This window comes from Nylanderia fulva, unplaced genomic scaffold, assembly GCF_048542155.1.
Source record: "Nylanderia fulva isolate GAGA-0341 unplaced genomic scaffold, ASM4854215v1 Scaffold561, whole genome shotgun sequence".
NCBI classification, from domain to species: Eukaryota; Metazoa; Arthropoda; class Insecta; order Hymenoptera; family Formicidae; genus Nylanderia; species Nylanderia fulva.
In genome coordinates this window covers 1-66,945 of record NW_028190656.1, presented here as the reverse complement: position 1 = coordinate 66,945, position 66,945 = coordinate 1, and the positions used below count along the sequence as shown (strand labels likewise).

Here is a 66,945-nt window from a genome sequence, read left to right as displayed (position 1 = left end):
TAAATACGTAATTACGCAGAAATCGACGCGAGTCCCGTGCGTATTCCGACAGATTCTCGGTATTCTCAACAATAAATTACAACGAGCCCATACACTCGGTATCGCGAAAGACTCTAGTAGCACACGGGTCTCGGCCGCATCCACGTTTACCGGAAGATCGAGGAGGTGGCCTTACAATACTGCTTAGTCTTCGCGGGATGCAGGTTGTTTTCGTGCGCTTGGGACACCGGCTCGCCAAACAGTGAATTCGCCTCGGGCCGGCAGGATCTCGGGAGGTACGCTGGGAGAGGGGGAGACACTGCGCGCCACCCCAACCCGGTTGCCATGTTTCGCGGCAGCGTTGCGCCCCGCGCCAGGCCCGGAATCGATCCTCGTATCGATCTCCGTCTGTCGCGGCGGGTTGCGGACTTCCTGCCGCCAAGTTCAAATGCTCGCCCTCAGGAGTGACGACGTCACAGGTCCGTTCTTCGCGGCCCTGTCCATACCTCGTACGGCTACATGATGGTGTTCGTGACGGCCTTGTTCCGCTGGGGAGATCGTTCCGGGGTGATCGGTCCCGGACGACCTCCGGGTCCTCTTCGACGTGTGACGGCGGGCCCCTCAAGGTGATCATCCTTGTCGAGGGATGCAGGCGCCTTTTCGTCCCTGTTCCGGACTGCTTATGGTCGTCTAGCCGGGGCTGTAATGATTTCACTCGCAGTATCTTATTCTTATACACTTGGTACCGCATATACTCGACTTCTCTTTACTACTCACCGGACCAAGCGCTCAGCCTTCGTTTTTCCCTTTTCAGGGTCGTCCCTCCTCAATTCGCCTGAATCCTCTTCTCTCTAAAACAATTTAAACCCTCCTGGCCCACCACCTCGACTCCCGCTACCGAGTAAGGGCGAGCCAGCGAAAAGATCGCTGCTCACCCGCAATACGCAAAATTTTGAACACTCTCCGACTCTTCCCGGCCGGACGCGTTCGCCCTTGTGACGGGCTCCAAAAGGCCACGTCACAATATATCGTGTATAATTCGTGCCTGTTATCATCGCAAATGTCTTCTACGGTTACGAGGGGTGTGTGGATCTTGACCGGCTTATCAGTTGTATTAATTACGATGATGGGACATTGGCAATTCTTCGGTTCCACCAAACATCATCCGATATAGATTCCTGGGCGGCTTCCTTGGCTCGAATAATCCCTGTCTTATTATTTGTTGTCGCTTGTATAATTGTTTCACTACGCGGCTTTAAGATAATTTTGTTATACAGTTGCAATTTTAGAACGGCGTTTCCGATTTGTTATTCGCGTTTTTTGTAATTGCACGTGACTTGCTGCTTCTGGAAAAAATCGATTTCTATGATCCCGTCATATTCCATCGGGAAATCATCCTTCACGATGTAAATCGCGTGTTTTATCTTGTTTCTGTTTAACTCATAGATCGCGTACATTTTCCCGATCGTCTTTGCTATGTGACCGGTTATTCCAACGACGGTTATTTTATCATTGTGGATTTCGGTCGCGCCTTTTAAGTGTTTCACTTTTATTAATAAAATCGTGGCTCCTAACTCGTACAGCATGTTTACTTTGCCGTACTTCGCCTCTCGCATGGGCAGAGTAATTATATTTAAATTCGCTCTCTCTTTCTCGGCGTTCGGCGCACGTGTGTCACCTGATACTCGAGCGCGCGAGTCTTCTTAATCTTATCTAAGCGTTATCCGTCTTCATCGCTGCTACGTTCGGAATCGGAATTTCTCTCCTGCCGGATTCTTTGATTATCTATTTTATTAATACTTCGCGGGTTTTTTCGATTCTCTGGTTTGTTCCGTGGGAGCGTTTTATTTTTCGGTCGCCCGTTTAACTCCCAACATTTTTCGCGGTTATGTCCACGCTTCTTGCAATAATTGCAAAATTTTTCGATAGCGGATACGCGCGAGAATTTTTCAGTAGGTATACTATGGGGGTTCTAACTCAGGGGCAATGAGGGGGGTGCGGGGCGGGGAGGGAATCGGGGGCGAGGAGGGTGACGTCACGCGGGGGGAGGGGGTCTTATCAGTAGATAAGCTTATCTTTGTTTATAAACATATCAGATAACCTGATAAGAGGATCATGTTACCTGATAAGGGGATCATGTTACCTGATATATTTATAAACAAGATAAGATAAGGGGATCATGTTACCTGATATGTTCATAAACAAGATAAGATAAGATAAGCGGCGTCTTTGAGCGGTATCAAAGTTTTCATAAATTTTCTCCGAAAATCCAAGATAAGATAAGCTAAGTTTTCGAATCCAAGATAAGCGGCGTCTTTGTAAGGTATCAAAGATAAGCGGCGTCTTTGAGCGGTATCAAAGTTTTCATAAATTTTCTCCGAAGATAAGATAAAAATTCTGCGAATGGCTGCCGCCGTTTCAGGCCGAGCGCCGACAATCGGATATCTATTACTAAGGGGGTTGCGTTTCTTCATCTAAATTTGATAAGATAAAAATTCTGCGAATGGCTGCCGCATTTCGAGCGCCGACAATCGGATATCTATTACTAAGGGGGTTGCGTTTCTTCATCTAAATTTGATAAGATAAAAATTCTGCGAATGGCTGCCGCAAAATCCAAATCCAAGCCGAGCGCCGACAATCGGATATCTAAGTTTTCTCCGAAGATAAGATAATTCTGCGAATTACTAAAAACAAAAGGTTTGCCGACAATCAAGCGGGTTGATCCGTACAGGTTGCGACATGTCAATCCGATCCGGCGTGTCTTGCCGACGGGGTGAAATTTATCTATGTATTTCTAAGAATTATCAGCGATATCTAAATTTTCTCCGAAGATATCACACAAATATTTCTCGCAAATTAACAATTGCATCATCATCCCCACGAACAAAGGGATGATCGGGATATATAATGAGGACCGATGCAGGTGCCGGACCATAGTACCACTGGCGAGCGCACGCTTCATTCGAGGTGCAAGAAAAAAAAGTTTAGTGTGCAAAGAAGTTGTTTTTTGTAATAAGTGTGAAAAAAGTGAATTTTTTACAAAAAATGGAGAACGTTGAGCGCGACCTGTTGGAGCGTTCCCGCCAAGTTGCTAACTTGGGCGAATATTTCGGATGGCTGCAAGAGTGCGAAGAATTTATCGAAGAGCTGGAAGAACGCAGCCGTGCCAAGCGTCCGCGTCTCTCGATTGGACATAGACAATCTCTGGTGGCGAGAATAGCGCGATTCGAGGGTGCAAAGGTGCGCTTGCAGAGACGGTATGTCGGTGAATCCATGCCTAGTGGCGGCGGATTCAGTGGCGGCGGCAATAACGCGCAAAGACTAGTTTGGCGCGAAATCGATACGGCGTTCGATAGCCGTATACTGACCGGCGTGGTAATTAACGCAGACCACATCGAACCGCGTCAGTTTTTGGAAAATGCCGCAGACATTGTAGTCGAGAACGTGGAGAATGTGCTGCAGAGACACATCAGTGTAAAAGTGAACACTGTTTTCAACGGTGAATTTGTGTCCGGTGACAAGCGCGCCAATAAAAGTATTAACACGAGAATCTTTGAACTCTTTCGCACGTCCGATGTACGCGAGTGGTACGAGCGCCGCGTAATCGAGCCCACGCTAGCATCGCTAGAAGAGTTCCAGGAACGCGATAGCGGCTGGGCATTGTCGCGGATAATAGATTTGACAGTGAATGTAAATAAGTACAATCCAATGCGCGCGGGATGTCATGTCAAATTACCGCAAAAAATTATGGCAAAGAGAGCGGTGGTTAATGTGCAATCAGCGGACAAAGCGTGTTTCGCATGGTCGGTGGTGGCCGCTCTTTACCCTGCTGAAAGAAACACGGGTCGAGAATCCTCTTATCCACATTACACAACAGTGCTGAATCTCCAAAACATTGAGTTTCCAGTGACTGTGAATCAAATTAAAAAGTTTGAACTTGCAAACGACATCTCCGTGAATGTGTACATCATCGAGAACGAGAACATTGTCCCGTTGCGTCTTTCGGAAAAAAAGGACAGGCACGTCAATCTGCTGTACGTGGAGGACGAACACGGGCATTTCGCGTGCATAAAAAATCTGTCTCGTCTCGTGAGCTCGCAACTGAGCAAACACAAATGTAGAAAATTTATTTGCGATCGGTAAGTATATAGTAAACTTAAATTATATTTAAAATATTTCTAATTAAATTTTTTATTTTTTATTTTTTTTTTACAGATACCTACATTATTTCTATTCTGAGGACCAGTTGCAGGCGCATACGGAAGATTGCGGGAAACTGAACGACTGCGCTATCCGGTTGCCGAGCGACAAGGACAAGTGGCTCAGCTTCGACAACTACACGAGGAAAGAGCGGCTGCCGTTTGTAGTGTACGCCGACCTCGAGTGTGTTTTGGCAAAGACCGAAGATGCCAAAAATCATCAACACCATCAAGTGTTCAGCATCGCATACTATGTACAGTGTTCGTACGACAGTTCGTTGTCCGCGTACAATTCCCGCCGTAGTGTCGATTGCGTCGCATGGTTCGCCGAACAGCTTAAAAATTTAGCAATCCGCGTAAAAAATATTTTAACGACCAATGTCCCCATGGTAAATTTAACGCCTGACGAGTGGTTAAAATTTCGCACCGCGACGCATTGTCACATTTGTGAAAAACCGTTTGACGAAGACGATACACGCGTCCGCGATCATTGCCACCTCACCGGGCGGTACAGGGGTCCTGCGCATTCAAATTGTAACTTAAATTACAAAGAATCATTTTGTATCCCTATAGTCTTTCACAATCTGTCCGGCTACGACGCACATTTTATTATCGAGGACATAGCCACAGCGTTCGAAAGGGAAATCGAATTACTGCCGATAACAAAGGAAAAATACATTTCATTCTCGAAAACTGTTAGATTGACGCAAGATAACAATTCGAAAAATCATATTAAATTACGCTTTATCGATTCGTACAAGTTTCTCAGTGCTAGTCTCGACAAATTAGCGTCATTTTTGGATAAAGAAAAACTAAAAATTTTACAATAAAAATAAAATATCGACGGCCATCGGAGCCTGTGCGGATGACATGCACAAAATTAATAAATTAAAATGAGATCTCAAATCAAACTCATTTATTAAATTCTTAACGTTTCGACCCACTTCGGGTCTTCTTCAGTAGCTGCAAAATACAAAGAAACAAAAATAGAAGATAATCGGTACAATCAGAAAATTATAAAACTCGTATACATACAATCCGCAAATAAATTAAATATCATTCTTCTCCCTATTCAAACCGTCCGGCCGTCGGAGTGTCTCCCTAACGGTGACCATCGTCAGGAAGGAAGCAGAGCCGTGACTCCCTTACCAACACTAATCAACATGGTATAAATTAAACGTAGAACAATTCACAAGAATTAAAAATTAAAAACCGGGAAGAACACTCACCCCGACAGCAAAAACAGAGAGAAGACGATGCTACACGTGACACATCACTCTAACGACTGTGCGGTATTCTACCTCGACACAGTCGATACATATATACGCAAAAAACAAATATAAAAATAAAATATGAAAATAAAAATAAAAATAAAAACAACTAAACTAATCGGCACTCATGTCAAAAGTCTAACAAAAAAACCCGGCTATGTAAAATCACAAAGCTAGATTTTGGTAAATTTTTCTATTAACAGATCAAGATTCTCATTTAATTTATCGGTGTCGCTATGTAAATTTAAACTATTCCTCTGACGTTTTATGTGGATCATTTCGGATATCAAACGTTTACCTAAAAAAGGCTCCTCGTCTAAGACTTTTACATCCTCCCAATTAAATTCATGGTTCAATAATCTATGTTCCGATATGACTGATAATTGTGACGCGTTTCTTTTTATGTTGTTGCGATGTTCTTTCATCCTAGTTTTCAACAATCTACCCGTCTGCCCTACATACGACGCATCACAATCCATACAATCAATTTTATAAACTACATTATTATGGAGTTCCCTTGGTAACTTATCCTTGTGTACTTTAATGAATTTACGGAGACTGTTAATTGCTGTATATGATGGAATGACATCCAAATCACGTGTAATGTCCTCGATTCTCTTCGATACATTATTAATATACGGAATATTAAAGTACGAAACTTTTTTCTGCGTTGGAATCTTGTCATTGCATATATTTGCTCTATTGTTATGCAACTTATTATTATAGCGGAAGAACAACTTTTTTAACCGCGCTTGCAAAGTATGAAATATCAAATTGAGAGGATAATTATTAGACAAAAGAACTCCAATCATAGACTCAAAGTTACCTTTATGGAATTTCGGATGAGATAGCCAAAAAACTCTATCTATGAGGCTGATAATGGTGCCTTTTTTATGACAGAGAGGATGCTGCGATTCAAAATTTAAATATCTACCTGAATACGTCGGCTTATGAAACAAATCAAACTCAATGTTCCCATTATTTATAATAATGGTGACATCTAAAAAATTCAATCGGTTGTCAACCTCCTCCTCCATGGTGAACTGCAATCTAGGATGGAAAGAATTGAAAGTGTTTAAAACTATTTTAAGCATGGAGGGTGGGGCCGCCAACGCGATATCGTCAACATATCTAAAATAAAATGGAAATGGCAATGGAATCGCAGCAATCGTTCTACTCTCCAAATCTTGCAACGTGATATCCGCAATGATCGGTGAGAGGGGGGAACCCATAGGTGTGCCAAAAGTCTGTTGATAACATACATTATTAAACATAAAATAAGTCGAGTTCATAATAAAACGAATTGCCAATAAAAATTCATCTCGTGGAATAATACACTCTTTTTCAATAAACCCCCATCTGTTAATTAAACTATCAATAGCCATATCCAATGGTACGTTGGTGAACAATGATGCAACATCTAGTGAAACTAGCTTCACATCACTATCCACACATAAACCATTTAATTTGTTCACTAATTGAAAACTATCAGAAATAGCCGAATCAGGTTTCGGAATTGCCTTATATATTATCTTATGTAAAAATTTTGCCAAGTAATAAAGAGGTGTATTCCTAGATGACACGATGACACGTAAAGGGCAATTCGGTTTATGCACCTTCGGCAGACCATACGCTCTCGGTAAAACCCCGTCCGTGCAGTTCAGGGATTTATATGTTGTTGAAGAAATGTAATTCTTCGTTTTCCATCTCATTAAAATTCCGTGTAATTGATTAATTAGGTTCCTAGTCGGATCTTTTTTAACAACAGTATAAGTATCCCGGTCAGCCAGCAAATCACACATTTTGTCCATGTACATATCTCTATTCATCGCAACCGTGATATTGCCCTTATCCGCCTTCATAAATAAAATATCGGGATTGTCTTGGATGAATTTACCCGTCAATTTGTAAGCCTTACAAAAACTTTTTTTTTGTGTGAGCTTTTTCTGACATAGAAATATGGAATTTATTTATTATGGGAAAGGCTCTACTTCTGACTGCAGATCGTTTTTCCACAGGGAGTTTAAAAATATTTTGGTGATGTGTCACGTGTAGCATCGTCTTCTCTCTGTTTTTGCTGTCGGGGTGAGTGTTCTTCCCGGTTCTTAATTTTTAATTCTTGTGAATTGTTCTACGTTTAATTTATACCATGTTGATTAGTGTTGGTAAGGGAGTCACTGCTCCGCTTCCTTCCTGACGATGGTCACCGTTAGGGAGACACTCCGACAGCCGGACGGTTTGAATAGGGAGGAGAATGATATTTAATCCGCATAGGCTCCGATTGCCGTCGAGATTTTATTTTTATTGTAACACAATAATTCGAGCCGAGATTAATAGTTTTTTTTTTATATTAAAAATATTTTGTTCCATATTTTTCAACAACTCTATGGTGGTTTTATCTTTGTCAAATACTGGCAGACAGAAATTCTCTCCTAACCGCAACAAATCTCGAATTTCATATGGTATCGATACGGATGATAAATTTAAAAACCATTTATCTCTTTTGTCAGCAACATCAGGATTTAAAGAAACAAAGGAAGTCGGGCTCAAGGAAACGCTGAGAGACTGAGACGGCCCTGACTCACATGGCCTTGAAGAAAATTCTTTCGTACACGTGTAATAATATTGGATAGGACGAATATTCCTATTATTGAATTTATTTTGTTTATCTAAGAGCCATCTAAATTTATCATCCAGTCGAACCCGCTCCTTATTATAAAAATAATGTAATGATTTGCTTTGCTCACCGAAAAACCCATCACAATAAAACACTGGGAGATCTATCACGATGTAACGAACATGTTCATAAATATCTAATCTGACTTTGTGCCTCTGTCTATGAGCATCATAAATTTCATTTCTTAAAATGTCTTTGATAGTACGTCTTATAATAAATTTGTGTTTCAATACAGACTTATAATGATATAAATTATTAGCATAACGAGAAAGAAACATCAGATGAGACGGTGTAACATCCTGATTTAAACAATCTTTTACAAATTTGATTCGCAAGTTTAATCTAATCAGACTCTTGTTTAATTTGATCCAATCCTTCAAATGTTTGACCGCGCTCCAATTAAAACTGTGTCCAACAAATTGGAAGAAATTCCTCAACGGACGCATTATTACAGCCAGCGTAAATTCAATATAAAAAAAACTGTTAATCTCGGCTCGAATTATTGTGTTACAATAAAAATAAAATATCGACGGCCATCGGAGCCTGTGCGGATGACATGCACAAAATTAATAAATTAAAATGAGATCTCAAATCAAACTCATTTATTAAATTCTAAACGTTTCGACCCACTTCGGGTCTTCTTCAGTAGCTGCAAAATACAAAGAAACAAAAATAGAAGATAATCGGTACAATCAGAAAATTATAAAACTCGTATACATACAATCCGCAAATAAATTAAATATCATTCTCCTCCCTATTCAAACCGTCCGGCCGTCGGAGTGTCTCCCTAACGGTGACCATCGTCAGGAAGGAAGCAGAGCCGTGACTCCCTTACCAACACTAATCAACATGGTATAAATTAAACGTAGAACAATGTTGTATACGTATGTATACGAGTTTTATAATTTTCTGATTGTACCGATTATCTTCTATTTTTGTTTCTTTGTATTTTGCAGCTACTGAAGAAGACCCGAAGTGGGTCGAAACGTTTAGAATTTAATAAATGAGTTTGATTTGAGATCTCATTTTAATTTATTAATTTTGTGCATGTCATCCGCACAGGCTCCGATGGCCGTCGATATTTTATTTTTATTGTAACACAATAATTCGAGCCGAGATTAACAGTTTTTTTTATATAAAAATTTTACATTCGGAATATCAAAATTTAACTAGTGAAAAATTCAATTTATTGACACGGAAGGGCGTCTTTCCGTACGAATACATTGACTGCGTGGACAGATTACAAGACACACGTTTACCGCCGCGCGACTCATTTTACAGTTCCTTAACCGGCGACACAGTATCCGAGAGTGATTACGCGCACGCCGAAACCGTCTGGAGCCGATTCTCCCTTCGAACGCTAGGCGAATATAGCGATTTATATTTAAAAATTGATGTCTTGTTATTGGCCGATATATTTGAGAATTTTCGCGATAGTTGTATAAAAAGTTACGGACTCGATCCCGCGTATTATTATACTCTCCCCGGATATACATGGGACGCCATGTTAAAACATACGAATATAAAATTTGAATTATTAACAGACATTGACATGGTTCTGTTTGTCGAACGAGGTATACGCGGCGGCCTTAGTCAATGTTCAGGCCGATACGCACAGGCTAATAACAAGTACATGCAATCGTACGACCCATCGAAACCCTCATCGTACCTCATGTATTTCGATGTAAATAATTTGTACGGATGGGCAATGTGTCAACCATTGCCGTATGCCGATTTTCGGTGGGTCGACGATATATCGAATTTTGACGTATCATCTATCGCGTTCGATTCGCCTATAGGCTATGTTCTCGAAGTAGATTTAGAGTATCCGCGGCATCTTCATGACGCGCACATTGACCTACCGTTTTGCCTGACGCGCGATAAGCCGCCCGGCAAGCGGGAGTATAAACTCCTCGCAACGCTTTGCGATAAGAAGCGCTACGTGATACACTATCGTAATCTACAGCAGTGCACGCGCCACGGGCTACGCATAACAAAAATATACCGCATACTACAATTCACGCAGTCAGCGTGGCTGCAAAAATACATCGAACTCAACACGCAGTTTAGAACACATGCGAAAAACGATTTTGAAAAAAATTTATATAAATTGATGAATAATGCGGTATTTGGCAAGACGATGGAAAATGTGCGCAATCATGTTGATGTAAAATTATTAACAAAATGGGACGGACGGTACGGTGCGGAGGCAATGATCGCGAAACCAAATTTTCATAGTACTAGCGTATTTTCGGAAAAATTAGTTGCAATTGAATTACGCAAACTCGAAGTTAAAATTTATAAACCAATCTACGTCGGCATGTGCATACTCGACATATCAAAAGTATGTCTTTATGAATTTCATCACGAATACATGTCACCGCTCTATCGTGACAATTGTAGAGTAATGTACACCGACACGGACAGTTTAATATATCAAATTAAATGTCAGGATGTCTATGAAAATTTGAAACGCGATATCGCTCGATTCGATACCAGCGACTACGCCGCGAATAATGCGTACGGTATACCACTCGCGAATAAAAAGGTGCCGGGTCTGATGAAAGATGAGAATAACGGGGCGATAATGACCGAATTCGTCGGGCTTAGAGCAAAAATGTATGCTTTGCGGGTGGACGGTAAAAAGGACACTAAAAAGGCAAAAGGTGTCAAAAGTAACGTTGTAGCGCGTAGTATAACATTCGACGATTATACGCGTTGCCTTAATGACGAAATTGAAATGACGCGTCAGCAGTCATGCATAAGATCGAAATTGCATAAAGTGTATACCATCAGCGAGACAAAAATTGCTCTAAGTCCCTACGATGACAAACGGTATGTCGTACCTGAGTCGACCGACACCTTGCCGTGGGGACATTATAGAATACCGTTGTAAATTATATTTATTATATTTATTATATTTATTATATTGTGAGGATGTATTAATGAGAAGTATATATTTTTTGTTATATATTTTATATATATGGTATAATATATATTATGTTATACAATGATTGATAAAAATAACATTAAATAACATTGTTTTTATGTATCCAAGAGTTGTGCGAACTGTCGAATCCCAGCCATTTCACGTAAACCTCGTCACCCCTCCTGCGCAGTATTTTCTCCACGAGGTACACATCCGGACAATTTGCGCGATGCAGCTCGTGCTCGTAAAACGCTCCAGCGATAGATGTCTTGCGATAATCCTCGAGTAGATATGTTACGGGATTAGTATGCTGCACTTTAACAATCTTAAACATCTCGGTTGTCCAATTTGGCGTGTAACCCTTCTCGAAAAGTTGTTTGTACTTGCTGACGCGTACCTGATCACCTACTTTGAACTTTGCCGGGCCCGCGATTTTTACACGATTATACACGGTAGCCAAGAGTCTTTCGGCGATCGCGGGGGTAACGTCGGCGGGTCGCATACCAATCGTTCGATGCTTGCGTCCGTTGTAATCTGATACGAGGCGTGGCAGTATGTCGAACCACTTGTAAGTGCCATTCAGCGTAAACATCTTCCACATGTCGTTCTTTAGCGTGCGATTGAATCGCTCGACGACCGACGCCTTCAATACCGAATATGTCGAATAGTGATTAATGTCATGTTTTCGCATAAGTCGTTGCACATCGGCGTTGTAAAATTCCTTCCCGTTATCAGTTTGCATGTTTTTCGGACATCTCTTGCTGTCTCGAATTACCTCAGCGATTGCGTCAGCTGTCTCGCTTCCTCCTTTACTCTTGAGTGGTACAGCCCACGCATACTTGCTCAACACATCGATGACGGTGAGTATGTAGTGGTAACCTCTGTTGAAACGGTAGTACGAACGCATCTCGACAATGTCGGCTTGCCACAGATCATCGTATCCTCGCACTATGACATGCCTTCGAGGGAAATTTTTTCTCGCTGACGCGTGCAACTCGTTTACCAACTGCCTTCTCTCCAAACTATGTTGCTCGTTGTTATTTTTACTATTCATTCTTTCACGTTCGTTCACGTTCTTTCACGTTGTTTCGGGGTTCGTTCACGTTGTTTCGGGGTTCTTTCGGGGTTCGTTCACGTTGTTTCGAGGTTGATTCGGGGTTCGTTCACGTTGTTTCGAGGTTGTTTCGGGGTTCGTTCACGTTGTTTCGGGGTTGTTTCGGGGTTCATTCACGTTGTTTCGAGGTTGTTTCGGGGTTCGTTCACGTTGTTTCGAGGTTGTTTCGGGGTTCGTTCACGTTGTTTCGGGGTTGTTTCGGGGTTGTTTCGGGGTTGTTTCAGGGTTCGTTCACGTTGTTTCGGGGTTCTTTCGGGTTAGGCAGTCGTTATAGCGTAGTTCACTCCCGTCCTTGACCCATTCGAAAATCGTCTTTGACTCGTTTGCAGCCTTTTTCACAGTCGTTTCTGATCCGTTCGCAGCCGCTTTTGAATCGATCGTAACCGTCCCTGACCTGTTCGCAACCCTTACTGAGTTGGTGATAGCCTTGTATGTAACCTTTAAGGACTTGTTCGTAGCCTCGTTCGCAACCCTGTTTGACATGATCGTAACCTCGATCGTAGCGGTCGCGTTCACCACCGTTTCCAGGTCGTTCACTGCTGCTTCCGGGTCGTTCACAGCTGCTGCTTCCGGGTCGGTCACTGATACCACTCATTGTTGTTTGGTAGCACGTCGATCGTAACCACTTCTTCTAAACGTTTGTTTGATAGACGTTTCCGAGCCAACCGTTCATTAGATGTCTGAAATAATGTTTGGCGCACGCAAAAGTTCTTTTATCGCAGTCTCCAACGCTCGTACATCCTTCTCTAACGCAGCCAGCTTCTCATCTAACTCTTTCTGTTGGACCATCAATGTTTTAAAGCACTCTTCCAGGTACAATTTGTTGACGGCATCGGTATCCGCCTCAGGTTGCGCTACCCGGCGAATCTTGCGCGATCTCGCGTCATAATCTGTAGCAACGCGACATAGAGCGTTTTTACGCACACATCTTCTTATCAATGTGTGCCAATGATCGCCGGTTGTATCAATTTAACTCTCGAATAATCCAAATTTATTGATAGACATTTTTTGCAATGCTTTGTAGAGTGTCACGCGATGGACTGAATAGATTGTCGGAACCCTTGTTTAATTTATAATAATGCCCGCTTCCCGCAGTTCCTCGATGATCGACAGGATCTCGTTGTCATGCGCGTTGTTGCCAGCTTGGCGCGAAGCGTCGAGCAATCGTAGGCGATCCACTAGCTCGTTGGGGTCGTCCCAGTGCACGTAATCAATCTTATTGTCGGTTAGCGTCATAGCGCGAGGCATTCCAGTGCCAGATTTTGGGCTCTCCACCCGCGTCAACGGTGCGATTATATATTTGTACTTGTCCCCCTTGCTACCCTTCACACGACCTTGCGCATCAAAATTGCGTTTATGCACGTTTGTCGTCAATAATATGTGCTTGTATTTTTGCAAATCGTCCTCCTGGTAATCGGGTCTTTTCTTGAAGATCAACTCGTACAATCCGGGCGTTCCAATGTACCGCGTGTCGCCTATGATTATATTGTCATCTTTGTCAATCGCAAATCGCTTGCTGCCGAGCCGCATTTCATTCTCGTCGAAATAAATTCCGTATACATTATCAATTTCTTTCTTCTCATCAGCACCGAGGAGAGCGTCCATGTACTTTTGTCCTAATGGCCCCCAATCCTTTCACATCATTTGTCGATTTTCCGACAATCTTAACCAGTGTCGAAGGGATATTTCGGGCGGGTTACGCGTGGTTTCAAAAACATTTTCGTCTACTAGTGCTTTGGGTATCACAGGTAGTACGCTTATCGGTGTAGATGTTGTCGGCAGTGAAGCGTCCAATGGCTTCGAAATATCATATTTTCTCTTTTTCAATTCCTCCTCTTTATATCGCTTGATAATTTTATGTTTTCTCTTTTTCGGTGTCTCCCCCTCATACCGTGTCTCGATCTTCACACCGTCATCGTCGTCGTCGTCGTCGTCGGTGTTAGGCTCGTTTTTCACCGAAATCGTCGCGTTGTCGACAATCTTTTGTAGCGGCTCGATAATAGGTTTAAAGTGAGTCTTGACGGCGATATCATCATCGATCTTTCCGGTCTTCAGAGCGCGGTGTTTCTTGCGGATCGATTCGGCCGTCTTCGCAATCTCCTTGGCAACCTTTTCACGCTCGCGAATATTATCAGCCATCCTAAACTCTAGAGAGTGCTGTCGACGACTAATGGCTCCGCAGTATCGCGAACTCGTTAAATCCTTTTCTGTATCGCCCGTTTGTAAGCGAGCTGTCCTTGTCTATCACTAGAAATCCATACTTTTGTTGCCAACATGTACGACATAACTCCCCGAAATCCTCATACGACATGTCGGTATTCACGTGATCGTTGTACACGTGCTTCAAATTGGTGGCGTCCTGTTTAAACAGGATTAGCAGATTTGCGTATAAGATGTCGCGTATAAGATGTTTCGGTATTCTCGCGTATGTCTGACAGAGATAGAAGCAGTCGATGTTCGAGTGGCGCCCCATTGAGAAGTACTCTCTTATCGTATCTTGCTTGTCGCATTCCACGTCATCAAAGACAAAAATTGAATTTGGATATGCCTCGCTCGGTGGAATGACGTCACTGTTATTGGAGAATGTAAAGTAGCCGAATTCGTCAATCGACGTCAATAAATCTTCCAAATAGCGATATTTCAGCTGTTGCAGCGATTTAGAGTACACGTACACGTTCTCGAAACGCACACCGTGCGGACTTTCCAGCAGGCTTATCAACACGTTGGTTTTACCGCAGTTTGAGGGGCCGCAAACGATCGCGCGTATAGTTGTCGGTAGCATCGTACCGTGTTTGCGCACACCTTTGTTCACGCTGCAGCGTACTCTGTCGTCGTAATTCATCACTCGTATCGTCAGAGGTTGTCGCACGAATTGCATTTTCTCACTCCCGATTTGACCTCCAACGTCCGCCTATTTATAGCTGCGCGGACTCGCGCTTTGCTCAGTATCGTCTAGAGATTGCAACGGATGTCAACGAAAATAGGCACAGGTATATTAAATCGTGCGATAAACGCACTTCCGGTCGAGCTTCATATTCCCGGCTATCAATTTTGCGGCCCGGGAACTCGTTTGGAAAAGCGATTGGCTAGAGGTGATCAAGGTGTCAACCCATTGGACGCGGCGTGCCGTGAACACGATATAGCGTACTCTCGGAGCAGCGAACTCACCGAGAGACACGCTGCGGATAAGGTACTCGCCGAGAAAGCGAAAACTCGCATCGTCGCGAAAAACTCGAGTCTCGGTGAGAGAGCCGCGGCCGCAGTTGTCTGGGCAGCGATGAAAGCCAAGACAAAGCTCGGCATGGGCTTGAAGAAGAGGACGAAGAAGAGGAGGAGGAGGGTACTTTCGGCAGCGAAACGAGGCGGATTTTTGCCGATTTTACCAATGCTGGGCGCGCTCGGATCCCTGGTCGGCGGAGCGGCTGGCGTAGCAAAAGCGGTAAACGACAATAAAGCCGCGCAACGTCAGTTGCAAGAGATACTACGCCACAATCGCGCCATGGAAGGCCGCGGACTGTATCTCGCCCCTTACAAATATGGACGAGGAGCGAGAAAAAAAAAAACGTCAAAAAAACGTTAAAAATGCCGCAAGGTGTAACTACAAATGTGCAATTGCTACAACTTGCAAAACGTATGCACATTCCATATTTTAAAGGTGTATTTATGCGCAATAATTTACCGATAAATGGCGCGCGAGAAAATGAGAGCGGTATCGTCAATCTGGACAGCACAGACGACCCTGGCACTCATTGGGTGGCGTATGCAAAAAGGGGAAATCGCGCAATCTATTTCGACAGTTTTGGCAATCTTCGACCACCCGAGGAATTGGTGCGATATTTAAACGTGCCGAAATTGGAATACAATTACACCTCTTATCAAACGTATGATCAGAGTATCTGTGGACAATTGTGCTTGCAGTTTCTCCGAGAGATTGAATTTTAGTTCAACTTGCAGCAAATTTAAAGACTGACATTGCGCTATTTAACTCAGTTTTGTCAACATGTCGCTAACACTAACATTGACTGGGAAGAGTAGCGTCCTCGCGGCGACCTACTTTCCGCCCATAGATTTGAGCGACGCGGACTACGAGCTCGGTCTGACGGATTTTGAAACTTATCACACTATATCGAATGTGAATTCCTCGAATAATAAATTTTACTATGGCAAAGACGATGCGAAAATTACGATTCCCGAGGAATCGTACGAGCTGCAAGCGATACATGAATTTTTGAAACGCGCACTTTCCCGAAAACATAATGCTGTTAGTGATAAAGGTGTCGACGATGATGATTATCCAATCGTGCTCCGCGCTAATTACAATACGATGAGAAGCGAGATCAAGTGTGCCTACAGAATAAACTTTAGCATGCCCAACAACATTGGATCGCTGCTGGGATTCTCGAATCGTATACTGCAACCGCGAAAATGGCACAAATCGAACATGGCGATTAATATTATCAACGTGAACATTATCCGCATAGAGTGTAACGTGACCGCGGGTGCATACAGCAACGATAAACTCGTTCACACTATACACGAATTTTCACCGAGGGTACCACCAGGATATAAGATATCGGAAACGCCGGCGCATATCATTTACCTGCGGGTCTTCGTACGGAGCATTACTGATTTAGTGTTACGCGTTACTGATCAGGAGGGACGATTGCTCGATTTTCGAGGTGAAGAGATAACAATTAGATTGCACGTACGACGGCGGGCCACCCTCGTGCGACGGGATGCTCGTGTTGAATAAAGACACAAAGAACACAATCAGGCCAGCAGCAACATCATTCGCTAATATCAAATCAACCGCGAAGAAGAGACTCACCTCGTCAAACGTTGCGTTTTTACAATCTTTGGGATTTGCGGTGCGCGCCATCTGAACAATGACTGAGATTCTCAACATCGAGGAAGAGCCAGTCTTTGACAAACGCATCGTCAAGATTGAGACTCACACATACAACCCGTTTGCCAACACAACATTTGGATACAGCGACGAGATAAGAATACCCATACAACAACAGGATATAAACGTTGCCGTATGAGAGTTTCCTCTACATCGAGGGTGAACTGCGGATATTTCATCCAGTTGAGGGATCCAATGTGATGCTGGGAAATAATTGCGTCGCATTCATGTTTGACGAAATTCGCTACGAGCTCGATGGTGTGGAGATTGATCGCAACAGGAATGTGGGAATAACAAGTCTGCTGAAAAACTATGTAACAATGTCATCCGATAGAAGCGTGATTATGCGAAATGCAGGCTGGGATAGCCCGACTACTGTGAATGGATACTTTAATTTTTGCGTACCGCTGCACATGTTGCTGGGATTTTGCGAGGATTACAAACGCGTTGTTATTAATGCGCGTCATGAGTTGATCCTAATACGAGCGCGCAACGACAATAATTGTCTGTATGGAAATTCTGCACTGGAGCCTGTGATCAACATATTCAAGATACAATGGCGAATGCCACACGTGTTGTTGAGCGAGATTAAGAAGCTGTCGATGCTGCGCGCTCTGGAAAGCGGACGTTACCTCTGCATGGGTTTCCGCTCGTGGGATCTATATGAATTTCCGCTATTGCAGCGTACGACCAAGCATTCGTGGGCCATTAAGACCGCGACTCAACTGGAGAAGCCGCGATATGTAATTTTTGCTCTGCAGACAGGGCGTAAAAATGTCATGTCCGAGGATACGAGTCGATTCAACAACTGTAAATTGACCAACGTGAAACTCTATCTGAACTCGGAATGTTATCCGTACGACGATATGAATCTGGATTTCGATAGAAACAGATGGTCGATTCTGTATGACACGTATGCGCGTTTCTGCAAAAATTATTACGGATACGAGTATCTCGAGCCGAGCCTCACCATCACACGGTTTTTACAAAACGGTCCGTTTGTGATTATCGATTGTTCTCGACAAAACGAATCGGTCAAGAGCGCAACGGTGGATGTGAGATTGGAATTTGAGTGTAAGGAGAATATACCTAATAATACCACTGCGTACTGCCTCATCATGCACGATCGTGTGATCCAATACAACCCGTTGACCAACGTTGTGCGCAAAATCACCTAAAAATGTTTACACAACTACGCGTGTGAGGGAGGGGGAGGAGGATACATAATCATGATGATGCGAGATGTCTGATGTTAGTGAAGTAATACCTCTCGACTGACTCACATCGAAGAAATCATGTCCGCACCAACGTTTGTCGACCTGCAAGGATTTATCCTAAACAAGCAATTTATCGTAAAGGAAGCGGCAATCCTGAGAAGAGGATATATCATGTCGCACTATTTCTTCGCATGCCCTGTGTCGTGGAGCGTGCTTATAAAGTCGGAAAGGCGCCAGGCCTCATGGATAACTCAGCATCATCACAGCTTGCAATGGGAGGATGGAAATGTTCCATACTGCATGGTTCAGCGCTTGATCACGGCAGCTATCAATGGCATAAATGAACAAGACGAGGAGGAAGAGTCCTCTCTCGTGTATGTAAAAGGACTCGAAAAGCGAGAGTGGCTTGCCGAAATAGTGGACGATGTGTGCAGCGGTTTCATCATTGAGACCTTGGATGCCATATATGAAGATGTGCCTGCATTAAATAAATTAGATCCCACATATACTCTACGATGTAATAAACATGTAAAAAATTGCGCGTTACAAAATGTATTTAAATTATTCAATTGGTGGTCGGCTAATCGCGACGATCATCCGTTTTTTGAATAAACATATTATTTACATATTATTCTTATTGTTATTTTTCCTAACCAGATATTTCTAAGAATTCCTTTTACCCCCACTACTTTTAAATATTTCTCACGCAATCGTATTTCTAAGAATTTCTTTTACCCCCTCTCCTAATATTTTAAATATTTCTCACGCAATCGTATTTCTAAGAATTCCTTTTACCCCCACTACTTTTAAAAATTTGTCTTTCCCTCCAGATATATTTCTAAGAATCCCCCTCTCCTAATATTTTAAATATTTCTCTTTGTTCTTTCCCTCCAGATATATTTCTAAGAATCCCCTTCTCCTAATATTTTAAAAATGACCGTTACTCGATTATTAGTACCTTATTATACAATCAGTCTTTCGTTGACCGTTCTAACTGACGGTTCACTTTTTAATACCCTCGGTTCAAAGAAGCAGCAGCAGCATGAATTACTACATGCCGAGACATGAAGAAACGTGCGAGAAGAAATGCGACGAGTAAGTATAACTTTTTTTGTATCTTTTATATTTTTAATTTTATTTTATATTTTTTCTATATTCTATATTTAAGGCATTTTACGAGTTATAATTTTCATCTAATTTTTACAGCGTTTTGCTGGAGCCTCGTGCGGTTCGCATACTTGGAAGACGATACGCATTGACGGCAACGGAATTCAAATTCCTCGAAATCGGCATCAGAGTGGATCCGCCGAGTTACGTGGAGATCGCCATAGGAGATCATCGGGGAAAACAGCTATTACTATCTCTCGAAACGTGGAAAGGACTCTTCGAGCAACGCCACGCTATTCACAATTACCTGAACAATGACTCCTCCTCCAACAACGATGTGTATAATTGCATAAGTGTCGGGCCGCTAACAGTGCGATTTCACAAGATAAACGGCACCAAGCTCATAAGTCTCGAATCAGCGGACGTGCGCATGATGATGGTCGAATTGACGTTACATCGTATGTTCGAGCTCGATTCATGTATCGAAATAATGTTCGATCGTTTGACGAGGCTCGTCGCAACGGTTGATATCAAATATACTCAATTCTCCAATATTGCATCCACTGTAACGAATGCGAGAGAATTGTCGAATGCGATACGCGCTAGCAATGTCTTCAACATGCACCAACTTGTCGATTGCGAGCTGGTGGCTTTAGTTTTTAATATGTAATAAAACTATATAATTATGTATTAAATATAAGATGAATAAATACTTATATGTATATATCATGGTGTACTTTATTTGCGCGCCACCCGTTACATACTTTGCGAGATATAATTATTGTGTCAAGGACAATGCATTCAGCGAGAAAAAAAATCGATAATTTTATCATACGAGGCGCACGCGACATTAAGAGACAGAGAGAAAGAGATCCAAGCTTGGATTCAGCACGCATTCGAGAGAGATGCGGAAGTGAGAGAGAAGACGCATGCATTCGAGAGAGAAGACGCAGCGCGCGAGGGTAAAAGAGAGATCCAAGCCTGGATTCAGCGCGCGGCGGTATACGAGCTCTCCCGTCGGAGCGAGAGAGAGAGGTAGCGCGCGGCGGTGAGAGAGTCGGCGGCTCGAGCCTGCGGCGAGAGATTCGGCGGCTCGGGCCTGCGGCGAGAGAGTCGGCGGCTCGGGCCTGCGGCGAGAGAGTCGGCGGCTCGGGCCTGCGGCGAGAGAGATCCAAGCCTGGATGTGGCGGCTCGGGCCTGCGGCGAGAGAGTCGGCGGCTCGGGCCTGCGGCGAGAGATTCGGCGGCTCGGGCCTGCGGCGAGAGATGCAGCGGCGAGAGATGCGGCGGCGAAAGAGGCGACGGCGAGAGATGCGACGGCGAGAGAGGCGACGGCGAGAGATGCGGCGGCGAGAGAGGCGACGGCGAGAGATGCGACGGTGAACGAGAGAGATCCAAGCCTGGATTTTGCGAGAGAGAGATGTTGCGGCGAGGGATGCGACGGCGAGAGATGTGAAGGAGAGGAGGAAAAACATTTTTTTTTTATTCATTACTTTTTTTATTCATATTTTTTTTTTACATTAGTTTTTACATTAGTTTTTTACATATTTTTTTTTCTATAAGAAAAGAAGAAGGGAAACATTTTTTTAAATTAATAAACATTTTATTATATTAATATTTTTTTATTTAATATATTACCGCCGGCATTAGCATTACCCGAGGTATACCGCGTGGAGGTTGCCGGTCGGATTTACACCTCATATGTCAGAGTATGTGCATGTGTGTGTATGCGTGTGTGTACTTGTACATGTGTTGCAGTAGAGATGAGGAACCCGCGGTTTGTCACTTCCGCGGTATTTAATGACTCCAAACCCTCTCTACTGTGTGTGTAAATAAAAAATAAAAAATAATATATGTAAAATAAAAAAATATAAAAATATAAAATATAAAAAAATATAAAAATATAAAAATATAAAAAATATAAAAAATATAAAATATAAAAATATAAAAAATATACGGTGACGGCGAGTGAGCAGCGAGAGAGAGAGATGTGGCGGCTCGAGGTAGTGGCATCTACACATAGAAATATAATAATAATTTAATATTTTATAGATTTTTTTTGGTATTTTAATATACTTACAGCCCTGACGGGACAGTGAGAGAGAGGGGGGGGTCGCATCACCCATCGCTGTCATCGGACTCGACATCTGTGCATAGAAATATAATAATTTAATATTTTATATATTTTTTGACATATTATATATATATTTTTGACATATTATATATATATACTCACGTCCTTGACATGTGGGACAAGCGTTGGCCAGGTAGAATATGTATAATCTTTCCCGGCACTCTTCGCAACGCAGTTCGGGTACATTTATGTACCGCGATGTTGTGTGTCCCTCGAGGGTTGTGATGCTTAGGAATCTGTCCCTGTTTCTCATGAAACAGCGAAAGCAGATCCAAATCGACCCCCATGGTACGGCGAACGCCATGACATACGACGCCACAGTGCATACCCTCGCTGTCTCGTCGAGGGATGCAGTGGCGCGTATGCCATACATCCGGGACCTGCACGACTCCCGGACAGCGTTGTCAGTATCGTACCCGTCGTCATTGTCATCTTCATCGTCATCGTCATCGTCATCGTCATCGTCATCGTTATCGTCATCTTCATCGTCATCATCATCGTCATTGTCATCGCCGTCTTCTTCAATGGGTACGATATCAATGTCCATATCCTCAATGTCGTCCAATAGGATGTTCACATCCCTGTCGTACACAGGGTCGTACATCGTACCATCACTGTCACTGTCGTCGTCGGAGATGGTTATAACTTCCATCTCGTCATCAGGGACGACGACCACTTCCATCTCGTCATTAGGGACGACCACCACCTCCATCTCTTCATCGTCGGAGATCACTACTTCTTTGTCTTTTTCCATTTTTTGCAAAAACAATACACTGTATGCTCACTGTATGCTCACTAGTATGTCACCGTACTATGACCCGGCAGTGACATCGGTCCTCATTATATATCCCGGTCATCCCTTTGTTCATGCAATAATGCAATTATCTCCGAAAGATGATCTCCGACGAAACAAAAAATAGCGGCTGCTCAGTAGTTGTCTATCGACATGTTTACACCTTCCGCGAAGACATATCTACTCTCTCTTTCAGAACACGTTGATATCACATATGTTGTACACCTATTTTATCACAGAAAAGATAAATAGGCTGCCGACAAAAAATCTGGCGATGATGATGATGATGATGATGACGGTTCTCTCCTATCTGACTCCTCCTCCATTTCTTGGTCAGAATCATTTTCGGATGATTGTGTTTTGCATGACACCGATGGTGAAGGCATGTCCATGTAGCCAAATTCATAGTTGTCCACAGTGAAATAATCGACACAATTTTTGTATCGACGTTGATAACATGCGACTCGCTTGTGTCGCTTAGACGTTCTGGTGCATTTAGATAAATCACCAGCCACTCTTACAATGTCTTCATGCGTTTCCAGGAACTGGGCTACACGTCTTGTATGCGGTTTTCGCACACCAAGTTCGCGATTTCGTACATATTGTACAATTGAAGTCACCGTTTCACGTTTATTACAAAACGGGTTATCTTTTTTTTCATTGTGACAGCATACCTCGAGATGTCTATACCATCTCTCGGCAGTCTTATAACACCCCTTCTCATGACACTCTGCATGATTTTGCAGTGCGCTCTCCATTTTTTCAATGTCTATCACTTATTCGCACTTTTAACCTCAGCCTATTTTCGCTGACATTCGCTGCAATCCCTGATCATCGGTGCAGGACCGTCAATATGCGTTCGCATCCACGGCCGATTGTAGTGTTCGAGGCAGCGACGATATGTCTGAACCTCCGGATCCGTCTTGATATGCTCCGGCAGTTTTTCCCACAAATGCTCTACGAAATATCCGCACTTTTGCAGTAAAACAATCTTCGGAATATATTGTAACTGTTCGGCACTTAAACTGAGAATGTCGGAAGCATTTGATAGTATTACAAACATTCTGAATGAAGAGAGCGTGCGCTCGCCAGTGGTACTATGGTCCGGCAGCTGCATCGGTCCTCATTATATATCCCGATCATCCCTTTGTTCGTGGGGATGATGATGATGCAATTGTTAATTTGCGAGAAATATTTGTGTGATATCTTCAAAGAAAATTTAGATATCGCTGATAATTCTTAGAAATACATAGATAAATTTCACCCCGTCGGCAAGACACGCCGGATCGGATTGACATGTCGCAACCTGTACGGATCAACCCGCTTGATTGTCGGCAAACCTTTTGTTCTTAGTAATTCGCAGAATTATCTTATCTTCGGAGAAAACTTAGATATCCGATTGTCGGCGCTCGGCTTGGATTTGGATTTTGCGGCAGCCATTCGCAGAATTTTTATCTTATCAAATTTAGATGAAGAAACGCAACCCCCTTAGTAATAGATATCCGATTGTCGGCGCTCGAAATGCGGCAGCCATTCGCAGAATTTTTATCTTATCAAATTTAGATGAAGAAACGCAACCCCCTTAGTAATAGATATCCGATTGTCGGCGCTCGGCCTGAAACGGCGGCAGCCATTCGCAGAATTTTTATCTTATCTTCGGAGAAAATTTATGAAAACTTTGATACCGCTCAAAGACGCCGCTTATCTTTGATACCTTACAAAGACGCCGCTTATCTTGGATTCGAAAACTTAGCTTATCTTATCTTGGATTTTCGGAGAAAATTTATGAAAACTTTGATACCGCTCAAAGACGCCGCTTATCTTATCTTATCTTGTTTATGAACATATCAGGTAACATGATCCCCTTATCTTATCTTGTTTATAAATATATCAGGTAACATGATCCCCTTATCAGGTAACATGATCCCCTTATCAGGTTATCTGATATGTTTATAAACAAAGATAAGCTTATCTACTGATAAGACCCCCTCCCCCCGCGTGACGTCACCCCCCTCGCCCCCGATTCCCTCCCGCCCCGCACCCCCCTCATTGCCCCTGAGTTAGAACCCCCATAGTATACCTACTTTTTTCCAATTTCGGCAAGACGTTGACCTTACTACGACAGTCTCGTCCGTAAGGTCCGAGTTTTTCGCATCTATAACATTGTCCAGTCGTTCGCTGTTCTGGTCGCGCTGATTCAAGTTTATATAGCAAGGAAGTAGTTGCCCGTGACGAGCTAGGTCCGATAAATCTCTCTTCCGCGCTCGCGCCGGCTATCGCTTCTTGAAGCGTCGTATATATATGAACGTACGAGTACTTTTAAATCGCTTCGTAGCCCTAATTGAAAATTCAATAACGCTTGTTTTTGGATCGTTTTTAAAATAGTGCGTTTCTCTGAGCTCGCATGGTTCTCTCCCTCTATCATTGAATCGTATAAATTCATTGCAAGTTGGTCGACGCGTTGCCCAAAACTTTGTGCTGTCTCATTATATTTCTGCTTTAGTGAATTGAATTCTAATTGCAAGTGGGCAGTACTTTGCTTGCTTTGGTATGCGGTCTCTAGTTGTTTTAATTCTTCAAACATTTGTATGTCTCGCGTTTCAAAATCTTGCATGGCTTTACTCTTTAATTTAGTAAATAGTATGCCTTGTATCAGAGACTCTTCTCCAAGGTGTATGTTTTGCATGGTATATGTGCATGCGTTTAGAAATTCCTGAAGGCGGTGTCGCGATGTACCGTCGACTTCGGGTATCATCATTCGCGCTTCTTTTAGAGACATATATTGTCGTGCAGTACTCTGTCGATTTCGTACGTCGCGCTCAGTCCGTCCGTAAGTCATACGAGGCTCGTAATCGGACTCCCGTCGTTCGTCTGTGTGTGTATGCCCGTGCGGCTTCTATCCTATCTATACGTGTATTTACTGTATGTAGCTCTGCATGTATAGCTTGTATTGTATTAGGTATTTGGAAAGTTTCCCCGGGCGCTAAGACGGAGGGTTATTGTGACGCGGCGTTTAAATTCTGTCCCATTTGGGCAAGGGTTTGTCGGAGTATACTTATTTCGCCATTTTTCGCGGCTGGCGCAATAATCGCGTCCGCGTTTGTATTTTCTGCCATATTTATTTCGCTATAAATTTCTTTGGGGTCGAATATTACACTATCGTATGACGTTAATAAAAATTCTCTCCGCAAAGATACTTTACTCAGAGTTCGGCTGATATACGGTCGCAATCAACGCGGTTTGTCTTGAGTTACTTAAACAGAGTCGCTCGGATTATTTGGGAATATACTCGCGTCAAAACTAGTAAACGGAAATTCTCGTTCGTTTATTACGTTCGGAAGTAACTCGGTATTATTTTCGTTTGACAAGTCGCTGTCTAAATTTCTACGAACGCTTTCGAGATTTTGCGCAGTTAAAAGCAATACTCGCGTTGTTAACCGTACGGGTGTACTATGCAACCACGATTGGTTTTTAATCGCTTGTCGGGGTGTTTCGTCACCTTCTGACATTCACGCAATCAAATAAATTCGGACTTACAGTATTACGGCTCGCATCGTTACGCTTTACACGGGTCGACTGCGGCTGCTGCTACTCGATCACTCGTGGGCTGATAACGGCTGCTCCTTGTTGATGCGCTGTCCGTGAGGTTGTCGTAGGTCGGCGTTGTTCTTGGACGTCGGCGATTCCTGTCGGTCTTCAGCTGCTTATCGCTCGTAGTACTGCTTGTGTTGTCCGTTCTCTTTCTCTCCTTGTCGTGGCTTCTGCTTGTTTCCGTCAGTGTTACTGACGTGCTCGTCTAACACTTTTTATAATTTTTATGTGTTTTTACAGGTCTTCGTCGCTGTGGATGATGGGGACGATGTCGGTTCTGTGGCTGATGTAATCCCACCGCTGCCACCAATTGTTGTGTCTCTGGTGAGACACAAGGAAAATTCGGGTCTCAGCCGTTTAAAGAATAGGGATCCTAAGGATCAGCGGCGTCTCCACTCCGGATTAGTCTCGCATTAGATCTCAGTTTTTTCAATAAATCTTTATTTCCTTTAACTCTGATGTTGATTTAATCCTGAATTTAGCAAGTTGTACATTCGGTTAGGTCCGGATTAGCGACTTGTCTCTCTGGATTTTCGTTAGCGACTGCCTTCATCGCCTCGCTCTCCGTTCGCGGTGGTCTCCTGTCTTTTCCACATCTTTTGGGGGAAGATGTAAAAAAGCTCTCCCATTGGCTAATTTATTCACGCGTTTTTTATCTAGGTGCAAGCAAAGCACGTTAACTCTTCGCTTGCGAACCGCGGTTTCCGGCGTGTCGTTTATTTTCTGTCGCGTTTGCGTCTTTTCGCGATAAGCGCTTTGCGAGAGCGTGAGAACGTTTCTCAAACTGTTATATAATGTCAAATTACTAATTTATTACTAATATGATATTTAATATAATATAGTTATAGTCATTCGGACTATAACATACGGTAACATAATATGTGAAGACATGTTTAAATTTTTTATTGTCATTTTCATCTCTTTTGTCAAAACTATTAGTAATATTATTATTACATGTAATCTTTTTTTAATATTGTTGAGGTGTTGAGGCCTTCGAAAATCAAGAATAATATTTACGAAGTAAGTCGAGAAATTATTTACAAAGTAAGTCGAGCAGATCGACGTATCACGCTATTGACCCATGAATTACACGAGTTCATCACGAGCTTCGTCCCTTTCTTCTGAATTTGCCAAGCAGAGTTTACGCGGATTTTCGAGCAGAATTCGCTGAGCTCCGATACAGTACGGACATACAATCCTCGCAATCTCTTAGTCCTTACAATTTACCGCTTGCCTCGGTTTTTGTTACCACTTATTCACTCTCGTTAATAAAGTGAGTGCTAAATACGATCTCGAGTACTTTCTTTTTTATGCTGTGAGCCTTCTGATAAGGCTGCTCCAGCCTCCGCTCGAGTGAGAGCGCAATTTACGCAGAATCGCGAAACTCGAGTCTCAACAAATTTGGTCTTTCGAGCCGGATCACAGCCGAAGAGAACACCTTGCACCGGAGAACCAGGCGAAAGGAACGCTCGTCAGTAAAACGCCCGGATCATGGCTTCCACGGACGTTGACGATTTCGAGGAGCTCATCGCTAAGCAGACCCAGCTCATGAATTCCGTCAATCGAGCTCTAATCAATTTTAAGAAGATGGGTCAAAGTAACATGACTCATGCCGTCACCGTAAGTCGCCTCGCGCGACTCAAGGAGCAATTCAACGAGATCCGGGTACTGGACGCCAAGCTGCAAGCAACCGCCAGCGGCAAAACGAAGGCCACGGATCTCTACTTCATAGAAGCTCAGTTCGTCGCATGTAAGGACAACTACAACGAGTGTAGCGACTACATGGCGGAGGTAGCAGCAAGGACGAACCCTAAACTAGCCGCTGAACATGCCCCCGAATCGGCCGCTGAGCGGCCGCTGCACACGCAAGTATCGACATCTTTGTTGGAGCTCGTCCGATCTCGCGACTTCCGCGCATCGAATTGCCGGTCTTCGACGGGTCCATACATCGGTGGGAGACCTTTCGCGACCGTTTCAAGTCAATGGTCATCGACGACCTTTGCTTGTCCAACGTCGAACGCATGCATTATTTATGTTCGGTACTCACCGGTGACGCGAGCAACACTCTGAATTATTTAGCCGTCACCGACGACAATTTTGCGGTAGCGTGAAACATTATCACATCTCGCTTCGAAAACAAACGCCGATTGATCACCGCACACTTACAAACGCTCTGTCAGCTTCCGCAAGTCGCGACCAAAACCTCACGAGAAATACAGACCCTACGCGATAAAACCAATATGTCAATACAAGCGTTAAAAAATCTTGGTCGTCCTGTTATCCATTGGGACGATGTCCTTGTCTTTTTGGTTTCGCAAAAATTAGACAAAGCGTCCCGAAAAGCATGGGAACTTAAACTCAGTGATACCGTAGAGTTTCCGTCGTATTCCGAACTGGATAAATTTCTCGAGAATCGCATACGCGCACTCGAAGCCATCCTTTCGATGAAAACGAACAACGCGGCCGAGTCAACGACGGTAAAAACGAAAGCCCGAAGCGTCGCCGCGCACGCAACCACCATCACAAAATTCGAATGCTCAGTGTGTAAAAAATCGCATCCTCTATTCCAATGCATGCAATTCTTATCATGGTCCCCTGCGCGTCGGCACAAACTCATCAAATCGCAAAAACGATGCTTTAATTGCCTCGCCGCCAATCACTCAATTAAAGATTGTAAAAACAAACATCGGTGCCGAGAGTGTCACAGCAAACATCATACGCTGCTTCACCTCTCGGACACTTCAAGGTCATCACCTGAGGATTCGACAACAACAAACAATTCGGCCAAAACCAAAGCGAGCGGAGACATTGTATCGCTCACGATTTCGCGCGCTACGCAATCCGCGCCAGTGGTGCTTCTCGCCACTGCACGAGTCCGCGTGTTCTCAACCAACGGAACAGTCGTTCGCGCTCGGGCTCTCGTAGATCAAGGCTCCGCTGCGACTCTTATATCGGAAAGTTTAGCGCAATTGTTAAAGGTACGACGAATTAAGCATCCAATACGCGTAACAAGCATCGATCAATTATTCTCAACGGCGCGTCATCTCGCGGAAATTAAAATTAGTCCCGAAGCAAGCGATAATCCGACGTTTTCCGCCAGCGCTATTATTCTAAAATCATTGACGACCTACGTTCCACCTCGCGTTCCCTCTCTCGCGCATTGCCAGCATCTCAACGAAATCTCTCTCGCTGACCGAGATCCGAACAACTCCGACCCGATTGACATAATAATCGGTGCCGATTTACATAGCTTAATTATTCGCGAAGGTTTGCGAAAAGGACGGAGCTCCGAACCGATCGCGCAGAATACAGCATTAGGCTGGATTCTATCCGGGCCTGCTTCCGAGCCACTTCCGCAACCACCCGTGCACACGCATCACAGTGCGATCGCTAACGACCTTGACCTCACTCTCCGTCAGTTTTGGGAGGTGGAGGATCTCCCGCAAAGTACTTTCTCGAGCCAGAAAAAAAAACAGTGCGTAGAACATTTTCTCGCTACGCACTCTCGCCTACCCGACGGGCGATACCGTGTCCGCCTTCTTTTCCGTAACAGTCCGCCGACGGACCTCGGCGATTCCAAAATCGCCGCTCTCGCTAATTTCGCGCGAGTGGAGAGTCGCCTCCATCGCGACCCTCCAAAGGCAAAGGCCTACGCCGTGTTTTTCCAAGAATATAGCGATCTTGGTCACATGCTAAAAGTATCCTACACGGAGCCTTCCGAACAGTCGTCCGCGTATTACATCCCGCCGTTACTCGCGATAGTAGTACGACGACACGACTACGCGTCGTATTTAACGCTTCCAGCCGTACCAGCACGGGCAAATCCTTAAACGATTACTTATTAACTAGAGCCAAATTACAGAACGACCTTTGTGCCGTCATCCTACAATGGCGTCGATATCGCTACGTTCTGTCCACCGATATAGCAAAAATGTATCGCCAGATCCTGGTGGATCCGCGCGATACTACCTACCAGCGAATTCTGTGGCAAAACGCGTCAACCGCTCCCGTCGAGGAATATCGACTCCTCACCGTAACTTACGGCACCGCGTCCGCCCCTTTCTTAGCGCTCCGCGTTCTTCAACAACTGACAACGGATGACGGTTCTGAGTTCCCATTCGCAATCCCGGTGATGCAGCGTCACATCTACGTCGACGACTGCACGTTCGGCGCGGATGATCTTGACATCGCTCGACAGACTCGCGACCAACTTATCGCCCTCCTTGCGCGCGGCGGTTTTCGCCTCCGCAAATGGGCAAGTAATTGCCCTTCTCTCATCAGCGATATCGATCCCACCGACCACGGCCATGCGGGAGACAAGGATATCCATGAAGATCATTCGTTAAACATTCTGGGCGTCTCCTGGTATCCGCAGCAAGACGTTTTTCACTTCAAAATCAAAATGCCGGCGGAGTCCTTCGTTCACATTAAACGCGCAATCCTCGCTACAATTTCGCGATTTTTCGACCCCTTGGAATGGGTCGCTCCCGTAATCGTCACCGCGAAAATTCTAATTCAACGATTGTGGTCCCTCAAATGCGGATGGGATGAAAAAGTCCCACTCGACGTGCGTAACAAATAGATCGCGTTTCAATCGCAGTTCCCACTACTCGAACGGATTACAATTCCGCGCTGGACGCAATTCTCACCCGACGCATCCAAGGTCGAGTTACATGGATTCGCGGACGCGTCCACGAAAGCCTACGCCGCCGTAGCGTATTTGTGAGTCGTCTCTCCTAACGATAAGATTGAGGTGTCTCTGTTGGCAGCAAAATCCAAGGTCGCAACAATTAAAACTATCAGTGTGCCACGCCTAGAACTTTGTGCGGCGTTGCTTTTGGCGCGACTCATTCATTTCATTTGTTCCGCGTTACAATTCCCTAATTTCAAATTTATTTGTTGGACAGATTCTACGATTACATTAGCGTGGTTAAGACAATTGCCAGCGCGTTGGAAAACATTCGTTGCCAACAGAGTCGCTCAAGTGCAACAGCTGCTGCCGAACGAAACTTGGAGACACGTTCCAACGAAAGACAACCCAACCGATCAAGCATCGCGCGGACTCTTTTCCTCCATGATCCGCGACAACCTCCAGTGGTGGCAAGGCCCGTCGTGGCTGAGCCGCGCTCCGGAAAATTGGCCCTCGACCGACTCACTCGAAGACCCGAACACGTTCTTCGAGGAGCGCCCCCCCATCGCGATAAATACGGCTTGTCACGCGGACGCATGGAATTTAGCATCCCAGTTTTCGTCGTGGTCCAAACTTTTAAGAGTCACGGCGTATATCCTGCGCTATATTAATCGGTTGCTAAAAGGAAAACTCAAGATCAATCACCATCCGTACTTTTACCTTCCAATTTCCCTTCTGCTCTCCGCAACTGAAATTCAAGCCGCTGAGCGCTATTGGTACTCTACGATCCAAAAGGAGGTGTTTCCCGAAGAATTATCTATTCTATGCAAAGGAAAATCTCTTCCAAAGTCGAGTCCGCTCGCTTCTTTAACTCCCGATTTGGATGAACACGCACACATGCGAGTGCGCGGACGTTTGCGGAATTCGACGTTGTCTAACGAGATGCAACATCCAATCATTCTAAAGTCGCATATAATTTTAGATTTAATTATACGAGCCACTCATGTCCAGGCGTGTCACGCCAGACCAAAGCTGACTATCGCGTTGCTCTGACAACAGGTTTGGATTCTTCGCGCGCGATCGGTCGTGCGCTCCGTTCTACCTCAATGCCTGGCTTGCGTGCATGAGAAAGCTCTAGTTTCGGAACAATTTATGGGTAATCTACCGGCTTGCCGAGTCACTCCAACGCCGCGAGCTTTCGTGCATACCGGCGTAGATTACGCTGGTCCACTCACGGTGCGTAGCGCGCCCGGTCGCGGCCACAAATCGCATAAGGCGTACATCTCCTTGTTCGTGTGCATGACGACCAAGGCGATGCACTTAGAACTAGTCTCCGATTACTCCTCCGATGCGTTCGTTGCTTCGTATCACCGATTCGTCGCTCGCCGCGGTATACCCTCCGCGCTTTATTCCGATAACGGCACCAATTTTCGAGGCGCTGAAAAGGAAATAGCCGCTTCCGTTAACGCAGCAACTAACAACGGTGCTTTTCGAAACGAGCTTTCCGGAGAAGGTACCGCTTAACACTTTATACCTCCCGCTGCTCCCCATTTCGGGGGACTCTGAGAGGCCGCGATCCGAAGTGTGAAACATCATTTAAAGCAAACGATCGGTCTACACACCCTCACTTTTGAGGAGCTCACGACGTTGTTGTATCGTATCGAATCCTATCTCAATTCAAGACTAATTGTTGCGGCTTCCGATCACATCGACGACTATAGTGCATTGACCCCCGGGCATTTCTTAATCGGCGATAGTCTTCGAGCTCCACCGCAAGCTAGCTTGCTCGACGTCAATGAGCAGCGGTTGTCTCGCTGGCAGTTGGTCCAACGATTGAGCAAACGCATTTGGAAAGCGTAGAACACGGACTACCTCCATACGTTACAACAACGTCCAAAATGGCGAGCAATCCAGAACCTCGCCAAAATAGGCAAAATTGTATTACTACGAGGTTCGTGTCTCCCCCTTAGCCGATGGAAGCTCGGTCGAATAACGAAGTGCTATCCCGGAGCCGACGGCCTTGTACGCGTCGTCAAAATTAAGACTGCCGACTCCGAATATCAACGACCGATTACAAAAATCAACTTCCTGCCGGTCGACATTAATTTCGAGCACGAATAAACCTCCGCCACGGCGGGCGGAATCGCATCCGATCAATCGGCGTAAACTAACAGATCTTCGACGCGCCCTTTCTGTACAAGCGTGACACACGTTGTAAACCCTTCTAGCGTTAAGAATCTCTGTAACTTAAGCGTCTTCAATCATGTAATCAAATGTAATTAACATTCGAGGCGGGCGGTATGTTGAGGTGTTGAGGCCTTCAAGAATCGAAAATAATATTTACGAAGTAAGTCGAGAAATTATTTACGAAGTAAGTCGAGCAGATCGACGTATCACGCTACTGACCCATAAATTACACGAGTTCATCACGAGCCTTCGTCCCTTTCTTCCGAATTTGCCAAGCAGAGCTCGCTCGGATTTTCGAACAGAATTCGCTGAGCTCCGATACAGTACGGACATACAATCCTCGCAATCTCTTAGTCCTTACAATTTACCGCTCGCCTCGGTTTTTGTTACCACTTATTCACTCTCGTTAATAAAGTGAGTGCTAAATACGATGTCAAGTACTTTTTTTCGTGCTGTGAGCCTTCTGATAAAGCTGCTCCAGCCTCCGCTCGAGTGAGAGCGCAATTCACGCAGAATCGCAAAACTCGAGTCTCTACAAATATGTTTTTTAATAACATGAAATGGAAAATTATTATTGGTTAGAATGTTATTAATAATTTGAATATTGTCACTATGAAATTTATTGTCAGACAGTAGAATGGCTCTATCGACTAAGTTGTTAATGCAATGAATTTTGTATTTGAGTGGGTGCGCGGTAAGAAAATTGATATATATCATCCATAAAAAGTTGGCTTTTTATACCAATTAGTGATTAGTCTCCTATCATTACATCTGATGACACTCGTGTCAAGAAAATAAAAACAATTGTCTTTTTCAATTTCATAAGTAAAATTTAGCCGATGGTGGTACGCATTAAAAACTGATAACATTTCATTAACCTTAGAGCGTGGTGAAATCGTGAAGATGTATCTGTACGTATCTGTAGTACACAGGTACATTAAAAGTCAATGAATTTACACAAAAGGTTTCTAAATCGTCCAGAACAATATCTGCCAAAATAGATGACAATGAAGAATCCATCGGGCTGCCGAAAATTATTTTTTAAGTTCTAGCGATTCACTTTTTCCCATAGCATACGGCTTGCCTAAAATTCATAAAGAAAATATTCCATTCAGATTAATAGTTTCATCAGTTAACACAGCCTTACCCCCTTTAACTACACATTTACACAACATTTTAGTGACAAGTTTACCTAAAACGAATAGTCAAGTAAATAATATGTTATAGTCCGAATGACTATAACTATATTATATTAAATATAGTTTTAATAATAAATTAATAAGTCGGCTATTATACAATCATTTGAGAAACGTTCTCACGCTCTTGCGAAGCGCTTATCGCGAAAAGACGCAAACGCGATGAAATATAAGCGTTACACTGAAAACCGCCGATCGCAAGCGAAGAATCAACCTGCTTCGCTTGCACCTAGATAAAAGCGTGTGAACAAAAAATTAGCCAATGAAAGAGCTTCTCTACATCTTCCCCCGAAAGATGTAGAAAAGGGCAGGAGACCACCGCGAACGGAGAGCGAGGCGATGAAGTCAGTCGCTAACGAAAATCCAAAAGGTCAAGTCGCTAATTAGAACCTAACTAGGAGTCGAAGACAAGCCGCAGAATATAAACTATCACCTGTAATCTGACTATCGAAAGCGAGCATACTTAATTAACCACCCAGGTGGGATTACACAGAATTAAACCAACTCAAGAAATAAGGGAAATAAAAGATTTATTCTGATAAACAAGCGAAGTTAGTCAAAGTGGAGACGCCCGCCGATCCTAGGATCCTCATCCTTCAGTCGACTGAAACCCCAAAATTTTCCGTGCCTTCCCGGAGGCACAACAATTTAATGGCAGCGGTGGGATATTAGCCGCAGGGCCGACGTCGTCTCCAAAATCCCCACAGCGGCGAAGACCTGTAAAAACACATACAATTATAACAAGTGTTAGACGGGCACGTCAGTAACTCTGACGGAAACAAGCAGAAGCCACGACTAAGAGAGAACGAGAGAGCGGACAACATAAACAATGCAACGAGTGATAAGCAGCCGAGAATCGAAAAGGATCGCCGACGTCCATGGACAACGCCGACCTACGACAACCTCACGGGCAGCGCATCATCACGAGCGACGACCCGCCGTATCTATCACCAACACGGAGCCGCCGTTATCAGCCCACGAGCGATCGAGTTGCAGCAACAGCAGCCGACCCGTATAGAGCGTAACGATGCGAGCCGTAATACTGTAAGTCCGAATTTATTTGATTGCGTGAATGTCGGAAAGTGACGAAACACCCCGACAAGCAATTAGAAACCAATCGTGGTTGCATAGTACACCTGTACGGTTAACGACGCGAGTATTGCCTTTAACTGCGCAAAATCTCGAAAGCGTTCGTAGAAATTTAGACAGCGACTTGTCAAACGAAAATAATACCGAGTTACCTCCAAACGTAATAAACGAACGAGAATTTCCGTTTACTAGTTTTGACGCGAGTATATTCGCAAATAATCCAAGCGACTCCGTTCAAGTAACTCAAAACGAACCGCGTCGATTGCGACCGTATATCAGCCGAACTCCGAGTAGAGTATCTTCGCGGAGAGAATTTTCATTAACGTCATACGACAGCGAAATATTCGATCCCGAAGAAATTTATAGCGAAATAAATATGGCAGAAAATACAAACGTGAACGCAATTATTCCGCCAACCGCGATAGATGCCGAAATAAGCATACTCCGACAAACCCTTGCACAAATGAGACAGAATTTAGACGTCACGTCACAACAACCCTCCGTCGTAGCGCCCGGAGAAACTTCACAAATGCTTAATATAATACAAGCTATACATGCAGAGCTACATACACTAAACACACGTATGAATAGAATAGAAGCCGCACAGGCATACACACACACAGACGAACAGCGGGAGTCCGATTACGAGCCTCGTATGACTTACGGACGGACTGAGCGCGACGTACGAAATCGACGGAGTACTGCACGACAATATATGTCTCTAAAAGAAGCGCGAATGATGATACCCGAATTTGACTGTATATCGCGACACCGCCTTCAGGAATTTCTAAACGCATGCACATACAATGCAAAACATACATCCCGGAGACGAAGAGTCTTTGATACAAGGCATACTATTTACTAAATTAAAGGGTAAAGCCATGCAAGTTTTCGAAACGCGAGACATACAAACGTTTGAAGAATTAAAGCAACAACTAGAGACCGCATACCAATGCAAGCAAAGTACTGCCCACTTGCAATTAGAATTTAATTCGCTAAAGCAGAAATATAATGAGACAGCACAAAATTTCGGGCAACGCGTCGACCAGCTCGCTATAAATTTATACGATTCAATGATAGAGGGAGGAAAACAGACGAGCTCAGAGAAACGCACTATCTTACAAACGATCCAAACACAAGTGTTTTGTATATTTTCTTCTTTGGGTTTTATCGGAGCTATCGCCTAGTTCTCTCTTGTGGACTGCGTCGATAGGCAAGGATAGATAGCAGGAACTAGTCTCTTTATTCTAAGTAAGAATACGTAATTTTTATTCTTCGGATCACAAATGTTCTTCTCGGGTTTACCGGACGGCGCAGCGTACCAGACTCGCCCTCCGTGCCGCATCGCTCCTTTTTAAACGGAAACTCTCTCCTAATTCGGCGCTTCGCCCTTGTGGACGCAATAACAAACTGTCGATGTACACAATTACAGAGAGCTCTCAGTAGCGTATATCGAAGGCGCGCGGGGATCACGGAAATTTAATTTTTTCCCAAACATACCCCTCGGGTTGAATCGCCAAGGGATTCAAATGACAGTCAGGGGTAAATCCTTACACATTGAACTGCAATCATTGGAGACAACCTGCAGAATTTAGATTACGCTGAACCGTCCGGACTTACCGGCAATTTACAGAGTTTAACAATAGGTCTTACAAAAGTAGAAGACGCGGTCTTGACCTGAGCAACTCGCACCAGGCCATCCTTGTCAGGCTTACATTCGATGATTCTCGCAAGTTCCCATCTGCAGGGAGGTAAATTAGGATTTTTTATTAGAACAATATCGTTTATGCGAAATTCATCAGATCGATTCTGCCATTTAAAACGCTGCTGCAAGGTGTTCAAGTAGTCAAGACTCCACAATTTCCAAAATTGCTCGTATTTCGCACGCATTAATTGCCATCGATCGAGTCGTGACTCAGAGATATGTAAGACGCTCGGACTCGGAATCGATTTAATGGCGCTACCAATTAAAAAATGCCCTGGTGTAAGCGCATTGCAAGAATTTACATCGTCATGAAGTGCGGCGATCGGGCGCGAATTCAAACATGCTTCGATGTTACATAAAAGCGTGGTGAACTCTTCGACCGTAGGTGTGCAGGAACCAAGTATACGTCGCAAGTGGTGCTTAACACTCTTAACACCTGCCTCCCACATGCCCCCAAAATGAGGGGCAGAAGGCGGAATGAAATGCCATTGAACTGGCTTTGACGCGAACTTCGCCTGCAGATCTACGTCGGCTTGAGTCTGTCGGATCGCTGTAACAAGTTCGCGATCCGCGCCTTGATAGGTAGTCGCGTTGTCGGAATAAAGATCGGATGGAATGCCACGACGCGCTACGAACCGTTCGAAAGATGCGAGAAACGCAGCCGTGGAATAATCATGAACGAGCTCTAAGTGTATAGCTCGTGTAGCGAGACAAACAAATAGCGAGATGTATGTTTTGTGCGACTTACGTCCGCGGCCGGAAGCGTCTCGAATTGCGAAGGGGCCGGCGTAATCAAGTCCCGTATGGCAAAATGGACGGGACGGAGTTACTCTAAATGTAGGAAGGTCGGCCATAAATTGTACGCCGGTTATGGCGCGATGCCGAGTACATGTCACGCAATTGCGGATACAACCTTTTACCATGCTTCGCGCCCCCAGAATCCAATATTGTTCTCGCAACGTGCGAAGCATTAATTGTATACCGCCGTGAAGTGTATCCTTATGAATTTGATCGATAATGAGCTTAGAAAGGTAATGTTTTGGAAGTAGAATCGGAAATTTACGATCATATGAAAGGTCAGACAGTTGAAGTCGACCACCCACGCGTAGGATACCGGAGGGATCCAGGAACGGATCGAGAGAATGGATGGAGCATCAAACTGGTAACCTCGACTTGGCTTTGAAAGCGACGATTTCTTTTGAAAAGTATTCCGTTTGCATCTGTTTAATCCAGAATCTGTGCGCGGTTTTTATTTCATCGACTTGCAAAATAGAGAGACCTTGAGCAACATCTGGGACTCTCGTTCGAAACTTGAACCGAAGGACGTATGCGGTGACCCGTAGTAAGCGTGGCCACGTGGAGATATGATTGAAGGATTCAAAAAGTTCCGCTCGATTTGAATGATGCGAGTGGACTGCATTTGACGCTTTCAATTCGGAATCATCTTCGGTGCAACTTATCGTAGATTGAACTGGCCAATTATCCTCGTTAAATTTCAGCCATGCCGGGCCGTTCCACCAGGAACTGGAAGGCGTTAGCTGAGCTGGATTTATGCCGCGCGATGCGCAATCTGCGGGATTATCTTCTGTTGGCACATGCAGCCATGTCGCCGTAGGAAGCTTCGTTTGAAAAGAAGACACTCTGTTAGCTACAAATACTTTTAAATCTGATGGAGTCTTTTGCAACCATGCTAATACGATTGTCGAGTCACTCCAGCAAAACACAGGAATGTTTTGCAATTTCATCACGTCAATAGTAAACGAAATACAGCGTGCTAGCAGCTGAGCCGCACAGAGCTCGAGTCGTGGAATCGAAATCGTTTTAATCGGAGCAACCTTGGTTTTTGATAGGAGAAGTCGAACATGACTATCGCCAGAATTCGTGACAATTTTTGAATAGACTACCGCTGCATAAGCTTTAGATGAAGCGTCGCAAAAGCCGTGTAAATGCAAGCACTGAATGTTACGCTCGAAGCCTAACCAACGAGGAACTTGCAGAGTCGTCAAGTGTAACATCTTTTCGCAAAAAGCATTCCATTCGGTTGTTATTTCCGCAGGAAGAATATCATCCCATCCGTAGGAAAATTTCCACAGTTTTTGCAGTAGAATTTTGAGAGATATCGTGATCGGAGACACCCATCCGAGGGGATCGAATATTTTCGCTATCGTCGAAAGGATTTGTCGTTTCGAAATGTCGGTAGATGGTGGACGGAATTTTATTTCAAAGGAGAAATTATCATCGCAAGGTGTCCAATGAATACCGAGTATTTTTAATTGTTCACCTTCTTGGAAAGGCTTGGAACTTGCTAGACCGTGATTCGCAGGATTTATATCTTGTAGAATTTCAAAATCGTTGCTGGCCCATTTTCTGAGATGAATGCCTGCGCTTAGTAAACAGCCGATTAGTTGGTCGCGTTTTTTAATCGTGGATGGTTTATCATCGCCTCCGGATAGGACATCGTCAACGTATATTTCATTTTGCAAAATTGCTTGAGCTAGTGGAAAACGCGAACTCTCGTCGATTGAAAGTTGTTTGAGCACGCGTTGGGCGAGATAAGGCGCGCAGGCAGTACCATAAGTAACGGTATTTAATGAATAAGTATGGACTGGCTCGTTCGGAATCGTACGCCACAATATTAATTGATATTGGCGATCGTCTGAATGAATCTGTATTTGTCGAAACATTTGCTGAATATCAGCGGAAAAAACGTATTTGTACAAACGCCATTGAAGAATAATCGCCGGAAGATCGACTTGCAACTTTGGACCAATCATAAGATGGTCATTCAAAGAAGTGTTATTCGAGGTATTTGCCGAGGCATTAAACACTACACGAAGTTTGGTTGTAGTATTGTCCTCGCGAATAACTGGATGATGAGGTAGAAACGTCGGTTGAAAGAAGCGTTGCACGTTTTCGATTTTTTGCATATGCCCAAGCTCTTCGTACTCGTTAAGAAAGTCGACGTATTGCCCTGAAATTTTCCGAGAATTGGCTAAACGTCGCTCTAGTTGCGCGAGTGAACGCGTAGCTACTGACCTTGACTCGCCGATCTTTATCGGAGGACCAGACTTGAAGGGTAAGCGGACAACATAGCGCCCTGAAGAATCGCGCATATGTGTCTCTTGAAAATGTAAGTTGCAACGAAGATTTTCCTCTGAGAGAGCGTGTGTCGTTGGAATTTCTTCCAGCTCCCAAAAACGTCGGAGTTCGAAATCGAGATTGCCAGAAGTTGCTTGGTGAACGTGAATTCTTTGGCTACTTTTTTGGTTTGAAATAGGACCCGAAATGATCCACCCGAATATCGTTTCTTGCGCAAGTGTAGCATCGTTAGAAGCTTTCATTAAGCCACCCATCATAATTGAACCGTATAATTTGGCCCCGAGAAGTACTTCGATTGCATCATTTGAGCTTGGATTTGGATCGGCTAGATTCAATTTGGAAAGAAACGGAATCTCTTGTAATTGGAAATGAGGTGGAATGTACGCTGTAATTTTTGGAACGACCAATGCTTTGGTATGAAGAATCGTATCATTTTTATTAGTCGCGCTGATAGAAATAGAGACGGCATGTTGAACGCAATTAGACGTAGTGTCACCGATGCCAGATACCTTTACGCGTGTTGAAATTAAGCGAGCTCTCAACATTTGAGCGACTCGTGACGAAACGAATGTGGCATCGGAACCTTGATCGATCAGTGCTCGCGTGTAAACATATCGACCGTTTTCTGATCCTATACAAACACGTGCGGTAGCCAGGAGCACGGGTTTAACTCCCGCGTTCACGTGTGAATGTACGTTGGACGCGTTATCGCATTGTCCAGAGTCTGTTGTTGTCGTTAAACTTGACCTTGAATTCTCGTGTAACAAAGTATGATGTTGTCTTTTACATTTCAAGCAAGTAAAGGAACTACGACAATTCGAAACGTAATGACCTTTGGTCAAACAATTTTTGCATATATTATTTTTTTGAACAAACTCTAGTCGATGCGAAATGCTTAACGCTTGAAATTTCTCGCAATGCATTAAACGATGTGTTTCGGAACAAAGAGCGCACGTACTCGCGGTGTTTGTATGGTGAGAACGCACTATATTATTTTTTCGTGCCGCATTTGGAATCGAGCGAGCACCGGAACTCTTTTCGGATGAGTTTCCGTTGGCGGACTTCGAGTTATCTCCGTCCTTGGATACAGCCTCAAGCGAACGAATTTGTGTATCTAGAAACGCGTATAGTTTTTCCATCGTAGGATATCTCCTCTCTGAACCTAAGCTGACTTCCCAATCTTTTCTCGTCAAATTGTCTAGTTTTTGTACAAGAATGTAGACTAAAATCATATCCCATTCATCTACAGAACATTTCAAGGCACGCAGAGCATTTATCGATTCCGATGAATTGGAGCGTAATTGTTTTAACCCGAACAGATCGTTAGACGAAACATTAGGAATGGTAAATAAACGTTTGAAATATGCGTCAATAATAACGCGTTGATTTTCGTAACGATTCGTGAGTTCCTTCCATGCAACATCGAAATTACTACCGGTTAGAGAAAGATGGGAAATCAACTTAACAGCGTCGCCAGTAACCGCGGATAATAAATATTGCAATTTCTCGACTTGCGATATGGAACGTCGATTTTTAACAAGCGCAAGAAACAAATCGCGAAACGTTAGCCACTCGGTTACATTACCGGAGAAAGAAGGCAAGTTGATCTTCGGCAATCGGATCTCGTTGATGGACGTCGTTGCGGCCGCCGTTGGTACAAGAATGGAAATTAAAGCGACGTTGAATGCCTCGAGTTTTTCTTGAAAGAAGTCGTAGGCTTGCATGTACGAGACCTCCGCCTTGTCTAGCAGCTTGCTCTTGAAGAAGGGAAGCTGTGCCGCGTCTGCGTCGGTTGCTACTGCCTCAATGATAGCGGCATTCTCCTGGCATTTATTCCAGTAATTTTGCAAGAGTTGAAATCGTCCTTTAGTGATGGCATGAGTTTGATTATCAACTCCAAGCTTTTGGAAATTCGTTATTGAGTTCGTTAAATAACGTAAATTCGTATCGAACGCAAATATTGCCTTGTCCATTTCGATCTATTGTCTTGCAGAGCTCGACCTTGTAAGGTAAACACGGTGTTGAAATGGAGAACGTATGTACGTGAGTCGAAATACTTCCTTGTCGTACGGAAATTTTTACTCGGAATGTAGCGCAATTGTTGAATGGCTCACTTGAAGTAGTTGCACTGCTTGCACGTGTATCTTGTTTGAATCCATCCGTTAATTTCTCGACACAGATCCGGCTCGAAGGACCATGTTTTGTATATTTTCTTCTTTGGGTTTTATCGGAGCTATCGCCTAGTTCTCTCTTGTGGACTGCGTCAATAGGCAAGGATAGATAGCAGGAACTAGTCTCTTTATTCTAAGTAAGAATACGTAATTTTTATTCTTCGGATCACAAATGTTCTTCTCGGATTTACCGGACGGCTCGTCGTACCAGACTCGCCCTCCGTGCCGCATCGCTCCTTTTTAAAGACGCGGAAACTCTCTCCTAATTCGGCCCTTCGCCCTTGTGGACGCAATAACAAACTGTCGATGTACACAATTACAGAGAGCTCTCAGTAGCGTATATCAAAGGCGCGCGGGGATCACGAAAATTTAATTTTTTCCCAAACAACAAGCATTATTAAATTTTCAATTAAGGCTACAAAGCGACTTAAAAGTACTCGTACGCTCACAACGATATACGACGCTTCAAGAAGCGATAGCCGGCGCGAGCGCGGAAGAGAGATTTATCGGACCTAGCACGTCACGGGCAACTAATTCCTCGCTAAATAAGCCTGAATCAACGCGGTCAGGACAGCGAACGACGGGACAATGTTATAGATGTGGAAAACCCGGACATTACGGACGAGACTGTCATAGCAAGGTCAACGTTCTGCCGAAACCGGAAAAAATCCTCGCGCGTATCCGCCATCGAAAAATTTTGCAATCATTGCAAAAAGCGTGGACATAACCGCGAAGAATGTTGAAAATTAAACGGGCGACCGAAAAATAATACGCCCCCACGGAACAAGCCAGAGGATCGAAAAAACCCGCGAAGTATTAATAAAATAGATAATCAAAGAATCCGGCAGAAGAGAAATTCCGAGTCCGAACGTAGCAGCGATGAAGACGGAGAGCGCGGAGATAAGATTAAGAAAACTCGCGCGCTCGAATATCAGGTGACACACATGCGCCGAACGCCGAGAGAGAGAGCGAGTTTAAATATAATTACTCTGCCCATGCGAGAGGCAAAACGCGGAAAGGTAAACATGCTTTACGATTCGGGAGCTACGATTTCATTGATAAAAGTGAAACACTTGAAGGGCAAGACCGAAATTTACAACAATAAAATGACCCTCGTTGGAATAACCGGTCATAAAGCAAAGACGATCGGAAAAATGTACGCGACAATTGAGCTAAACGGAAACAAGATAAAACACGCGACACACGTCGTGAAAAATGATTTCCCAATGGAATACGACGGGATCATAGGAATCGATTTCCTCCAGAAGCAGCAAGTCACGTGCGATTACAAAAAAACACGAATTACAAATCGGAAACGCCGTCCTAAAATTGCAACCGTATAACAAAACTATCTTAAAGCCGCGTAGTGAAACAATTATACACGCGATAACAAATGATATTAAGACAGGGATCATTCGAGCCAAAGAAACCGCCCCAGGAATCTATATCAGACAATGTTTGGTAGAACCGAAGAATTACCAATGTCCCATCAGTGTAATTAATACAACTGATGAGCCGGTCGAGATACACACACCCCTCGTAACCGTAGAAGACGTTTGCGAAGATAACGCGCACGAGTTGTACACGATACATATAGACGAGACTCCGAATCAATTAACGCGTGACGAACGAATTTGACAATTGTTACACACAAAACATTTAAACGAGGAAGAAAGGAAAGCGATACAGAAAATTTGCGAAGAATATAGCGACGTGTTTTATTTAAGCGGAGAACCACTGTCATGCACAGCAACGCTAAAACACGAGATAAGCACGCGCGCCGATACCCCACCCGTCAATGTGAGACCGTATCGCCTTCCCGAGAAACACAAATCAGAAGTGAACAAACAAGTACAGGAAATGCTAAAAGACGGAATTATTAGTACAAGCATTAGCCAGTGGAATGCACCGTTATTAGTAGTGCCAAAAAAGACTGACGCAACAGGCAAACCGCGATTAAGAGTAGTAGTCGATTTCAGGAAGTTAAATGAATTAACTATAGGCGATTCATTCCCACTGCCGAATATTACCGATATTTTGGATCAGCTGGGAAACGCGAAGTATTTTACGACGCTCGACCTTGCATCTGAATATCACCAGATACCGATGGCCAAGCGCGACAAAAATAAAACAGCCTTCTTGACTCCTTACGGACACTACGAGTTTAATAGAATGCCGTTTGGACTTAAAAACGCGCCTGCAACTTTCCAACGACTTATGAACTCAGTGCTAACCGGAATACAAGGACTCCGATGTCTCGTTTATCTCGACAACATCGTTATATACGGATCCAGTTTAGAAGATCACAACAGAAGACTCGCGGAAGTATTACAACGTTTACGGAAACACAGTCTCAAACTACAGCCTGACAAATGCGAATTTTTACGAAAAGAGGTAATATACCTTGGACATATTATTTCCGAAAACGGTATACTGCCAGATCCGTCGAAATTAGAGGCGGTAAAAAATTTTCCGACACCACGGAAAGTAAAAGACGTACAATCGTTTATCGGACTAGCGGGTTATTACCGAAAATTTTTAGAAAATTTTTTGCGAATCGCAAAACCGTTAACAAAATAAACGAAGAAAACGGAAACGTTCGAATGGAAAAACGAACAACAAATCGCGTTTGAAAAATTAAAGGAAAAATTAACGACAGCGCCAGTGCTAAAGTATCCGGATTTCAATGAAGAATTCAACGTGACTACCGATGCCTCGGACTATGCAATCGGAGCCGTGCTATTACAAGGAACGGTAGGCAAGGATAGACCTATCGCATACGCCAGCCGAGTATTATCTCGCGCGGAACAAAATTATAATACTACGGAGAAGGAACTATTGGCAATTGTATGGGTTGTTAAACATTTTCGACCATACATTTATGGCACAAAGTTTAATATAATTACCGATCATAAACCTTTGATATGGTTGTTCAATGTAACTGACCTCGGGTCTAGATTAATCCGTTGGAGACTGAAACTCGAGGAATATGATTATGAAATCATACACAAGGCCGGACGAGCAAACGCGAATGCCGACGCGCTAAGCCGACAAGTAACCCGAGATATCAACGAGGAGACAAAAAATAGAATCTTCACGTTAGAAGAAGACGAAGAAGAAAAAGAAGAGGAAGAATTCGCGGATAATACAAGGAAATATTCTGAAGAGGAAAAGAAACAAATACTCTACGAGTATCACGATGCACCCACAGGAGGGCATCAAGGAATCGAACGAACAATCAAAAGAATTCGATTAAATTATAACTGGCCAGGATTGACAAAAGATGTCGAACAATATATCGCCAAATGCAAATCCTGCCAAAAAAATAAATTATCGCGCCGAATAAAAGCACCCCTCGTGATCACAGATACTCCGAATAAACCATTTGAAAAATGTGCATTAGATATTCTCGGACTTCTAACAGTTACCACTAACGGAAACAAATATTTGTTAACATTTCAGAATAGCCTGACAAAACTCAGTAAAGCGATATCGATCGCAAATCAAGAAGCAAATACCGTCGCGAAAGAGTTCGTTACGAAAATAATTTTCGAACACGGCATTCTCGAAAAAATTTTAACAGACCAAGGCACAAATTTTATGAGCGAAGTATTTAAAAATATATGCAAATTATTAAGAATAAAAAAGATACAAACAACCGCGTATCACCCCGAGAGTAATGGAGCATTAGAAAGATCGCACCGCACATTAGCCAAATATTTGCGACAATATATAAATGCTGACCAAACCGACGGGGGTTAAAGTGGTTCCATTCGCAATGTTTACAAATAATACCACTCCTCATTCAGCTACGGGATATACCCCCTTTGAATTAATATACGGACGACAAGTCGAACTACCGACGGCACTAACAAAACCGCCTAAACTGACGTATAATTACGATGACTATCTACAGGAACTAAGGGAAAGAATACGTGCCTCAAATCAACTTGCGAAAGAAAATATTAAAGAGGAAAAAATAAAATCGAAAAAATACTTTGATAAATCCGCGAAAGAAACCAAATTTAAAATAGGCGACAAAGTACTCGTATACGACGAGACACTTCCGACGCGGACGATCCAAGAAATTAGACGCATTATGGGCAAGACCGTATACAATAATAGAAAAAAATTCAAGCGTCAATTACACAGTAAAGAAAGGAAGAAGAGCAATACGCATGCACACAAACAGATTAAAATTATTTATTGAAAATTAGGACTTACCTAATCGTCTGCTTCGTCCTCGTGACATACACGTCCATAAGGGAGAGGCCGCCCCTCTTGCAGAGCCCTCAGGGTTTGCATGGCCGGAATCATGAATCTCTTCTCGGGAGGCACCAAAGCAACTTCGCGCACAACGCGCACACCAGACCGCACATTTACACTAACGTGTAAAGAGAACGGAAAGGAGCTAGCCGCATATCTTGCGACAGCCCCCAAAGCCCGTTCAAAACGGTTGGTCGGCAATGCCGGCCCCACAACTGGGCCCACACATCTAAGAAACCTCGAACAAGAGAAACATATCGGCTCCCACCAGGGCACAAACTCTACATGGCATCGCGAGCAATCAAACCACATATCAGAACCAAACATTTTTTTTTTAAACGACGCAACGATAGTAATAAAGCAAAGGTTGTCATAAGACTAAAGGGACGACAGAAGACATATAGAACGAACGCTCCTCTTGCTTGAAAAAAAATTGCAAACAAAAGCATATTCACGATCAAGGACAAAGTAGTAAGAATTATATGTATATCATTACAGGACACTTTCACTCTTAGCCTGCAACGCTGCAGTACTCGGAAAGGAAAGTGAGAAGGGTCAACTGTATAAGATAACAGAGTTCAAGCACAGTCCAGGGATATATTTCGAGCAAATCGGACAACTACACTTTTCCAAGAAAACATGGAAACTAGTGATAAAATTAAACCTTGCACCTTTAAAATTTAGACACGAACAAATTGCCAATTACATAAAACAGACAGAAATGATGTGCGACGAAACAGAAAATTCATGCGTAAATTCGGTTAATATTATAAAACAGAAATTAAAATACCTAAACAACATAAAAAATCAAATTGATACCTTATACAAAGGACCGACAAACAAACGTCGAGGACTAATAGACGGTATAGGATCGATAACAAAAACATTATTCGGAATTATGAACGCAGACGATGAAAAACAAATAAACGAACAGCTAGAATTAATAGCAAATAAACAACGGGTATCCGAACACGCGATTCGAAACCAACTAAAAGTAATAAACGCTACAGTAGCACATTTAGATAGATTAGAAAACATAATCAACCATAATGAGAAACTGCTAAAACAAACTATGGCCGAAACTCTTACCTTAGAAAAAATAAACGAACATTTCAGGTTGATAGAAGCAATCGTAAACAAACTAATAAAGGATACAGAAAACGTATTAGAATACCTAACATATATACGAAAGGGCAAAATGCACCCCAGATTAATACCAATAGACGAGATTATAAATAATTTAAAAGATGCAGCAGCACAACTTCCCGAAGGATTGTATTTCCCCTTTAAAATTCGTACAGACGACTGGTTATCGATAGAAGAAAACATTGCGATAACAGCGTACCACGAATCAGATACAGTATATACAATTTTGCGTTTTCCTTTAATTGTACAGCCGACATACGACATTATAAAAGCGATAGAATTTCCTACGCCATACATAAAGAATGTATACAATTATATTAAAATAAACAACCCAATTATTGTAGTAAATAAGGAAAAATTAACGTACGCCATAATAACAGAAAAGAAGTTAGAGCAATGTAGTAAAATAAATACACAATATGTATGCAAACAAAATACACCCATATATCGCATAGATGTAGACGCACCGTGCGAAATTCAAATGTATACACTGCGACAACGTTATCAGGATAAATGTAATGTTAGACAATATACCTCGTCCCGCACGATATGGATAACCTTACACCAAGAAGACACTTGGCTATACTCGACCTCCGCTGAACAGACAATAACTATACGATGCGACGGACGATCAGAAAGTAAAGTAATCAAAAACACAGGCGAGATTACATTAAACGAAAACTGTAAACTGACAACAACAGACACAACATTACAAACGGCAGAAAAATTGTACGAAAATACCTTAGAAACTTTCCTACCAAATATAAATATAACAATTCCACGAGACGGAAAAATAGGACATGATCAGGACACATTAGAAAACATCTCACAACATCGTTTAGAATTGACAAAACTCAGAGACAAAATAGAAACTATAGACAACGACTTACAAAACAACGAACAAAATTTTTATGCACGGAAGCAATTTGTCTACCCAATGACATTTACCGGAACAGTAATGACAGTAGCTGCAATATTCATTTTAACATGGATAATAATAATAAAAAGAAAAAATAAAAACAAAAAACAACCGAAAACTACAACAAATATTGACTTCGAAATACCGAGATCAATCCTAAGAAGAAGTCAAAGTACTAGAATTTAAGAAACGATTGTAATACTATACTGTAACGGGAAACCACTATTATATGTAAGTTAAGAAATTAAGAACGAAAAACTTCGTACCTCCGTTTTTCTTTTTCAACGGGGGAGGAATGTTATAGTCCAAATGACTATAACTATATTATATTAAATATAGTTTTAATAATAAATTAGTAAGTCGGCTATTATACAATCATTTGAGAAACGTTCTCACGCTCTCGCGAAGCGCTTATCGCGAAAAGACGCAAACGCGATGAAATATAAGCGTTACATCAAAAACCGCGGATCGCAAGCGAAGAATCAACCTGCTTTGCTTGCACCTAGATAAAAGCGTGTGAATAAAAATTAGCCAATGAAAGAGCTTCTCTACATCTTCCCCCGAAAGATGTAGAAAAGGGCAGGAGACCACCGCGAACGGAGAGCGAGGCGATGAAGTCAGTCGCTAACGAAAATCCAAAAGGTCAAGTCGCTAATTAGAACCTAACTAGGAGTCGAAGACAAGCCGTAGAATATAAACTATCACCTGTAATCTGACTATCGAGAGCGAGCATACTTAACTAACCACCCAGGTGGGATTACACAGAATTAAACCAACTCGAGAAATAAGGGAAATAAAGATTTATTCAGATAAACAAGCGAAGTTAGTCAAAGTAGAGACGCCCGCCGATCCTAGGATCCTCATCCTTCAGTCGACTGAGACCCCAAAATTTTCCGTGCCTTCACGGAGGCACAACATTATTATACAAGGAAAAGAAACAAAAAAAACCATTGCATTCGGAAGTTCCCGTTGGAAATATTTTGGCTCAGATTTACTGGTCTTATTGGGATTCTCTCGTTCTAAAAAATGGAATTCTTTATAAGTAATGGAAAGCCCCGAATCTACGAACTAGTTTTCTTCAATTAATAGTTCCCCAAGATTGGATCAAAGAAATTTTACAGAAGACTCATGATTCTCCGTCCGGAGGACATTTTGGAGTTAACAAGACTCTCGAGAAGATCCGAAAAAGATTCTTTTGGGCAAATTGTAAACAGGACGTTGAGATATGGTGCAAAACGTGCAGGACCTGTGTATCAAAGAAAGGTCCTTCTGGAAAAGGAAAATCTCCCTTACAAATATATAACGTCGAAGCTCCATTAGAGAGGATACAGATGGATATCCTTGGTCCTCTTCCGTTAACTAAGTCAGGGAATAAGTATCTCCTAGTAGTGGTAGATTGTTTCACAAAGTGGGTAGAAGCTTTTCCTGTCAAGAACATTAGAGCTAAGACTGTGGCTGAAGTGTTCGTGAATCAATTTGTTTCAAGGCATGGAGTGCTTATTGAGATTCACACGGATCAGGAAAAGAATTTCGAATCTCAGCTATTCGCAGAATTGATGCGACTTCTTGGAATCAAGAAAACAAGAACTACTCTTCATCCTCAATCTGATGGCCAAGTAGAACGTCAACACCAGACAATTATTAATTATCTGGCTAAATATATTTCTAAAAATCAGAAAGATTGGGATGAATGGATTCCTATGTTTCTTTTAGCATATAGATCCTCGAAGCATGAGACCACAGGAATAACTCCTGCAGAATTGTACTTCGCTCGAGAGCTTAGACTGCCAATAGACTTGATACAAGAAAGTCTTAGATTTGGTGAAGAAAGATTAGCCGCCGAAAATTTTGTAGAGAATTTAAGAAATAGATTAGAAGAAATTCGTTCTTATGTCAAAAAACGTATGGTGATAAAGTTTTCTCGAATGAAAGCTAGGTATGATCGAAAAGCTAGAACTATTCTCTTCAAGGAGGGAGAGAGAGTCTGGCTTTATAATCCTAGAAGAAGTAAAGGGAAGGCCCAGAAATTGCAAAGCAATTGGGAGGGCCCTTATTCAATTGTTAAAAAATTTAATGACGTGGTATATTGTATACAAAGAACTTCTAGGCATAGGAAAAAGGTTGTGCATTCGGACAGATTAGCTCCTTTTCTTGAGAGAGATTAGAATTGATAGAATAGATTGGAGCCCGAAGAATGTCTATTTATTCAGAATATTTGAAGGAAAATTTTATTGATTAAAATAGAGTGAACTGTTCACTGCGTAATTTTTTTCTAATCTAATAAGTAATCTTAAATTAAACAATAATGAAATAATTGTATCATTGGATGTAATATCGTTGTTCACGAATGTACCTCTGGACCTTGCAATAGACAGCATAAATAACAGATGGCATTATATTGAAAACCACACATTAATTTGCAAAAATGAATTTGTTAATGCTATTAAGTTCTTTTTAACTTCAACTTTCATTACTTTTAACAATACTATTTATGAACAAATTCATGGAACCCTTATGGGATCGCCTCTATCTCCAATCATAGCAGATATTGTCATGCAAGATTTAGAAACTACGATACTTGATACAATTAATGCAAATGTAAGATTTTACTATCGCTATGTGGATGACATTTTAGTTTGCATGTCGGAGGATCAGGTCTCATATATAGTTAAAAAATTTAATGATTATCACGATAGACTAAAATTTACAATAGAACGAGAGAACAACCGTTGCATAAGTTTTTTGGACATTTCACTCAAAATTATAAATAACATAATTCACATTGATAGGTTTCAGAAAAAAACATTTTTGGGTAGAACACTTTCATATTATTCAAATCATCCTATGTGTCACAAAAAAGTGTCATATATAATCTAGTAGACCGATCAATACTATTATCACATCCTATTTTTCACAGTAAAAATTTAACATTAATTATAAAGATTTTATTAAAATTAATATCAATCAAAATTAATATTTGTCGCTAGTGGTGAAAATAAGCTTAAACGACTTGACTACGACGTAACTAGCAATTTTATTTGATTATTTCACGACGTTTCGACCATTTGGTTGTGGTCCTTTTCAAGTGAAATTTCTACAACATAATGTTACACAATATTTTTTAACATACGAAAACTCATTTAAGTGTTAAATTAATAAAATAAGTATAATATTGCCAGTTACATTCATGAGATATTAGTTAAGTCTGTTAAGAAACCGGATTCTAATGTTAAGGATGTTTGGACTTTTGTGAATACTATTAAAAATACAATGGTTAATGACGATGACGTAATGATTTCCTTAGATGTTTGTTCGTTGTTTACAAATATTCCAAAAGATTTAGTTTTTTCTGCAATTGAGGGTCGTTGGAGTGACATAAGTCTAAAAACTAAATTTAATTTGCAACAGTTCCTATACGCTGTTGATATAATACTTACTTCAACGAGTTTTCAATTTAACGAGCAGTATTATGAACAAATTTATGGAAGCCCTATGGGATCCCCTCTATCACCGATACTAGCTGACTTAGTAATGGATGACTTGGAAACAAATTGTTTAAATTCTTTAAGTTTTAAAGTTCAGACTTTTTATAGATATGTGGACGACATTTTTGTTATTTTACCTAACTCTAAAATAAATAAAATTTTAAGTACATTTAATAATTATCATGAACGTTTAAAATTCACACATGAAATAGAGACCAATTCTTCTATTAATTTTTTAAATTCTACAGTTATCCGCAATGGGAATAAATTGACAACTAATTGGTTTAGGAAACCTACATGTTCTGGCAGATACATCAATTTTCTTTCGAGTCATCCTATTAAGTACAAAATTAATACGATTTACAATTTAGTAGACCATGCAATTTTACTTTCTAACGAACAATTTCATAATACGAATATTGAGATTGTAAAGAACATTTTAATTAATAATTGTTTTCCGGATCATATTATTAATAAGTATGTAAATAAAAGAATTAATGTACTGAAGAACAACAGGAATGGTAACGGTCACAATGCAGATAATAACGACAGTTTGAGTAACGATTTAGATAATAACGTTAATGTGAATTCGGCTCAAGATAAGAATTATGTAATTCCACTCCCATACGTTAAAGACGTTAGCGACAGTATTAAAAGGTCACTTAATAGTGCTAACGTAAATGTCGTTTATAATTTGCCAAAAAAGTTGAATAGGCTGATAAACGAGGTAAAGATTTAATAACTAATGATATTAAAACGAATGTAGTTTACAAGATTAACTGTGAAAATTGTAATGCATCATACATTGGACAAACAAAAAGACATTTATGCACTAGAGTGAAGGAACATGCCAGCAATATTAAATTACATGAGTCTAATCATTCGGTTTTGAGCAAACACAGATGTGATTTTGGGCATAACTTTGATTGGAAATCACCGACAATTTTAAATAACGAGAAACATGTAAGAAAGAGAGAGATTGCTGAAATGTTCTTCATAAAGAAGCATGACAATACAGTTAACTTACAGAAAGACACCGAGAATTTGACAAACATTTACGACAAAATAATAAAGATTGTTTAGTGGCGCGTTTCAAGTTTAGTCGTTGACGAAACATCATAACGATGGGACGTGTTCCTCTTTTAATGTTTAACTTTTAACATCATAACGATGGGACGTGTTCCTCTTTTAACGTTTAACTTTCGATTTCAAATAACACCGGTGTGATGTTATGTTAACCTCGGTTTAATTAATGGTATGTTTATAAAATTTATACTTATTTTATTAATTTAACACTTAAATGAGTTTTCGTATGTTAAAAAATATTGTGTAACATTATGTTGTAGAAATTTCACTTGAAAAGGACCACAACCAAATGGTCGAAACGTCGTGAAATAATCAAATAAAATTGCTAGTTACGTCGTAGTCAAGTCGTTTAAGCTTATAAAGATTTTATTAAGTAATAGTTACCCTCTCGATCTCATTTTCTCAGAAATTAATAGAAGACTGAAGTTCCTCAATGTAAATAAATTAAACACCGAAATGACTCATAATACGAATAACAATGACATAAATAATGACAACAATAAAAAAATTTATAGCGATACTATACATTGAAAAAATCTCGGAATTAGTAGCATCAGAGTTAAAGAAATCTAATATAATAGTAGGATACAGAAGTTTGAAAAAATTAAATAGAGTTATATAAACACAAAAAGACAAAGATAATCGTCAGAATAATTCGGGTGTCATATATAAAATATCGTGCAATAATTGTGATGCTACATATGTAGGGCAAACTAAAAGACAATTAGGCACAAGAGTAAATAAACATAAAAATAATATCAGATTAGATCCTGCAAGACACTCGGTGGTTTCTGTGATCATATTGTAAAGTTTACACATACTTTTAATTAGAATAACACAAAAATCTTGGATCACGAAAGGAATTACCATATTATAAAAGATTGATATCGGAAATGATATCCTTCTGCTCTTCTCCTCCTTTTGCTTCCTTTCCTTTTCTCTTTTCTCTCCTTTTACCTTCTTTTCCCTTCACTCTTTTCCTCCTTAACTTCCTTTACTTTCTCCCCTGTCACATCCTCATATCCCCTGCCCATCGTCCCGCATATAGCCTCCTCACACTATCACTGTCTTGCTTTCATTCCTCTACACTTCTCTTCCCGCTGCTTTCTTTTTCTTCCTTTTCCTCCTTCCACCTTGCAGCCTCATATCTCTTTACTCTTCTTTCTTCCTTATCTTTCTTCGCCTACACACCACCTCTTACTTTATACCACCGCTTCTAACGTATACTCATGCGCGCGTCTCCATGTGCCATCATGAGCGTGCTAGTTCCTTTTGCGCACATGCTCCATCTGTTCACCATCCTTCCTGTTTCTCCTACTGCCCTCTCTCGCCTACCACAGCTATCACTCTTCCTTCTTTACCCGTGCTCCCGTCTGCCTTACCGATCCTTTACTCTCTTTTCCCTTACTTCCCCTCCCTATACCCTATTTTCCTTTACTTTTCTTCTTAATTTCTTCACTTTATGACCTTGTATTTTTTTCCATGCACTTCTTCCCCTTTTCCTTCTTTTTCTCTTCCTTCCTCTTTCTCTCACTTTTCTCTTTTTTTTTTTGCTCTCTAGACCGTGCGTTTTCTCATGCCAACTGCCACGTGTCCAATTGTTTCACAGCCCTTCTCATCCTCCAATCCTTTTCTCCTTTTCTCCTTTTCTCCTTTTCTCACTCTTATAATTTCCCTTTTCCTTTTCTTTTTCTCCTCTTCTTTATATCTTTCTTTCTTTCTTTCGCCGTATGTCTCCTTCGTGCCAACTGCCACGTGTCGACTGATCCATAGCCCTCTTTTCATTCCTTCCATCTATCCTCACTTCTAGTCTTCTATCTCCTCTTATCCTCCTTTTTTCTGTCTCCTCTCATTTTTCTTTCCTTCCTCACTTTCACCTGCAGCATCTTATCTACATTTCTTTTTTTTCACCTCTTCTATCATCTCTTAAATTTACCTTTTTATCGGAGCACACTCCACAACGTCCTCTCGCACGCCGCCATCTTTTTTCTTCACTTTATTTTGATATATATAGTTACGTCCTCGAAACGGTCCTCTGCAATTTCTGCAGAAGTCTCACTCACTCACACGCGCACGAAATAAATTAACATGCGTAATAAGAAAAGGATCTTTAATAGGATGATCCAATACACAAATACGACGAGATATAATAATATATGCATTAAATATGCGAGAAAAGATAATCGGGTCTCAAATGCGTCCGCTCGATGCGTCGGTTAGACCAAATCTGTCTAATGGCGCCGGAAAACATCCAAACGTCGGTCGTCTATAAACAACCCTCCTAGCGATGATGCTCAGGGGATAATAGTAAAGTGAAGTTGCACAGGGGATGCAAATCCAGGGACGTAACACTGCCCTCCCTTTTCGAGATTGTCGTCCCGACAATCAGAAACAGAACACTATCCTTCGCTATTGTAAAGCTTCGTGCCTCGATGTCGAACTCAGGATTCCGACACTCCGTATCCAATTGTTCATCCGTGCATGTCGACTTCAAGGTACCGACGAGCCTTCCTGCTCTCCCTGGACTGCTGTCTCAGGTTACCGAGCGACTCTGCCATACTGGACCCAATCAACCGACAGCTATCCGTCGACTCCAGGGCTCCGACGAACCATCCTGCCCTACCTCGGGCTGCTGTCTCAAGTTACCGGGCGATCCGCCGACCCGAACCCAATCGACCTACGATGTTCTTTTTGCTACGTCCTGATTCTCTTGTGACCTCGTGAAGAACTTCAGATAAGGGGGGTGTAATCCGTGGACCCATCGTCTCTTGTGAACTCCCCAAGTCCCTGTCTCGGCATTTGCCTTACATCCCACGGGAAAACCACGGATCAAAAACCATGGGCAAGACAGTCTTCTTAGAGCGAAAAGAAAACGAAACTTTCGAAACAAAGACGAAACTTCCCTTTCTTGACAGACGATTACTCAGCTTGACAATCAGCTAGTTGCCACATTCAGGAAATTTTCTTTTCCCCCAAGCAGAACCGAAACTCTTCTAACAAAACCTTCTCTTCGAAGATTCTGTAAAAAAGAAAAAAAAATTACGCAGTGAACAGTTCACTCTATTTTAATCAATAAAATTTTCCTTCAAATATTCTGAATAAATAGACATTCTTCGGGCTCCAATCTATTCTATCAATTCTAATCTCTCTCAAGAAAAGGAGCTAATCTGTCCGAATGCACAACCTTTTTCCTATGCCTAGAAGTTCTTTGTATACAATATACCACGTCATTAAATTTTTTAACAATTGAATAAGGGCCCTCCCAATTGCTTTGCAATTTCTGGGCCTTCCCTTTACTTCTTCTAGGATTATAAAACCAGACTCTCTCTCCCTCCTTGAAGAGAATAGTTCTAGCTTTTCAATCATACCTAGCTTTCATTCGAGAAAACTTTATCACCATACGTTTTTTGACATAAGAACGAATTTCTTCTAATCTATTTCTTAAATTCTCTACAAAATTTTCGGCGGCTAATCTTTCTTCACCAAATCTAAGACTTTCTTGTATCAAGTCTATTGGCAGTCTAAGCTCTCGAGCGAAGTACAATTCTGCAGGAGTTATTCCTGTGGTCTCATGCTTCGAGGATCTATATGCTAAAAGAAACATAGGAATCCATTCATCCCAATCTTTCTGATTTTTAGAAATATATTTAGCCAGATAATTAATAATTGTCTGGTGTTGACGTTCTACTTGGCCATCAGATTGAGGATGAAGAGTAGTTCTTGTTTTCTTGATTCCAAGAAGTCGCATCAATTCTGCGAATAGCTGAGATTCGAAATTCTTTTCCTGATCCGTGTGAATCTCAATAAGCACTCCATGCCTTGAAACAAACTGATTCACGAACACTTCAGCCACAGTCTTAGCTCTAATGTTCTTGACAGGAAAAGCTTCTACCCACTTTGTGAAACAATCTACCACTACTAGGAGATACTTATTCCCTGACTTAGTTAACGGAAGAGGACCAAGGATATCCATCTGTATCCTCTCTAATGGAGCTTCGACGTTATATATTTGTAAGGGAGATTTTCCTTTTCCAGAAGGACCTTTCTTTGATACACAGGTCCTGCACGTTTTGCACCATATCTCAACGTCCTGTTTACAATTTGCCCAAAAGAATCTTTTTCGGATCTTCTCGAGAGTCTTGTTAACTCCAAAATGTCCTCCGGACGGAGAATCATGAGTCTTCTGTAAAATTTCTTTGATCCAATCTTGGGGAACTATTAATTGAAGAAAACTAGTTCGTAGATTCGGGGCTTTCCATTACTTATAAAGAATTCCATTTTTTAGAACGAGAGAATCCCAATAAGACCAGTAAATCTGAGCCAAAATATTTCCAACGGGAACTTCCGAATGCAATGGTTTTTTTTGTTTCTTTTCCTTGTATAATAATGTTGTGCCTCCGTGAAGGCACGGAAAATTTTGGGGTCTCAGTCGACTGAAGGATGAGGATCCTAGGATCGGCGGGCGTCTCTACTTTGACTAACTTCGCTTGTTTATCTGAATAAATCTTTATTTCCCTTATTTCTCGAGTTGGTTTAATTCTGTGTAATCCCACCTGGGTGGTTAGTTAAGTATGCTCGCTCTCGATAGTCAGATTACAGGTGATAGTTTATATTCTACGGCTTGTCTTCGACTCCTAGTTAGGTTCTAATTAGCGACTTGACCTTTTGGATTTTCGTTAGCGACTGACTTCATCGCCTCGCTCTCCGTTCGCGGTGGTCTCCTGCCCTTTTCTACATCTTTCGGGGGAAGATGTAGAGAAGCTCTTTCATTGGCTAATTTTTATTCACACGCTTTTATCTAGGTGCAAGCAAAGCAGGTTGATTCTTCGCTTGCGATCCGCGGTTTTTGATGTAACGCTTATATTTCATCGCGTTTGCGTCTTTTCGCGATAAGCGCTTCGCGAGAGCGTGAGAACGTTTCTCAAATGATTGTATAATAGCCGACTTACTAATTTATTATTAAAACTATATTTAATATAATATAGTTATAGTCATTTGGACTATAACATTCCTCCCCCGTTGAAAAAGAAAAACGGAGGTACGAAGTTTTTCGTTCTTAATTTCTTAACTTACATATAATAGTGGTTTCCCGTTACAGTATAGTATTACAATCGTTTCTTAAATTCTAGTACTTTGACTTCTTCTTAGGATTGATCTCGGTATTTCGAAGTCAATATTTGTTGTAGTTTTCGGTTGTTTTTTGTTTTTATTTTTTCTTTTTATTATTATTATCCATGTTAAAATGAATATTGCAGCTACTGTCATTACTGTTCCGGTAAATGTCATTGGGTAGACAAATTGCTTCCGTGCATAAAAATTTTGTTCGTTGTTTTGTAAGTCGTTGTCTATAGTTTCTATTTTGTCTCTGAGTTTTGTCAATTCTAAACGATGTTGTGCGATGTTTTCTAATGTGTCCTGATCATGTCCTATTTTTCCGTCTCGTGGAATTGTTATATTTATATTTGGTAGGAAAGTTTCTAAGGTATTTTCGTACAATTTTTCTGCCGTTTGTAATGTTGTGTCTGTTGTTGTCAGTTTACAGTTTTCGTTTAATGTAATCTCGCCTGTGTTTTTGATTACTTTACTTTCTGATCGTCCGTCGCATCGTATAGTTATTGTCTGTTCAGCGGAGGTCGAGTATAGCCAAGTGTCTTCTTGGTGTAAGGTTATCCATATCGTGCGGGACGAGGTATATTGTCTAACATTACATTTATCCTGATAACGTTGTCGCAGTGTATACATTTGAATTTCGCACGGTGCGTCTACATCTATGCGATATATGGGTGTATTTTGTTTGCATACATATTGTGTATTTATTTTACTACATTGCTCTAACTTCTTTTCTGTTATTATGGCGTACGTTAATTTTTCCTTATTTACTACAATAATTGGGTTGTTTATTTTAATATAATTGTATACATTCTTTATGTATGGCGTAGGAAATTCTATCGCTTTTATAATGTCGTATGTCGGCTGTACAATTAAAGGAAAACGCAAAATTGTATATACTGTATCTGATTCGTGGTACGCTATTATCGCAATGTTTTCTTCTATCGATAACCAGTCGTCTGTACGAATTTTAAAGGGGAAATACAATCCTTCGGGAAGTTGTGCTGCTGCATCTTTTAAATTATTTATAATCTCGTCTATTGGTATTAATCTGGGGTGCATTTTGCCCTTTCGTATATATGTTAGGTATTCTAATACGTTTTCTGTATCCTTTATTAGTTTGTTTACGATTGCTTCTATCAACCTGAAATGTTCGTTTATTTTTTCTAAGGTAAGAGTTTCGGCCATAGTTTGTTTTAGCAGTTTCTCATTATGGTTGATTATGTTTTCTAATCTATCTAAATGTGCTACTGTAGCGTTTATTACTTTTAGTTGGTTTCGAATCGCGTGTTCGGATACCCGTTGTTTATTTGCTATTAATTCTAGCTGTTCGTTTATTTGTTTTTCATCGTCTGCGTTCATAATTCCGAATAATGTTTTTGTTATCGATCCTATACCGTCTATTAGTCCTCGACGTTTGTTTGTCGGTCCTTTGTATAAGGTATCAATTTGATTTTTTATGTTGTTTAGGTATTTTAATTTCTGTTTTATAATATTAACCGAATTTACGCATGAATTTTCTGTTTCGTCGCACATCATTTCTGTCTGTTTTATGTAATTGGCAATTTGTTCGTGTCTAAATTTTAAAGGTGCAAGGTTTAATTTTATCACTAGTTTCCATGTTTTCTTGGAAAAGTGTAGTTGTCCGATTTGCTCGAAATATATCCCTGGACTGTGCTTGAACTCTGTTATCTTATACAGTTGACCCTTCTCACTTTCCTTTCCGAGTACTGCAGCGTTGCAGGCTAAGAGTGAAAGTGTCCTGTAATGATATACATATAATTCTTACTACTTTGTCCTTGATCGTGAATATGCTTTTGTTTGCAATTTTTTTTCAAGCAAGAGGAGCGTTCGTTCTATATGTCTTCTGTCGTCCCTTTAGTCTTATGACAACCTTTGCTTTATTACTATCGTTGCGTCGTTTAAAAAAAAAATGTTTGGTTCTGATATGTGGTTTGATTGCTCGCGATGCCATGTAGAGTTTGTGCCCTGGTGGGAGCCGATATGTTTCTCTTGTTCGAGGTTTCTTAGATGTGTGGGCCCAGTTGTGGGGCCGGCATTGCCGACCAACCGTTTTGAACGGGCTTTGGGGGCTGTCGCAAGATATGCGGCTAGCTCCTTTCCGTTCTCTTTACACGTTAGTGTAAATGTGCGGTCTGGTGTGCGCGTTGTGCGCGAAGTTGCTTTGGTGCCTCCCGAGAAGAGATTCATGATTCCGGCCATGCAAACCCTGAGGGCTCTGCAAGAGGGGCGGCCTCTCCCTTATGGACGTGTATGTCACGAGGACGAAGCAGACGATTAGGTAAGTCCTAATTTTCAATAAATAATTTTAATCTGTTTGTGTGCATGCGTATTGCTCTTCTTCCTTTCTTTACTGTGTAATTGACGCTTGAATTTTTTTCTATTATTGTATACGGTCTTGCCCATAATGCGTCTAATTTCTTGGATCGTCCGCGTCGGAGTGTCTCGTCGTATACGAGTACTTTGTCGCCTATTTTAAATTTGGTTTCTTTCGCGGATTTATCAAAGTATTTTTTCGATTTTATTTTTTCCTCTTTAATATTTTCTTTCGCAAGTTGATTTGAGGCACGTATTCTTTCCCTTAGTTCCTGTAGATAGTCATCGTAATTATACGTCAGTTTAGGCGGTTTTGTTAGTGCCGTCGGTAGTTCGACTTGTCGTCCGTATATTAATTCAAAGGGGGTATATCCCGTAGCTGAATGAGGAGTGGTATTATTTGTAAACATTGCGAATGGAACCACTTTAACCCCCGTCGGTTTGGTCAGCATTTATATATTGTCGCAAATATTTGGCTAATGTGCGGTGCGATCTTTCTAATGCTCCATTACTCTCGGGGTGATACGCGGTTGTTTGTATCTTTTTTATTCTTAATAATTTGCATATATTTTTAAATACTTCGCTCATAAAATTTGTGCCTTGGTCTGTTAAAATTTTTTCGAGAATGCCGTGTTTGAAAATTATTTTCGTAACGAACTCTTTCGCGACGGTATTTGCTTCTTGATTTGCGATCGATATCGCTTTACTGAGTTTTGTCAGGCTATTCTGAAATGTTAACAAATATTTGTTTCCGTTAGTGGTAACTGTTAGAAGTCCGAGAATATCTAATGCACATTTTTCAAATGGTTTATTCGGAGTATCTGTGATCACGAGGGGTGCTTTTATTCGGCGCGATAATTTATTTTTTTGGCAGGATTTGCATTTGGCGATATATTGTTCGACATCTTTTGTCAATCCTGGCCAGTTATAATTTAATCGAATTCTTTTGATTGTTCGTTCGATTCCTTGATGCCCTCCTGTGGGTGCATCGTGATACTCGTAGAGTATTTGTTTCTTTTCCTCTTCAGAATATTTCCTTGTATTATCCGCGAATTCTTCCTCTTCTTTTTCTTCTTCGTCTTCTTCTAACGTGAAGATTCTATTTTTTGTCTCCTCGTTGATATCTCGGGTTACTTGTCGGCTTAGCGCGTCGGCATTCGCGTTTGCTCGTCCGGCCTTGTGTATGATTTCATAATCATATTCCTCGAGTTTCAGTCTCCAACGGATTAATCTAGACCCGAGGTCAGTTACATTGAACAACCATATCAAAGGTTTATGATCGGTAATTATATTAAACTTTGTGCCATAAATGTATGGTCGAAAATGTTTAACAACCCATACAATTGCCAATAGTTCCTTCTCCGTAGTATTATAATTTTGTTCCGCGCGAGATAATACTCGGCTGGCGTATGCGATAGGTCTATCCTTGCCTACCGTTCCTTGTAATAGCACGGCTCCGATTGCATAGTCCGAGGCATCGGTAGTCACGTTGAATTCTTCATTGAAATCCGGATACTTTAGCACTGGCGCTGTCGTTAATTTTTCCTTTAATTTTTCAAACGCGATTTGTTGTTCGTTTTTCCATTCGAACGTTTCCGTTTTCTTCGTTTATTTTGTTAACGGTTTTGCGATTCGCGAAAAATTTTCTAAAAATTTTCGGTAATAACCCGCTAGTCCGATAAACGATTGTACGTCTTTTACTTTCCGTGGTGTCGGAAAATTTTTTACCGCCTCTAATTTCGACGGATCTGGCAGTATACCGTTTTCGGAAATAATATGTCCAAGGTATATTACCTCTTTTCGTAAAAATTCGCATTTGTCAGGCTGTAGTTTGAGACTATGTTTCCGTAAACGTTGTAATACTTCCGCGAGTCTTCTGTTGTGATCTTCTAAACTGGATCCGTATATAACGATGTTGTCGAGATAAACGAGACATCGGAGTCCTTGTATTCCGGTTAGCACTGAGTTCATAAGTCGTTGGAAAGTTGCAGGCGCGTTTTTAAGTCCAAACGGCATTCTATTAAACTCGTAGTGTCCGTAAGGAGTCAAGAAGGCTGTTTTATTTTTGTCGCGCTTGGCCATCGGTATCTGGTGATATTCAGATGCAAGGTCGAGCGTCGTAAAATACTTCGCGTTTCCCAGCTGATCCAAAATATCGGTAATATTCGGCAGTGGGAATGAATCGCCTATAGTTAATTCATTTAACTTCCTGAAATCGACTACTACTCTTAATCGCGGTTTGCCTGTTGCGTCAGTCTTTTTTGGCACTACTAATAACGGTGCATTCCACTGGCTAATGCTTGTACTAATAATTCCGTCTTTTAGCATTTCCTGTACTTGTTTGTTCACTTCTGATTTGTGTTTCTCGGGAAGGCGATACGGTCTCACATTGACGGGTGGGGTATCGGCGCGCGTGCTTATCTCGTGTTTTAGCGTTGCTGTGCATGACAGTGGTTCTCCGCTTAAATAAAACACGTCGCTATATTCTTCGCAAATTTTCTGTATCGCTTTCCTTTCTTCCTCGTTTAAATGTTTTGTGTGTAACAATTGTCAAATTCGTTCGTCACGCGTTAATTGATTCGGAGTCTCGTCTATATGTATCGTGTACAACTCGTGCGCGTTATCTTCGCAAACGTCTTCTACGGTTACGAGGGGTGTGTGTATCTCGACCGGCTCATCAGTTGTATTAATTACACTGATGGGACATTGGTAATTCTTCGGTTCTACCAAACATTGTCTGATATAGATTCCTGGGGCGGTTTCTTTGGCTCGAATGATCCCTGTCTTAATATCATTTGTTATCGCGTGTATAATTGTTTCACTACGCGGCTTTAAGATAGTTTTGTTATACGGTTGCAATTTTAGGACGGCGTTTCCGATTTGTAATTCGTGTTTTTTTGTAATCGCACGTGACTTGCTGCTTCTGGAGGAAATCGATTCCTATGATCCCGTCGTATTCCATTGAGAAATCATTTTTCACGACGTGTGTCGCGTGTTTTATCTTGTTTCCGTTTAGCTCAATTGTCGCGTACATTTTTCCGATCGTCTTTGCTTTATGACCGGTTATTCCAACGAGGGTCATTTTATTGTTGTAAATTTCGGTCTTGCCCTTCAAGTGTTTCACTTTTATCAATGAAATCGTAGCTCCCGAATCGTAAAGCATGTTTACCTTTCCGCGTTTTGCCTCTCGCATGGGCAGAGTAATTATATTTAAACTCGCTCTCTCTCTCGGCGTTCGGCGCATGTGTGTCACCTGATATTCGAGCGCGCGAGTTTTCTTAATCTTATCTCCGCGCTCTCCGTCTTCATCGCTGCTACGTTCGGACTCGGAATTTCTCTTCTGCCGGATTCTTTGATTATCTATTTTATTAATACTTCGCGGGTTTTTTCGATCCTCTGGCTTGTTCCGTGGGGGCGTATTATTTTTCGGTCGCCCGTTTAATTCTCAACATTCTTCGCGGTTATGTCCACGCTTTTTGCAATGATTGCAAAATTTTTCGATGGCGGATACGCGCGAGGATTTTTTCCGGTTTCGGCAAAACGTTGACCTTGCTATGACAGTCTCGTCCGTAATGTCCGGGTTTTCCACATCTATAACATTGTCCCGTCGTTCGCTGTCCTGACCGCGTTGATTCAGGCTTATTTAGCGAGGAATTAGTTGCCCGTGACGTGCTAGGTCCGATAAATCTCTCTTCCGCGCTCGCGCCGGCTATCGCTTCTTGAAGCGTCGTATATCGTTGTGAGCGTACGAGTACTTTTAAGTCGCTTTGTAGCCTTAATTGAAAATTTAATAATGCTTGTGTTTGGATCGTTTGTAAGATAGTGCGTTTCTCTGAGCTCGTCTGGTTTCCTCCCTCTATCATTGAATCGTATAAATTCATAGCGAGCTGGTCGACGCGTTGCCCGAAATTTTGTGCTGTCTCATTATATTTCTGCTTTAGCGAATTAAATTCTAATTGCAAGTGGGCAGTACTTTGCTTGCATTGGTATGCGGTCTCTAGTTGTTGCTTTAATTCTTCAAACGTTTGTATGTCTCGCGTTTCGAAAACTTGCATGGCTTTACCCTTTAATTTAGTAAATAGTATGCCTTGTATCAGAGACTCTTCGTCTCCGGGATGTATGTTTTGCATTGTATATGTGCATGCGTTTAGAAATTCCTGAAGGCGGTGTCGCGATATACAGTCAAATTCGGGTATCATCATTCGCGCTTCTTTTAGAGACATATATTGTCGTGCAGTACTCCGTCGATTTCGTACGTCGCGCTCAGTCCGTCCGTAAGTCATACGAGGCTCGTAATCGGACTCCCGCTGTTCGTCTGTGTGTGTGTATGCCTGTGCGGCTTCTATTCTATTCATACGTGTGTTTAGTGTATGTAGCTCTGCATGTATAGCTTGCATTATATTAAGCATTTGTGAAGTTTCTCCGGGCGCTACGACGGAGGGTTGTTGTGACGTGACGTCTAAATTCTGTCTCATTTGTGCAAGGGTTTGTCGGAGTATGCTTATTTCGGCATCTATCGCGGTTGACGGAATAATTGCGTTCACGTTTGTATTTTCTGCCATATTTATTTTGCTATAAATTTCTTCGGGATCAAATATTTCGCTGTCGTATGACGTTAATGAAAATTCTCTCCGCGAAGATACTCTGCTCGGAGTTCGGCTGATATACAGTCGCAATCGACGCGGTTCGTTTTGAGTTACTTGAACGGATTCGCTTGGATTATTTGCGAATATACTCGCGTCAAAACTAGTAAACGAAAATTCTCGTTCGTTTATTACGTTCGGAGGTAACTCGGTATTATTTTAGTTTGACAAGTCGCTGTCTAAATTTCTACGAACGCTTTCGAGATTTTGCGCAGTTAAAGGCAATACTCGCGTCGTTAACCGTACAGGTGTACTATGCAACCACGATTGGTTTTTAATTGCTTGTCAGGGTGTTTCGTCACCTTCCGACATTCACGCAATCAAATAAATTCGGACTTACAGTATTACGGCTCGCATCGTTACGCTCTATACGGGTCGGCTGCTGTTGCTGCAACTCGATCACTCGTGGGCTGATAACGGCGGCTTCGTGTTGGTGATAGATACGGCGGGTCGTCGCTCGTGATGATGCGCTGCCCGTAGGGTTGTCGTAGGTCGGCGTTGTCCTTGGACGTCGGCGATCCTTTTCGATTCTCTGCTGCTTATCACTCGTTGCACTGTTTATGTTGTCCGCTCTCTCGTTCTCTCCTAGTATTGGCTTCTGCTTGTTTCCGTCAGAGTTACTGACGTGCCCGTCTAACACTTATTAACACACTTATAATTGTATGTGTTTTTACAGATCTTCGCCGCGGTGAAGATTTTGGAGACGACGTCGGCCCTGCGGCTGAGATCCCACCGCTGCCACCAAATTGTTGTGCCTCCGGGAAGGCACGGAAAATTTTGGAGTCTCAGTCGACTGAAGGATGAGGATCCTAGGATCGGCGGGCGTCTCCACTTTGCCTAACTTCGCTTGTTTATCTGAATAAATCTTTTATTTCCCTTATTTCTTGTATTGGTTTAATTCTGTGTAATCTCACCTGGGTGGTTAGTTAAGTATGCTCGCTTTCGATAGTCAGATTACAGGTGATAGTTTATATTCTGCGGCTTGTCTTCGACTCCTAGTTAGGTTCTAATTAGCGACTTGACCTTTTGGATTTTCGTTAGCGACTGACTTCATCGCCTCGCTCTCCGTTCGCGGTGGTCTCCTGCCCTTTTCTACATCTTTCGGGGGAAGATGTAGAGAAGCTCTTTCATTGGCTAATTTTTTGTTCACGCGCTTTTATCTAGGTGCAAGCAAAGCAGGTTGATTCTTCGCTTGCGATCGGCGGTTTTCGGTGTTTGTTGTAACGCTTATATTTCATCGCGTTTGCGTCTTTTCGTGATAAGCGCTTCGCGAGAGCGTGAGAACGTTTCTCAAATGATTGTATAATAGCCGACTTATTAATTTATTATTAAAATTATATTTAATATAATATATTGTAGTTATAGTCATTCGGACTATAAGAATAAATGAGATATTAGGATCTCCATGTTGTGCTTGTCGCCATTCTTCAAGATCTTCCCCTGCGAGCACAATACGAGCGACTATTTTCTCCGTTTCTTCTGCGTTTTTCCTCTCGATTTTGGCACAATATTCGCATCCAAAAATCTCACATAATCGCCTGGATAGTCCATCGGCATTTCCATGAGATTGTCCTTTTTGATGAATAACTTCGAACTCAAATTCTTGAAATCTCTTAAGCCAACGAGCCAATTGTCCTTCTAAATCCTTAAAAGACATTAACCACTTCAATGACACATGATCTATACGAATTATAAAACTTTCGACCTAAAAGATAATGACGGAAAAAGTTTCAAAGAATCTATTATTGCTAATAATTCCTTACGAGTAACGTAATAATTCCGTTCAGCTTACTAAGGACCTTGCTAAAATAAACAATCACTTTTTCTTGTCCGGATTGTCTTTGAGATAACACTGCATCAATACCGATGTTAGAAGCATCAGTATCTAGAATAAATTCATCTTCTCCTTTCGGAAAAAATAATATTGTAGAAGACGATAACATCGATTTTAATTTCTGAAA

General features: G+C 42.0%; 8 protein-coding genes across 8 annotated transcripts; 5 read left to right on the top strand and 3 right to left on the bottom strand.

The window, feature by feature from the left end:
• The first annotated feature begins 2,990 nt into the window (after positions 1–2,990).
• LOC146721030 (uncharacterized) lies at positions 2,991–4,142 on the top strand. The gene has a single exon (XM_085487510.1). The coding sequence runs from the start codon at positions 3,025–3,027 to the stop codon at positions 4,120–4,122; it is 1,098 nt and encodes a 365-aa protein (XP_085343636.1). The 5' UTR covers positions 2,991–3,024; the 3' UTR covers positions 4,123–4,142.
• Positions 4,143–10,434: 6,292 nt separating this feature from the next.
• Positions 10,435–11,052, top strand: LOC146721029 (uncharacterized). The gene has a single exon (XM_085487504.1). The coding sequence runs from the start codon at positions 10,447–10,449 to the stop codon at positions 11,020–11,022; it is 576 nt and encodes a 191-aa protein (XP_085343630.1). The 5' UTR covers positions 10,435–10,446; the 3' UTR covers positions 11,023–11,052.
• A 2,182-nt stretch (positions 11,053–13,234) lies between these two features.
• Positions 13,235–14,394, bottom strand: LOC146721028 (uncharacterized). The gene is made up of 2 exons (XM_085487509.1): positions 13,898–14,394; positions 13,235–13,801 (listed from the first exon to the last, which is right to left on the bottom strand). Exons 1-2 carry the CDS (start codon positions 14,306–14,308, stop codon positions 13,235–13,237), a joined length of 978 nt encoding a protein of 325 aa, XP_085343635.1. The 5' UTR covers positions 14,309–14,394.
• Positions 14,395–17,275: 2,881 nt separating this feature from the next.
• LOC146721027 (uncharacterized) lies at positions 17,276–18,253 on the top strand. The gene is made up of 2 exons (XM_085487508.1): positions 17,276–17,608; positions 17,837–18,253. Exons 1-2 carry the CDS (start codon positions 17,276–17,278, stop codon positions 18,251–18,253), a joined length of 750 nt encoding a protein of 249 aa, XP_085343634.1.
• Positions 18,254–28,156: 9,903 nt separating this feature from the next.
• LOC114930257 (uncharacterized) lies at positions 28,157–29,746 on the top strand. The gene has a single exon (XM_029301995.1). The coding sequence runs from the start codon at positions 28,157–28,159 to the stop codon at positions 29,744–29,746; it is 1,590 nt and encodes a 529-aa protein (XP_029157828.1).
• Positions 29,747–29,847: 101 nt separating this feature from the next.
• On the top strand, positions 29,848–31,599 carry LOC146721026 (uncharacterized). The gene is made up of 2 exons (XM_085487507.1): positions 29,848–30,487; positions 30,824–31,599. The coding sequence occupies exons 1-2, from the start codon at positions 29,848–29,850 to the stop codon at positions 31,597–31,599; spliced, it is 1,416 nt and encodes a 471-aa protein (XP_085343633.1).
• Positions 31,600–36,614: 5,015 nt separating this feature from the next.
• Positions 36,615–37,172, bottom strand: LOC146721025 (uncharacterized). Its single transcript, XM_085487506.1, has one exon. It carries the CDS (start codon positions 37,170–37,172, stop codon positions 36,615–36,617), a length of 558 nt encoding a protein of 185 aa, XP_085343632.1.
• Positions 37,173–37,877: 705 nt separating this feature from the next.
• Positions 37,878–41,795, bottom strand: LOC146721024 (uncharacterized). The gene has a single exon (XM_085487505.1). The coding sequence runs from the start codon at positions 41,793–41,795 to the stop codon at positions 37,878–37,880; it is 3,918 nt and encodes a 1,305-aa protein (XP_085343631.1).
• Between the last annotated feature and the right edge of the window lie 25,150 nt (positions 41,796–66,945).

Coding starts and splice junctions, on each gene's coding strand:
- LOC146721030 (XM_085487510.1), top strand. CDS start 3,025: ATGGAGAACGTTGAGCGCGACCTGTTGGAGCGTTCCCGCCAAGTTGCT.
- LOC114930257 (XM_029301995.1), top strand. CDS start 28,157: ATGTCAATACAAGCGTTAAAAAATCTTGGTCGTCCTGTTATCCATTGG.
- LOC146721026 (XM_085487507.1), top strand. CDS start 29,848: ATGTATCGCCAGATCCTGGTGGATCCGCGCGATACTACCTACCAGCGA. Junction 30,488..30,823: donor AAAAGTCCCACTCGACGTGC/GTAACAAATAGA, acceptor TTTGTTGGACAG/ATTCTACGATTACATTAGCG.
- LOC146721025 (XM_085487506.1), bottom strand. CDS start 37,172: ATGTGGGAGGCAGGTGTTAAGAGTGTTAAGCACCACTTGCGACGTATA.
- LOC146721028 (XM_085487509.1), bottom strand. CDS start 14,308: ATGGCTGATAATATTCGCGAGCGTGAAAAGGTTGCCAAGGAGATTGCG. Junction 13,802..13,897: donor CTGTGATACCCAAAGCACTA/GTAGACGAAAAT, acceptor ATGATGTGAAAG/GATTGGGGGCCATTAGGACA.
- LOC146721029 (XM_085487504.1), top strand. CDS start 10,447: ATGTGCATACTCGACATATCAAAAGTATGTCTTTATGAATTTCATCAC.
- LOC146721027 (XM_085487508.1), top strand. CDS start 17,276: ATGCTGGGAAATAATTGCGTCGCATTCATGTTTGACGAAATTCGCTAC. Junction 17,609..17,836: donor GAAATTCTGCACTGGAGCCT/GTGATCAACATA, acceptor TTTGCTCTGCAG/ACAGGGCGTAAAAATGTCAT.
- LOC146721024 (XM_085487505.1), bottom strand. CDS start 41,795: ATGGACAAGGCAATATTTGCGTTCGATACGAATTTACGTTATTTAACG.